Below are 72,089 nucleotides of genomic sequence, written 5' to 3' on the forward strand. Positions count from 1 at the left end.
ACGGTGGCAACTTTCAGTACTATAATATTGTCGGATGAAAACCGTAGCATGATAACAGCCTCTAGTACTGTGTCTAATTATTATTTTTCCCCCGTTTCACCTTCATATTGCAGAAACGACGGAACAAAGCGGTAAGTTTGTATTTGCAAAAATCACGTCAAACCAACTAGCCCGACAGCTTACTATTCTAAAGCTTTACATACCGCTTTCCGCACGATTAAAAAAGCCGTTAGTAAAGTGTACATTCATAATTCCGTGAGCATGTTGGCCTGCGAGGCGTTTTCCTCTCGCTCTAGCTGTTTATGTTTGCCACTGGCTAAAGGCGCGTTTGCATGAGTGCGACAGTGACGCATCGCATCCACGTGACCGGCGGTAATGCGACCAGGAAGAGGTAGATCGTCACGCGTGAGGCGTGTAGCCGATGGCGTATCGCGTTGGGGGGGGGGGAGGGGAAAGGTGAGATAGGTGGCCGGGGTGCGCTCTCCTCGACTCGTGGTCAAAACCCATCTCTCCGGAAATGGGTTCCGTCTTGTTTCGCACAGAAGGGGACGCACCGCGTGTAAGCGCTGCAGTACAAGTATTAGCGTGATTCGGTTAAGAAATGTTATACGCTACACGCGGTCGCACCTCAGACAAAGGCGGTTTATAGGTTTGCGGAAAGACGGTAGATAGCCACCGCAGACGTCGTCTGCTCTTCTATCCCGTCCACCGTAATGTGTTGTGCCGACGGTGCTCCATCTGGCGATGATAATCCTGTTTTTTTTTTCTCCGCCAATTTGCAGCCGTTAGCGGTGAAGCATCCGTGAGCCGTGGTAAGCTGGCCTCCCACTCGCCTCTACGACGTTGCTCGGCCTTATCGCACCGCGAACAATAATGAAGTCTTCATCTGGCAGAACTTAGAGTCAGGCCTAGTTGTAGTCACTATTGACGAACTGTTTCGCAGCAGAGACTTAAACATAAGACAATACAACTGCCACAGTAACGAAACGGCACGTACAAGCGTAAACTTATACCCTCTGTGAGGGTTGTTATGGTGCAGGTCGTTGCAGCGCAGCAACTTGTTAATACGATGTTCTAACAGCTAGCCTCGCGTCAAGTCATCCTGAGTTGGATTTTGTACACTAGGGTCAAACAGTACTACAGGCGTAGAACAAAGGCTCCGTGTAGCAAAACAGTGTAGTGTATCGTGTTTCTTCATCATGTGCATCAATTTGCGCATGCTGGGCCAACGGGCTCGTCGTTTGTAGTTGTGTCCTCGCAGGCGCCTATTCAAGTTCAACAATAGGGCACAGCCTGCACCTGCTGTTCGCTATTCCACGAAACCGATGCTTTCTCCCGTTATAGTCGCCAGCACATGAAATAAATCTTGCAAGCTTTCGTTATTGCAAAGTGCAAAAAGTACGACAGAAACCATCCATAAAAAGTCGCAGTTCCGCCCGAAAGGCGCAACATTGGTAGATATATCAAAGTGTTAGACAACTACATCAAGTAAGGCTTGTAAGTTTTTATAATCCGTATAAATTGCACTGAACATTAGCTTACTAACTAAATTTACAAGCACAGCGTCACACCCACGCCGTCAAACATGAACGGAGCTCACTCGAGAACCGCGAACGCTCGCTGTCACAACGCTCGCGTGATGAAGAGCGCCGGCAGCGGAGAGCAAACGTTTCGTACTGCCTCTCGCTTCAACTCGCTTCAACTTACCCTCTCTGCTCGCCTGATGTTTGCAGCTGCTCAGATACTGCGCTCGGGCCGCGTATGCGCTGAGCAATGCGGACAGCCATGCATAGCCACGGCTGGGCTAGAGAAGGAGACGCCAACTCACCTGCCCCCCTCCTCTGGCCCCACGCGCTTGATCACGTGATCTCCTACATTGGGCGCGCGAGAGGACGGTGCGCATCAAGCCACCATCCTTCTCGGCTCACCTTCGCACACTTGGCAACACGCCATCTTCAAACCGCCTTGGTAGCTCAGTGGCTTTGGCGTTGTGCTGCTGAAGGGTAGGTCACGGGTTCGACCCCGGACGGGACAGCTGCATTCCGATGGAGACGTAATGCAAAAACTCCATTGTACCGTGCACTGGGTGCAGGAAAAAGAACCCCACGTGTTCAACGCGTTAAAATTTTTGCTTTCAGGTTTTCATAGATTACATCCTTCATAATGCATAGCACTGAATTTATCCAAATTCGTTGCATAGACCACGCACACAGCTAGATAAATGTCAAAGCTTCCCTCAGTTCAGCATTTCCATAGTCACTGATCGTTGTTTGCGTGACTAGCAAATTTAACGTATTTTTTTTTCACAGCAGTTAACTCGCAAGAAACAAATCGAACTATTCTTTTTTGTAATTTAAGTAGTGGGATAAGTCAAGTAAAGCATGCTTCATCAGCATGCCATAAAGCATGACATATATACTGAAACTTGATCGTATACTGGGTGAAACACCGTATTGACAGTGCGCACACACAAACGCACACTATTGCCACATTTTCGTAGTATAAATATTTACAATCTGATAAAGATGCCCCTTCAGTATCTCTCTCTCTTTTTCCTTTAAGAAACAAGATCCACCTTCGAGAGCGGCAGCTCCAAGGAAGCATTCGTCGGTGAGTGCCATTTCTACAACTCCATTTATTGAGAGTCTTTTTTTTTTCTTTAATTTATTCCACAATGCTGCAATGTTTAGTGCCCCAAGCGGGAGTGGAACCATTCAAATTTACAATCAATGCACACACGTGCATTACGTGTGTGTTTTATTAATTTTTGTATATAAAAATAAACGTTCGATGATACCATGTGCAACGCTGCATTTGTGCTATGAAATAACTACAAAATTTTTTTTTAGAAGAATAAATGCTATTCAATTGATTTATCAAAGTTAGCCGCCTCAAATACATGCTCGCGGAGGGAGTTCCATTCTGAGACTGTCATCGCGAAAGAAACCCTGCAAGATGCGGCTTTCGCAAATTTTGGCAGCAGCGAATGCTTATGAGTGTGACGAGTTGTACGAGTTGTAGGTTTCAGGGTTTCGATACATTCGCTATGATAGAAAATCTGAGCTGGGCTTCAATCGAAGTTCGCACTTTTTTTCTCAACATCCGTGAAGAACTGAGGTAAAAAGAGAAAGACAGAAAATTGTTGACGATGAGGTCGAAAAATCTTTGCGAATGAACATGAACAGTTAATACTCCTCAAAGTCTCAACTCCAGACTACTTTAGCGCAAGGAATTTGACGATAGTCTTCAAGGTATTACGTCGACGACGACGTTCCGGCCGATGTCCGAAGAGGACATTTTCGGGCAAAGGTTGATTGATGAAATTTGGCAAAAGCCGTGTTATTGTTTTTTCATGTTATACCGGGTTATGGAAAAATAAATGTCATAAATATAGAATTTTAGAGGAGTAGTGCAGGCCTAACTGATTTTATACTTATAAAATAATCTTTGAATACTTTGTCTTCATTCATCCGACAGAAGGCAGTTGATTATTACTTGGCAAATGCTAAACATTTCCTTTTTTTTTAAATTAAACTGAAGGGTGTGTTTCGGCTTACTCGTATAGCTAGCGGTAATTGCCAAGCGCGACCGAAAAGACACGTCAAAAGCACTGGTCCTTTCATTTTCTGGTTCCTCGTCTTTCTCTCTGGCGGCTCGGTAAATTGTGTACTGCATTTCCGTGTCCCTACCAATTGAAAATTATGTTCCTCGTCGGCGCTCAATCCGGTTTTTTCCGTTCTTCCTGTCGCGCTGCTTCTGCAATGTGAGTACGATAGACTAAGACTAAGTACACTTCGCTGTTCCAGAAAGCCGTGTTGGAAGCACGGGGTAAGTTTGACTCCTGCGTTTCCTCAACACGAAAGCGTTTTATATTTGCATATATAGTGTCAAAAAGTGAAGCCCAGAAACGATGTCGTGTAGCATTATAGAAGCAGACGATGTTATTTAGCATTAAAGAAGCAGACTACACTGTTTAGCATTAACGAAGCAGAGTGCGCTGCGTGACATTACTGCAGCATTCAGAAGTTAGCACCGTATCTATGCATTTATGCGATCTTACCCTCGTCTTGTGTTGTTGCGGTATGTACTAGTACTTCAGAAGAGGAGGAGGAGGAACATTTACTAAAAAAATGGACAAGCAGGTGTCTTTCTGCTTGTGCGGGAGGCGCCCTTAGTCCAGGGCTCCTGCGGCTACAGGAGTTCCGGTCAACTGCGAACTTAGAAGCTAGAGCCATCCACTTCAAGTAGAAGTTGTTGCAGGTGCTGCTTTACTGTTAGCGTTCATGATCATAAACTGTGCAGCTTGCTTTCCCTTTTAATTTCTTTTATTGTATCCTCAAGACCTAAGTATTACAGAGGGCAGTGGGTAAGAAACATGTACACAAGTAAATAACAAAGCAGCAAAAGCTGGTCAGTCATTACAGCAAATTTGATTAGTTAATTGTATCCGGGACTGATGATGTCTGGTATGTCCAAACGAAACTTTGAGTTGTCCTTGATTGCGACAACTCACTCGAAACCTGTAAGCTGTAAAGCATAACTCGCCCTATTCTGTGTAATCGCGGTTTTATTTGATGCATCTTAGGAATAACGAAAGCGACAGCCGACGTTTCGTACGCTAGGCTCTCATGTTGCCATGACAACCGTTGTTCCCAGGCGCTCCTGGCGATCTTTCGACGCCTTGCGTCGTCGATGCCTTCTTTTTTTTTTTTTTCTGCCTGCCTTAGTTGAGACAGTTACTGACAGTCTGCGTTTGCGGTACAAAATATGCCCCTCACCCCTTCTTTCCTGCTTTAGCGAGTACCTCTTTTAATTTCTTAACTGTGAAATGACATCATGTTCAAGAAACGAGAAGGAAAGGCATGCTTCCTCTGACTAGCATAATTAGATAATGCACGCTAGATAACTTTTCTGAATGTTCGCATTGAACGCGCACGTCGGTTTCGAAGTTGTCTTCACCACATACACACTGTTCATATAACGAAGCGCAGTGCCCATAAACTTTTCGGCTTTGGAGAATTTTGTGCGATATATTGGCACTCCGGGATCGGATTGCGTAACAGTATATCTAGCTCAAGTGAGACGCATATAATATCGATAGGAACTTGTGTTAAAGTTTCATCTATATTTTTGAAACAATTCCCCTCTCAGCGCGAATGGACTTCGCCGCATAAGGACCCTGTGTGCGGTGAAGTGCGCTTGTAGTAGCCTGTCAGTGGCACCGTTTGCACAGTGGTCATAACGCTATGTCAGCATAGATTGACACGCAGTCGCTAAACAAAAATGTAATCAAAACATTTCGATGGTTGAGTACCCGAGCGATGTGCAGTTGCCGCGCAGCTGGTCTATAAACGTGGTGTAGTTAAAAATGTACGCGGTCGATGACTGCATCGAGCTGCTGTCACAGACAGTTGACACTTTCTTGACGCGGAAAAGTGTAAGTGTAAACTGCGCTTACGCCGTGTTTTTTGTAGACGTGTATGTGCACACACTTCATTTACATAGCCTGTTTGGGCTTTTCAGTGCGGTCCACGTTTAAAGGAAACGCGTGCGTGTAGACCACGTGCGAACTTGTGATTGGCGGCGCTGGCACTTTCCTGCACACCTGTGCAGTGTTTTGACATGACCCGCCGCGATGACCTAGCGGCTATGGCCCGTCAAGGGCGGCCACATTTCGATGGAGGGGGGGGGGAGGTCGAAATGCAGAAAACGCCCGTGTACCGCACATCAAGTGCACGTTTAAGAAACCCACGTGGTCTAAATTTATCCGGAGTTTCTCACTACGGCATGCCTCACAATCGGACCGTGGTTTTGACGCATAATTTTGACACATAATGACACGCGACTAAAGAAAAGAAAGAGCTTTGACGTACGGCTTCGGCAATCGCAGATAGACAGCCACCAAAGTGAAAGCCACGACCCATTGAAGCGTTTCGTTTAACGGTTAACTGCACTGAACCTAAATGCTTTCAGAGTTCAGAAGCGTTCAACGTGCAAACAGGCCAGACTAAGCGCTAGCCAAGCAGATATTCTCCCGTTCTTAGAATAGCGAGGTGGGTGACGACTAGACACTGACTCGCAAGCCGATGAGCATCTTTCGCAACACTTACTTGTCAGGAGACGTACCTGAAGCCGATGTTTCGACAAGGGAACTTTTGATTCGACAATGTTTCTTCAGTAGGCTCTAACGCAGATAATTAAGTGTACTTGTCGAAACGCCGAAATAAATAAACTTTTATTTTCTGTCTATCAGAAATACAGACAGAGAGGCTTGTGAATAAAGCGAACAGAGCGAATGTAATTTTCTCTGTAGGTTGTCTCCATTTTCATGAAGTCATGTGTCTTCTTAAAAGGGGGTGACGTCCACAAAGCTTTTTATGTTGTTTGTTTAGGAAGAGATTAGACAAGCGGGACTAGAGTAATACTGAGTAAGCTGCGCCGATAGCAGGTTCTCTATCTATACCCTTACGACTTTATCGTAAAAAATTGGTGTCGCATTGACACCAATAATGCTACGATTTCTTCATTTGTGGCCTGTTCAGGACAAATTCCTTTTAAAAGACTAAAAATGCTGCCGCTCAGCAATTTTTTGAGAGGCTAATTTACGGGAGCGCTCATTTTCTCCGAGTTACCAGCACCGCGGCGCCATTCTTCCATCAAATCGATGTATGACGGCAACTGAAATTCCAGCGTCCGTTTTGCGAATATGTCATGAAAAATGTTCGCGGACGCTTTCGTAGGTGTCTGTGGCGCAAACCATTCTTAATTTGACTAATAGCAGTTTGCCTATTCCAGTGGCCTTGAGAACAAACGCTGCGATGTTGTTGTTTTTTTTCTTTGATACACCGTTAAGATCTTGACTAATAAAACGAGTTTGCTATATGTCACCAAAATTTCGTATTTATTGGCGGTATTTGTCAACTGCCAAGGTTGCCCAGCTCTGTCACTCCTTCTTTCCAGACTCGGCGCCGACGGGATCGGTCGGCGCCAGCGGCTCCTGTACGCTGGCCTGCTGGCCGCCGCCACGTTGGCCGTCACTGCGATGGTCATCGCCAGCTACGCCTCGTCGAGCAACGCTGGACCGCAGGGCGCCGCCAGAGACGCCGGTGCGTACGACGCCCAGGGCATTCGGAGCAGTAAAAAAAAAAAAAAAACTTAACGCGTCGCCGACTCACTTAACGTCGATCTGTCTGGCGCTTCGTTTTACCTGAAACTAATATACGAACCGGCTGGGGAACCAAGCAGCAGGTGCCGTCGCCGTCGCCGTGATGTTCTGTATAAAGTCGAAGGGGGGATGACATCGTCCTGCACAATGCTGTCATCGTTCTTTTGTACTTTTCCGCGACCGCCGTGCCAGTGCGTCAGTATGCGGCACCACGGATGTCAAATTGTTTTACGAGATGGTTGTTGCGAAATGACAGGTTCGGCTTATTTTCCAACTATAACTCCGCCGGTACAACTCCGGGCAGCATTGCGAAAGAAAGTTACGGGCCGTTTCTGCCAACCAGAAAAAAAAAAAACAAAAAGAATCGGAATACTTTGCTTATTTTTGTGTAAACAATATGTATACTACGCTGTTCGCGTGCTGCTATCGATGTTTATGGCTTGTGGAATGTATTGTTTGGGGCCCGTTAACCTTACTGTTATGTTCTGAGAGCTTATTTTTTGTACCTGTATTGACTTGTCGCTAATACACCTCAGGCTTCGTACTACAGGCTCCAAGGCCTCTTCCTTTATCCGCCTCTAATCCCCTTTCTCGCGGCGCCGAATGAATGTAATCTTCGCGGAAGGACTAGTGTAGTAGTCTCTTTGCACAAGTTGGTGCGGCATACCGCGCGTTTAATAACGCGAGAAAAGCAAAGACAGGGAGACACGTAGAACCAATGTTTGGCAGTTCAGCCCTCGTCCTCTGCCATGCGTGTCCCTGCTGCCTTCGTCTTTTCACGCTGTATGACTTGCAGATTATTACGAGGCACGACGTTGTGGCGAATCCCTCCTCCCTTGCTCGGAACGCGCGGCCGTGCTCTCGTTAGTGATTGGCTCACTAACTCTACAGCTTTCACTGCACTGTGAGGATTTCGTGAGACCCAGCGTATGATAACATGCCCGATCGCATTAAGGATAAAATTGCGGTCAAGTGTACGGCAGCGAAGTTGCTGTTTTCTCTTCCCTCTCTTTCCTCTTAGCGGAATCCGATGAAACGGAGAACCCCTGGCCAGCGTTCGAAGAACGCCGCGTGACCGATGAAGAAGAAGGCTACTACTACTACAATCGTGAGTGGCGACGGTACTTTGTCACAATCGCCTTATTTACCTTTTAACCCCGATATAACTCCGGGAAAACGTGCCGAATTTCCTATTTTTATGTAGTCATGAGTCTTTCTTTCATTTTGATTCTGAAAGTATATTATTTGATTCTTCATACTTGAATACATATCTCCTAGGCACTTCCAGCGCCCTCTAATACGGGTGTCACACGACACACTTTTGATCGCGATCAAGCCCGATCCGGATCGAATTCCTCGGTCGTCATTGGCTCCTCTGAGCAAGCTCCGCGCGGGAGCCAATCGCAGTCGAGAATTACGATCCGGATCGGGCTTGATCGCGATCAAAAACGTTCGTGTGACACCGGTATAGCGTGGAAAATCGAACCCAAAACCAATTAACGATCCTAACTCGTCTTTGGCGATGGGAGCAGCTCATAGTTAACGTAGGGCTGAACGAGTGTGACTCGTTATCGGCGTCGTTGGTGCAACCTCACATGACGAGTTCGAGATTTGTGGTTAAAGGGTTTAAGAAAAGTAAGAGACGCCAAATGCAAACGACGAGTCTGGCGAAGCATTGGAAGTGGTAGCAAACGTTTCAGCGTTGCACTCGAGACTCCTCACGCTACATGTTCTAACAACAGCGGTGGCGACATGGCAGCACGCCACACAGCTGCTGCCGCGCACCCGGAAACAGCGTCCTGGCAGATAGCAGGCGTCTCACAGCGCTCGTACGATGCGGCAGCGGTGTTATCGATGGGGCACGAGTTGAGACTGACTCAAAACCGTCGGTTGGTTTTTTTTTTCTTTTCTTTTGTGAGCGCCAAAAGAAATGATGAGTAGTTGCTGCTGAGACGTCTTTATACGCCAGTAGCTAAGCAGAACTTAGTCGGCCATTGCGTTGATAGTTCATAACTTTTTAGGTAGACACAGCGCGAAAAACATTTCTCCAACGGCATTGCTGCTTCCGTCGATAATGATATAGAACCGAAGCTTTTTTCGTTCCTGTTCAACGAAAGTGGTCCAGTTCCGGTTCAACTCCGGGGCGAGAGAAAAAGAAATTGACGGTTCATACTGGTTCGAACTGGTTTATGTTAATTCCACCTAACCGATGAATAGGAAAAGAGCGTGAATTTATCTCGTACAATAATTTGGCGATGTTCCTGAGCTGAAAGTGAAAGACTCCAGAAAGAGGCGCTAGTGTTGTTCTTCGTGCTGTAGGTGGTTACAACAAAATAAAATCCGAACTCTCTAACGGGAACTATCGTAAACGCGCGAAGCTTGGCTCCTAGGCCGCACACTCCTCAACTAAAGCCCGTTTCCCGCTGTAACGACAGTTTTATCATTCGTTCTAGAAAATTAACGAGAGCCCTTTCGAACGTGAAACTTGCTAATTGCATTGCTCATTACGTATATTTTCTGTATGCGGCACGTTTTAGCGACTCTGGGTGGCACGAGAAAGTGGTCCTTTCGAGCCTGACCGAAAAAAAAAGAACACCTCCGAACTCTGGTGTGAGTAGTTGTATAAGGCTTCGCGTTAAAGAAAAATCACATAGAAGCACAATTTAGAAGCAATAACTCAGAGGCAATGTGTCATTTTTACCACACCTACATCACTGTACATGCCAGTGCGATGAAAAGCAACACGCCCAGCTATGAAGTGCTTCTACCTTTCGATGACCTATATGTGGGACTATCACCACTGCTGAACGTTTTCATGGTAAAACTTCACGAATGTGTTACTAACGTACCTACCTCCCGAAGCGACACACTGAAAAACGCGCATGCACTAACTGTGCTGCCACATCTAAAATGACAGCAAACTGTGGTGCGTTAACGAATGTGGTGGCACGGTTGAGCCCCCAAGTGCCTACAATTTATGGATGAAACGCTTGAGTGAAGGTAACCAACCTGAAACCTTAAAACTTAATTTCTTTTCCCGATTTTTCTCCGCACTGAAAAAAAAAAAAAGTGTCCCGACGTTTCGGTTCTATTCCTGTTCGCTCAAAAATATTAGTTATTTTTCTGGTTGGTCGGTTTCAGTCGGGTTCGATACCCTGCTGTCTATATATGCTTTGCGGGTTCGCGTCACTCGGAGGCAGCAGGAAGCTTCATGTCGCAGTTTGGTCGATCAACCGTGAACGCACGGTTGCTGAATGTGCTTCCATTTCCCTTGCGATAAAAGGGCCGAGGAGTAGCATACTGTCGCGTTGCAGTAACGGTTAAGAAGCAAACCCTGCCATAAGCGTGAGTCGAGAAGCCAACCCCTGATTCATTGTGCGAGCGCGCGCCCAGAAAGGCAAGCGACGCTCAAAGCATAGCGATAGCGGCAAGCCCAGCTGTCGTCGAACCTATTGTCGTTAGTCACTTGCTATTTACACCCGTCTGGCTGCACATTTCTGCAGAGCAATCGTTGGTGACAATGACAGTCCGGTGAAAAACCGGCTAAAACGACAGAAAACAGAGACACCGGCTCGAAGCGAAGCTAGAAAAGTTGATTGTTGGGCTAGTTCGTTTTGTCCACCTTTCTTATCTCTGTGGTTTCTGTCGCGCTAAGTTACTGCCTCAGTTAATAAGAGCGAAACGACCGTACGCCGGTGTCAATGCGGAATTGCTCAAAAATGAACGCGCGTTGTCGCACAGGTCGCACCGCGAGCCGGGAGGCTGCGACCAGGAAGTCGAAGCGCAGGAGGCGTCATGAAAAGGCCACCGAAGATCAGACCACCACCATCACCCCTGCTGCCCCTACCATCCCGGATGTGACCACCGTTTCGTTCGGTGGACGCTCGGAGGAACCGGAACAGTCGCGGCGCGGCCGTCCGGGTGGCGTTCAAGACACAGACCCTGGCAGAGGACCTGGCTCTGGCGCCGACGCTAGCAGCACCGACCCGCACACAGAGGGCACCTCCTCTCCGACCAAGCACACCCGGAAGCCTGTGCGAACTCAGCCCCATGGTAAACTTATACGGATTACTCCTTCTTAAGGGTCTGACGGAAAATCGCATGGCGAAGTAAAGCCGCAATATTATAGGCAGTTTTCACGTGACGTCACGGACCAAGCCTCTAACAGTGTTTGCCTAGTATACTCAACAACCACCTAGATAGCACAAGGCCTGTTCAGTCCGATCCATGACGCCATGCTAGTAGCCCGACTACCATATAATCTAATGGGGATGCTCCCGAGTGAGCAACAGTGATTTTGGCGTCACCGCTATCGTCACGCCAGCTTTGGCAATGGAAATTTCGGTTCAGCATCACCACGTCATGGGTCGGAGTGAACAGGCCTTGTGCTATCTATAGGTGGTGTTGAGGATGCTCAAACATGGCGGCCACGATGACGTCAGGGCACCATATCAAGCGTACATTATTTTGCTTGTCAACTGGGACCGTTTTTTTTTTCTCATCTGATTATCACTGCTATATCGGTTGGTCGCGCGGCGCAATATGCGCCTGCCGTACACTGTCACGCTGTCGAGCTTGTCGTTTGCGCAGCTTCTCGACGCGCTAGTGCCCCAAGATGGCGGCCGCGATGACTTCTTCTATAACCATCTGTAGCTACTGTAGGAGACCGTCTATAAAAATTGTAAATCTTGTCACTGACCAAACGACGAAGAAATCGGCGTATCGGTGCCCCGTATACGGGCCCCTTGTTCGCACTACAGGCCGGCCACGGTGTCGAACAGCCCAGAGAAATGCCGAAATGACGTTAAAGGAAAGTCATCGCCCTCGACACCCTAAGAATACTGACAAGCCGAGATTCTTGAATAATTTTCTACAGTAGCTTGCTCAATGAGCCAGTTTCGGTTTCATTTCACACGAGGCGTGTACGTGTGTCGTGACGTCACTCACAGAAGATGGCCACGTCGATGCAGAACTTCGCGACGTTTGGGCACTTGCTTGCTGCGGCACGCTTGCTTGTTTAGTGCGCTGCTGCTCGATTCGCGGCTCGATCTAGAACGCGGTTCTACACATTTACTAGATCGTATTTTTACTAACGCAAGAAAGGCAATAAGTTACTGTGCACGCGCACATTCACTGCGGGTTAATGATCAATTTACGAAGTTACAAAGCCGTTTGAAGCAAGAAGGACGAATTTCCGACAGCAAAGTGCATGCAAAAGCCTGCGAGACCTGCAAGTGCGCTTCTCCACACACCTCATTTGGCTCAACTAAGATGGCAGGCCTCGGGCTGGAATCGTAAATGAAGCATCAACATGCGGCTCATTGACGTCCTTTCAGCCACGTCCTCAGTTCTCCGCTCATTACAAGCTTTCAAGAATGCGTGCCGCAGCTTTAAATAGCAAATGCGAATCGAACTGATAAAGTAGACTGAAAATTTGCGTGTATTCGGCGATGACAGGTTGTTTATTAGAAAAGAAAAATAAAGGTCGAAGTTCCATTTTTCGAACTTCGCGCCGAAGCGACAGCTTCGGTACGTCAGTGGGATGTCACGAATTTCAAAAGTTTTTCTTTTTTTTTTCTCGTATTTGTGACCGGCGTTGGCTCAGGGAAAGTTCCCGAAACTTGTCATGTTCAATCTTTGCCACCTTTAGAATACAATGTAGTGCGTTCTTTTAGCGATCAACAAATGAACAGTAAGTAAGTAAGTAAGTAAAGGTAATATCACGTTTAGCTGCATTTTCAAGGGGCAGTGTTCGATCAGCAATATTGAAGGAACCATTTTTTTCTGCATCGCAGCGCGTTCAAACGATAATTAATAGGAAGCTTTAGCTCGGTTGCTCCTATCTAAATTCATGTAAAAAAAGAATTCGTTTATCTCGGCAACCACTGCACCAAATTTGACGAGGTCTGTTGCATTTAAAAGCAAAACTTAAAATCTAGTGACTGTTGGTTTCAAATTTTTTAGTTAGCTCTTTAATTTCTTATTAAAAATTCGCAAAAATCGCAAATTTTCAAAGAAAGGAACTGTCAAGTTTACAACTCTGTAACTCAGAAACAAAAAAACGATAATACAATTCTGTGAATTTCATTTAATAGTACATCTAAAGCGGACAAAATTGGTATGCTATACTTGAATCTCAAAAAATTTAGTAGTATGGAAATACAGCTTTTGCAGAACCTTTGTAAACAACGTAACAAATTCACGTAAGATATAAAATGACATATCAAATTTGTCCGCTTTCAATAGTCTAACGTATACCGTTTGCAGAACTGCGATATCTGTTTTTGATGCAGAGTTATGAATTTGTAAACTTCGTCCTTCTATTTTTTTCGAACTTCCGAATTTTCGACAATTATTTTAATAATATCCAAGACTTAAATCGAAATTCCGGTTCCAACAGTCACTAGGATTTAACTTTCTCTCTCAAGTGCAACAAATTTCATTAAAATCGGTCCGTGGGTTATCTCAGAAAAACGTTTTTGCGTTTTGCATGTATTTGAATATAGGCCGCGTGGGAGTGGCCCGAGCTAAAGCTTCCTCTTAAATAGATCACGTGAGTTGAGCTAGTCGTTCAAAGAAACTTTTGCAGAAGAAAAAGAAGGGGAGGGAGGGAGGGAATACGCGACATCAGTTGCAGCGCGCGCAATCGAAACATGATTACTTTTTAATTATGACGATTCACCGGAAAGTGCACAGATCCTATCGCTCCGACTTTGTTTCATGTATTCTGCAGCACTTTGGAATAAAATTATGTAAATTTGAAACTTTTTTTTTTCTTATAGTGCGTCACAGTCACGTGTATAGTCATGTGACTGAAGGGGTTATTGTCTTTGGCGCAAGGTGAGCCTCACTGTTGCGCGTAACTGTTTCCACGCAGGTACTAAATCTACGCACCAAACGAGGCTGGCGACATCCCAGGGCGATAAAAGCGAGAGAGAGTAGACCTGGCTACCCCTAGCACGCCTACGGCTCGCCACGTAGTGATGACGTCACGGCCTCCCCGCTGCTGGAACGAACGCTCCAACCATTCTGTCATGTATACCCTCGACGACTCACCTCCCATCTGGACTGAATTTTCACTCGGCGAAACTGTCGTGGCATTAGGCTTAGTGCAACAACAGCTTGGCGACGTCTTGAAGCTGTCATTCTTTAAAGGAGTATACTGACAAATTTTTTTGCTCTCTTTTTTTATTACTTTGTTTGATAACCGCCGAGCCCGTAATTGTTTTTGTTTGTTTGTTTCTTTGTTTGTTTGTTTGTTTGTTTGTTTGTTTGTTTGTTTGTTTAACATTGTTAGTTTCTTTTCTTCCAGGAAACTAAAAGGCCACGAAAAAAGGAGCTCGCCGCATCTGACTAGGTTCCCGACTTCGTGCGCTTCGTACATGGAGCCCGGCAACAAATAGACATACAGAACATTTTAGCCTCTGGATCGTACATGATAACCTCAGAATTACTTAAGTTTCCACAAGAGAATGTAAGGAATTCATCAAAATATTGAAACATAATCACGCTATGGTACCTAAATGCCCCGACAGCCCGACAAATAATTTATTACGTTTGTTTATGCGTGCGTGCGTGCGTGTGTGTGTGCGTGCGTGTGTGTGTGTGTGTGTGTGTGTGTGTGTGTGTGTGTGTGTGTGTGTGTGTGTGTGTGTGTGTGTGTGTGAGAGAGAGAGAGAGAGAGAGAGAGAGAGAGAGAGAGATAAAAATTATTTGTTGGGCTGTCGGGGCATTGTGGTGAACAGCGAAAAAATTGGACAAATCCAGTGCGGCTTCAGACGTTAAAATAAATGAAAGAAAGAAAGAAAGAAAGGAAAGGAAAGAACTCCTCGCGTCATCTAAACCTATTGTGCGCTTAGCACGCTTTTTGGGGAACTCTGGAGGAATTTAGACGTCGTACTGTAGTAATCGTGGAATCGACAGCTACTTTAAAGCAAACAAGAGGTGGGCTACAACATATTCATGTCAGTATTATATGTACTCTAACGCATGACGACTGCGAAGATCGGCTGGGTGGCGAGTGTTTGGTCCAGCAACTTATGACTGGGCACTTGCTGTTTCTTGACAAATTGCGCAAAGGAAACGCGTATATACAGAATAAGCGCATACGAAACCACCGCAGGGAACGCACTGAGTTCTTCAGCGTAATGTGCGCTGTTTCGTTCCCAAGCGTTAAGAGGCAAGCTTGGCGTCTGGCAACTATGGACGGAGCCATATGCGAAACTTCGCTCACCGTCGCTTGTCCGTTGTAATCCATTCTTTACGTTAGCGTATGTAAGAAAACCAGCGCTGGCCAGATGGCGTGCCTAATTCTGGCACCTGGCGCCGCCAAGCGAGTGGACTGTAACACCCGTAGCTACGTAGACAGGGCGACTGGGTCGCGTTGAATCGAGATCTTCTGGATGACATGTAGTCTACTCTGTATATATGCAGTCCGAAAGTGCAAGAGCTGCACTAATTCTATCGTCGGACTCTGCTGTAATATGATCGGGTCAGGCCAGGTCAGCAGAAGCTCGAAAGGCGCGCCCTCGTGCAAAAGTATATACGGACACGGGGGTTCCGCGACAAAATCGATTTCCGTCACCGCCTATGCGCGTAACTTCAAATCGATCACTGCAGTCCTGACTTGGCCTTCCGAGTTTCCCAGTGGCACGGTTGATTTCAGTTTGTTCGCTTCAATTATCAACAGATTAGTTTCGAAGCGAAGCTTCAATTTCTCGCCCATTATTTCCGGGCTTTGTCATGGTTGCCTGGCTGTTGGTTAGGTCGCTATCTTCGCCGGGCAAATTTGTGGATATAAATACGAAAATAGCGTGAAAGTGGTCGCGAAGTGGCTTCCGTAACCCTCGTATGCTGACCAAGTGCTCTCACCTTCGTTCTGCGTAACCAAGAAATACCTCTCTGCATAAAAGCTCAACACATAATGTCGGCCCACATGCATCTGTTCATGCAATTGTGTAGTATATTTAACGGATTCTTTGATTCGCATGGTTTTGTTTGATTTAGCCACTCAGTATGTCACGCTGGGTGTGTGTGTGCCTGTTCTTGGCCAATTCTCCAGAACGAGCCCGTCCCACTACGATTCGTGCATAAAACCAGGATACAACTTATGGAATAAACCAAACCAAACCGGTCTTTCTATAGCATCAAATATGCATGACCAATGAACAACTCTTTGCTTCAGACAGATTCCAGTATGTGCTTTCAATTCTTTATTTATTTATTTATTTATTTATTTGTTTGTTTTTCTTGCTAGCTTGTGGTCCGTATTCTTTCGATCATGGATGTACACTTTTGTGTGAGGCGGTGAAGTGGCAACGGCGAGCCACTATTTCGCAGTGAAAGTATACAAGGATGCTCACGTGGTTGTCTTCAAGCAATTGTTTGCACCTACACAGTCGGACAGTATTGTTGTTCCGCTACTCCGTATTCCTGTTACAAAATTCCGCTGTTGCGTCGCGAGACAATCAGAGTGCTGCGTCGATTACCGCCCACCCGGAAGAATTCCCTTTCGACAACATACAACACAAATATGCGCTTGCCCACGCACTGCATAGCTTGCATGTATGAGCTACAGCATAAAGAGAGCAATGCTTCGAAAGAGACAATAACATGAGATGCCACGGAAATTGTCAATTTGTTCAACTTCTTGATTATTTGCATTGAGGCGAGATTCTTGAAGGAATAGCTGGGTCGCATGTGCTCTCTGCAATTTCTCCCCCTCCCCCCCCCCACACACACACAAACACACACGCATTTCGCCATTGTACATTGCACATGTACAATATGGTATATCACGAAGCCTTCTTACACGAATAAAATAATTGAAAGTACGAGTTCGTTTGTGTCTGCTTCTACTTTCCTTTTCGTCCTTCCTTTTAATCGTGCTGTTTTTACTATATGCAAGTATATCAAACTAGCCCGCTAGTGAATTCGGGAAGCGATTTTAACAGTATACGTGCCACCTGGGCCAACTCAGCATGTGCTCCAAGTATGCTCCACCCAGTCGTGAGCGCGAACTACAGTATAACCTCCAGACGAATATTTTACAATAAATTAACGGTTCATTCACACATTGCATAAAAGAACGTGTCATGATTCATTGGTCTGGGGACAGCCGCTAATACGGCATTGCGCGAAAAACCGTACCGCCGTCTATCGGGCGCCGTTTTAATCACCGACTGCAGTAAAGGGTGACGATGACTTATTAGAGTCATACCACCTCGCTTGGGACGGGCGACTTGAATAGGTGGTGACGTGTTTCCGGCTCCCGATACCGCATCCAGCGCCCTCAATCAGCAAAAGCGTAGCCTTCAGGACCCGCATTTTAAATACAGAGCGCACCATCCTATGAAGCGTGAATTTCGACGCCACATATTGCCCTAGTGGAATGTGGCTAATGGAATTTTCTCTGGAACTTAGTATTTTCTTGGCGTGAAACAAACGCAGCCACGTTCCTAGAATGGTATTTTAACAGTCCACGTTTAGCTAATATTTGAACACAATTTTGCGGTACGTCCTCTCTCGTTTTGAGATCGGACCAGTTGTGCGACAGCTCAATCACCTGGGAATCCTCGGAACGGTAGCATGCTATGGTCATCAAACTTTTTTCGCCTTTAGCGGTGTAGCAGCATGCTTGTATCCGCATTCCACAACTCGAATATCGCGCGCTTTCCCTGCCTCTATTTATCTCCCCACTACCGACCGTTCCGTGCCGTTCCGTAGAGCCCTCAAACCTTACCGTTCTGCAACTTTCTGTACTACTAGCGACACTCTCCGTTGTATCCGCGAACTCGGTGCTTAGCAACATGGCCTCCGAGATTATGCGTACTAGAGTGCACTCGGAGGCCATAGTTTCAATCCTGAAAGCTTTTCTTGAAGCCTCCGAGAGTAATACCTTTAGTGTCCGATCTTGAAAGCCATATCACGCCGCGGGTTTCGTATCGTGCGTTTCACGCGAGTACCGAAAGGTAACAAGACGGTCTGTAGGTATCTTTAGCGTGGCGTTAGGTCACAGGCCCCGCAGAATCCAGAAAGCATGGGCTTAACCAAGTGAGCTCCGAGATGCGGGTGTATACACGCCAAACATGTAGCACTGAGAAGTGACATCAGTGAACTTCTAAAGAAAGCAGTTCAGTGTTCGGACTGCCTTTGGGACCAAGCAATGGTGTGATAAACGCATCGAACATTCCATCACAGACTGTTTTGGGCTCCCGCCGTAGCATATCGTTGATATTGTAACACTTGTAACTTGCCGCCAACGAGCCAAGCCTAGGAAGGCTAAATTAATGCGGAGGCCCCACTAAAGGCTGCCTCATCGTGATAATCATGGTTTTGGCAGATAAAACCCCAGAATTTAATTTTTAAAGACCAATGGGCATTTTGCTATCGAATTTTGAGCGTTTTTTTCTGCGACTTCTTAGATTCGGTGCAATAAACCGAACTCAGCTTTCCCTCATGCATTTTTTCTCGCACACAGTGCGTTCTACTTTTCCGAGAAAAAGCGAAGGCTTCGCTGTAATACAAAAGCCTTTGAGTTTAAGGCATTGGTTTAATGAGGTTTGCATAATCTCGGAGGCCATATTATAGTGTGGCGCCCTCTAGATTTATAATGCGGATCTTTAAGGCTATAATTTTGCTGGTTGAATGCGGTGGAAGCGATTCGAGAGACAGAAACACGTCTTTAGAACATCGTGTTCATGACTCAAGGTTTGTTTCTGTTGCTCTAAGGGAACGGTTGCTTGGTCATGTAATCTGGGTACCGCTTTTCAACATGCAGAGCTTCGTCGCGTTGCAAAGAAGTTGCACAGCGCCTATTATAAACTGTATCTTGTTTGTTTTATCGTTGTGAGGAGGATACGACGAGCAGCGCAAACCTCGTACATTTGTTTCCCATTCCTTGAACAGTTGCATTTGTTCGCGCAATTTGAGAGCTATCTGTAAAGAAACGAAAATGAAAACAGCAGCCGTTGATGTGACTACAGGAGGCATCTTTTCGTCGCAATGAGCGCAGTGTTGGTTCTATTCTACACACACACTCACACACGCATACAAAGGCTAATATTTGGTTAACTTAATTTATCCGCCAAAGGAGTTGTGCTCGCTTGTCTGTTGAAGCTGCTTACTTTCGTGACAGGTCAAAACTATACAGTATGTTAACAGGAATGAAATGTTTGAAACATTATTTGTAACGATACTTCAACTGCACGATCAGTTAGTATTAACGTTCGGTTTGAATATATAACAGAAACACTGTGGTTTTCTTAATGCAGTCAAATAAGAAAGAAACTACCACAAGTGTTCACATGTGTGACTTGCAATTAAATAAATTCGAACAAAAGCCGCAAACAATAACATTTGTTGTGACTGATCTGCAGCGCCTCTACGACGACGCACGCAGGATGTCGTGCGATCCCATGATCCCTCGGTCGCAGGCGTGTAAAGATGGCGTCTGACTACGATGAGCCGATATCCGACCAAGAAAAGGTATTTCTAGCAACTTTATTACGCCTCTTCATTGTTTACACTGCGTGCGAATTCTTCGACTATGGGCCGAGCACCAAGCGCGACCGGTAGTCTTGGTCAGTCAAGGGTCTGACGGCGCGTGACAAACTTTTGACAGCGCTTGGCCGACACTCCGGGAGCAGCAATCACCGGTGATATCAGTTATCGAGCAGTGCTACGGTGACTGTTGCCAATGTCTTTCCGGCTCGCTTGTTCGTGGAGAAAGAGCGGCAGGACACACTTCATTTCGGAATCGTTTCAGTCCCGTGCGGCTCTTCGAGCCGAGGTTTTCTTAGCTTCGGTGGGTTAGGCTTAAAAAAACAGCAAAAAGCAGAGGGGCCGATCCCAACTCGGAGCGGTCCATCGCAGGGTGCTCGCTTTCAAACAACCGAAGGAAGCTCGCGCTTTTTCGTCTCGCTCCTGACGACAGGTGTGCCGTGCGGATCGCGAACTCGCCGGAGTTTGTGTAAAGACGGGAGCTGCCGACAACGTTATGCATCGAAAGGAACTAGCGCTTTTTGTTTAGCGATCGGCGATGCCATCGGCGGACCGGTTTAGGAACGATGCTGCGTCGGCGGGCGTTTTGCGAGCGCAGTGAACGTGTCGTTCAGACGCTTCCTGTCGGCATTTCAAAGTCCGCTACGACGAAGCGTTATCGCTCTTGAGAGCTCTATGGTCGGCGTAGCTGGAGTAGCGGTGCTTGTTCAAGTGCAAAGACGTCGTGGTGCACGAGGCTAGTCATAGGGAGCAACGCTCAACGTCTGACCGCGAAGCATCGTTGCAAATAAGTGTGTTATAAATAGCACTGTAGTTAGCTACGATTGCTCGAACCCAAATGGGAAAATAGGTGCGCAGGCAAATCTCTGCATTTCGAAATGTGTAGCTGGTTGCGCTTTGCACACGGGCGACGGTTGAACGAACGTGCCTTGGTGTGCTCATAGCAGGCGACATCGCATTTTAACGACCCCGCGACCTCTCACGTATTCGATCTGGTTGATCAGGTGCACGATTACAGCGCTGACCTGTATTAGAGAGGAAAAAATTCTTCACAACAACGCGCATGTTTTGTATCGGCCGGAACGTTTGGCTGAAATAATCTGTGACGCAAGCATTGCTTCGGCGTACGACACATTGCAAGTGAACGCCCTCGCAACGTCAGTGTTTAGCTGTGTGTAAATGTTAGACACGATACATGATTGGACAGGGTTAGTGTGATGCTTGCGGCCTCAACAGGCTCCTGCAGGTTACGGGACTATCGGTAACCCGCTTGCCGTGTTTTCACTTCCGATTTCGACCGTAGACGTCATCGTTTAAGTACCCTGTCAACGACGATTTGCTTTTGATGGCGTGTAGCGCGTCAGCAGCTTCTGTGACAGGAAGTTCGTGACAAGGCGGCCCACATCGCCCCATACATAGTCACGAGCAGACGGTGTATTAAAGCTGGCGTCGTTGAACTCATTTCTTTCTTCCGCGAACGCCGCTTTGCCCGATCTTGCTGGGCTTCCCCGTGAATTATGTGCGCTTCTGATTCACCGCGGCACAGCCTTTGAATCATCGCGGCTGCTGTGCAACGCCCCTCTAAGTTGGGTTTGATAAACACACAAGAACGCCGGAAATGTGATAGCCGATATTATCCGTTTGATTCTGTCGTCTGGTTGATGCGCTACGCCGTGCAGTGTGTTTCTTCGATGGTTTCGCATTGCTCCGAATCAGCCAGCGATGCGCGATTTCTTGCAACAGTCAAGCAGGCGAGAACATGCGTTTGAATCGCACCTGCGGGAAGGATTAAAAAAAAAAAAATGCTGCTCCAAATCGACCGCCACAATTCGCCGCGAAATGGAACGTTTTTGCTTGTCGGCTGCACCGACGACCACAGAAAACCTATGTGACTGCAGGCTGTGGCTGCATGGTAGTGTAGTGGTATAGTACGCGATGCGTCATTCCCACGTTGGAACGAGCGATCGTCGCCTGCTTTATCGCTTCATATTTATTTGTTTTGTTTCTCTTTCCTTTTTTTTTCAATTCTCTAGCCCGATCTTTGTGGCACGTGTGTAGTTGCTCCCGACTGCTGCGACCCATTCTTCGTGTTCGCTAAAGCATGACCGTATCCTGCTAACGAACGTGGCACGGGGTGCTCCGGCTGGGTGGGCGAAGAGCAAAACGCGTCGCTTGCATTCCTACGGCGTCGGCGGAGCGCGGCGTGTCGTTCGTTGCTTGTCGTTTGTTTGTTCGTTTGACCTTCCTTCCTCGTTGTTATTGTCGGCCGAGACTTCTCGCGTTTACGCGCACCCTTCTCCGTAGCACTCAGCCGCGCGCCCTGAACGGTCGGCGTTATCTCGCCTCGTGCGCTCTCAGCGGTGCCTTTTCGCTGCTTCGGGAAGTTGCAAGACTCTGTAAACTTCCTGGCTGCAGACCAAAAAAGAAAAAAAAAAGGCTCCTTTAAAGGCAGCCTCTCGAGGGCCGCCACATTGGCGTGTGGCTTGCAGTAGAGAGAGTCTCTGATGCCGTGTGAGGAGGAAGGTAGTAAACATAGCTCAAGCATGTCTAATTGAACTTGTGTTTGTCATCCTGTGTTGGTGTGTGGATGTGTGTGTGTGTTTGTGTTTACATGGATGGAAACAACTTTATTTTAAATCCGGCAAAGTTTAACGACCCAGGCTCAGGCCTCAGAGTGAACTTGTTGGGGAGCTAAAGACATACTGTACACTATGATTGCATACATGGACCACATCTCTATAAAATGAATACAAGTGTTCTATGTTGATGATGCTGTTGGTCCTTCTTCTTGGGTAGACAGTGTTGCTTCGTTGAACTGCATCCGAAGCGCTCGATTCCTTTTTAAGCAGTTATACTTTTTCGCCAAGTGGCAGTGGCGTTAAATTAGTTAATTCCACTTTCACTTATAATTTCCGCAGTCCTTTAGAAAAGCCGAACGCTAGAACTTTTATGTTCACTAAATGGCAAATGTACCACATTTCACTTTTCATTGTAGAGGAATGCATAGGAAACTCTCAGTTGGGATAACTTGTTTCGCTTCTGTCTTGCGTAGTAAGTGGTCTCAAGCGATAGACACAGGAGCCTGCACTCTATGGGTACATCTTTCAGTGGGCACTATATAAACAATGCTGGCCATGACTAATCTTCCAAATCTAACTAGCAGGTGTTTCTGCTAAATCGATGATCTCTCACAATGTCAGATATGGTTGTGTTTTGCTTCATTAAAAGTCACTTTGATGGTTTACAGCTGTAAGGTGGACATTCTGTTGTGTGCTGAACTTTAATGTTCTTGTCCAACACATGTACAGCTTACATGCATGTGACGTTCACCTTTTACTTTTAGCAGTCAACAGATGTGGTGCTCCAGGCTGAAGTTGGCTTTTTCACTTTGAGTAGTTGGCGTACAGGCACCAAAGGTTTTTCTTTCGATTGGTAGGATTTCACATACGGTATGTCAAAGCTGTCATAACATTTCATTTCAAGATGTCAGAAAGGTAAAAACTTCCAACATGCTCAGCCTCGTTGGGGCCAATATCACTTTGTGAGCACATCTGTAGCTGTATGGTACGAGTCTTGCACAAAATGAATCATTTGGCATAACCGAGCCAGGGTGTTAAAACATAATGTATGTGGTACATCTCCTGTCCATGTCAATTTGTTGTCACATATTTGTTTTTATTGCATTTACAAGGATTCAAGAGCTTTTCAGGGTCCTCTTTAAAGAAGTAGACTCAAAAGCTTTGTTGTTTTTATTTCTTTATTGAATAGATGACACCCAGCCTCGATTCATTGAGTGCACAACTAAAAATGAAGTTACCTTTTTATGCTGCTGGTTCAAAATGCATGCTAGGTGTATCTTGGCTTCTGACGTAAATCGGGAAGCTATTTAAAGAAGTCTGCGAAACCTGACATGGCTAACTCGTGGTACCAGACAACACTAACATCTACACAAACACTGTGACTGTGCTGACAAAAGTCAATTCAGAAGAGGGGAGAGAGGGTTTCCATACATTTCCAGGAGGAGCACACGATTGGAATGTCCGGCTCGGCATCTTTTGGCAACACTATCATTGTAGTTGTTTGTGATAATGTGATTGCCGACTCCCATTTGTCGTGCTTATAATCTTGCTTTATGTCCGTAGCCGCATTGCACTTAGTGCAAGTTTTTAACTGCTTGAATGAAAGGCAATGTAACTAAATTAACCTCTTCAGGGGCCAGGTGATTCTGTTTATTGAAAATGTTTTTTCATAACTTTTCTTACATCTTCAGAATTATGAGAAACGTGCCTGCAGACTGGATTAAGAATTTTAATTATTCAAATTTTGTCAAGTTTACAGAATGTGGGCTCAATGCGAGTACTCTGTTCAGAAATGCAAATGACATCAAATCTTCCCAAGTGACTGGATGTTAGTTTAGTGCCCGAGACCTCATAAATGTCAGTTTGATAGTTTTTGGAAAATACACAGGCCCTCTCAACGAGACTGCAGTTCTGATTGCTATTGCAGTTGTCTCACATTTCTTTGCACCGCTAAAACATTATTTCTGGTGGCAAAACTGCCTAATTTATATGCCAACTTTATCACAGTTGACGTCAAACGTTTACAGATGGCAGGATCTCGGGAGAAAAAAATTGAATGTTTCTGCAGCCTGCGAATGTTACCTGGTTCTCAAATTTGCAGCCTGTGAACGTGAATATGTGAACATGGTGTTATATGGTTTTACTGGCTACATTTACGAACTGCTTGGGAATCGCATCTTTTCAGAAGCCGCAGTCTGTAAACTTTTTACGCTAGTTGTATTTTGTGTTATGTTCAGCTGAATAAACTGGTTTGAACATGGTTTGCTACAATTAACTCCCATGCTAGATGTTCAACACACACACACAAAAAAAACGTCCTTGCAATGCTGCCATTGGTGTGTGTCAATAGCTTTTGATGGTGTTATGTAAATAAATGAACCTAAATTTGCATATAGGATGGTCAGGCATGTATTGATAGCACTTTCAACATATTAGCAATGGCTCAAGTTCAACAGTGCCACTTAAAGGCTAATAACTACAATGAATTTCATTACTGTATAAAAAGCATAGCTTCAGATAATCTAGGTATAACACAGCATCGGTGCAAAATTTTACATGAAATAAGATTGAAGGGTCACGAAAAGCTTGTGAGAATTGCAGTTTTTATTCTGAATCCAGAGCATGGGGGAGCAGTGCGGCTCTTTGGTGTACTGAAAATCTCTGAACCAATGCTCTGTGACCTGCATCATATTCACTAACCACTAGGTGCATGCATCATGTGCTTAAGCATTATTTAAAGGCTGTCAATGAGACAAATAACAGCCTTGAAGCTTTGGCAAGATTTTTTCAATGACGTATTTACTACTTATTTACAACCAATTAAGCCAAAGTGAATGTTCGTTGCAGATGGCCTGAAGACTAATACAGAGTCTAGTGTTTATGAGCTTCAGCTTATCTGGGAGGTGCTCTCAGTCACGAATAAAATGTGGCCCTAGACATTGCACTGTTGACTTGGCCAAAAGCCGGAGTTTTTTAAGAGTCAACATTTCTATGCAGGTTCGCATAGTGTCTGACTTCATCCAGTTAGCACCACCCGGGGAATTCAACGAGGTGTTCAACGACGTCCGCCTGCTGCTGAACAATGACACCCTGCTCAAAGAAAAAGCGTCCAGGTAAGGAGGGGTTTGAATTCGAAACTAGCTACGATTCATTAACGAGAAATTTAGTTTTTCTATAGTATGTTATAAATGTAAGTGACAAAGTGTAAAAAAGCCCTTTCAAGTTGAACTCTCGGCAGATGTGGCGTTTTTCATGTGTAGTGCTCTACTACGAATATCCGGCCTCTGAGAGCTTACTCTAGCCAGTTTTTAGTAAAGTCAACAGGTGGTGCTGTTCATAAAACATGGCGAGGGCCTTTTATTGTATGTTCCTGACTTTCAGTGTGTCTTTCAACTGCTGTTCAAATAGTGGTTGGGAAAACTTCCTTGCATTTCTTTTTCTTTACTTTCTTCTTATTTTTCAGTGCATTTGCACAGTACAATAAGGATCAGCTGACGCCAGTTGAAATTGAAGGCTCCGAACACAAGGCAAGTGCATACTTCTCCAGCTGATCGCGTTGCTTAAGAAGCTTTACCTCATGAGTTCCTATAGAAATTAATGGGAATAAAAAAAATTGTTCTGTTTGTCCTCGACTGCACCGAATTTGATTAGGTTTATGACATTAATAAAAGTTTTAATCTACCAATTGTTAGGAGCAAATTTCGCATTTAGACTGTCAGTTTATAACAGGAATGGTCAAATAGTGCCAAATTTAGAAACACTGCAGCATCAGACTTGCGACTCTGCAGCCGAGAAATAAAAAAAATATCACAACCCTGTAAACTACACGTGCAGAAGCACCTATGGAAGGCCAAATTGATGTATTGATATGCCGCTCTAAAGTATATTTTAAAATTTTTAGTAGGGCATTTGCAACCCCCCCCCCCTCCCTGTAAACATTGTAACAACTTCATGTTAGCTGTAAATTCACATATAAAGCTTGCCTGAATCAGATGCTTAAACAGGTTCAGTTTGTGGAACTGCAGTATCTTTTCATAGTACAGTCTTGCGCATTTATAAACTTGTTAAACTGTCTTTGTCAATAATAAACCTCTAATGTATTTGAATAAAGAAGTCAGAGTTGGTCCCCAGCTAACGCCTCCTCTTAAGGTCATCTACCTCTTCATGTTCAGGCGCTCGTCACCCATTACAATGACCTTGGCGAGGGCCGCTTCTACGACCCGCGCACGCGGCAGTCCTTCCGGTACGACCACCTCCGCAAGGAGGCCACCGACTACCAGAGCCATCCGCCGGGCTCCAGCGGGGATGGCAGTGCCGGACTGCCCGAGGGCCACGGCGAGAGCTGGCGGGCTGCGCTGGAGGAGGTGTGGACACAGTACGCGCGTGAGCACTACCGGCACGGCACGTGCGCCGTCTTCGACCGCAGCCCCAGTCCCCAGGAGTTGTCGCTAGTCGCCTGCCTTGAAGACCACCAATTCCAGGCACAGAACTTCTGGTGGGTGTGGTTGTGCGTGCGGGTCTGGTTGTTTTGCTTCCATTTCTTTGTTTCTGGTGGCCTCATCTCGTGGATCATGTTCGTGAAGGCCAGTCAACACTACGTATGTAAAGCACAGATTTCAACATGTGGATAATTTCCTAAACATTAGGGCATCGTGCTGCTCTGCTGAGGGAACCCTGTTTGAAACAAACCATTGCACCAACTTGGGTCACTCTCTAGTTAAAAAAGAATCCTTTAAAATTTCTTCCTTATCATCATGCCTGTATGAGTTTTCAAATTTCTAGCATCAGTAGGCTACCCTGGAAAGATTTAGTCGCTCCATAAGCACAGAAGATTGAAGCAATTACGTGCAGTGTCTTGGTCCTTGTCATTGTCAGTGATGAACATTGTTACAACGCCTCACCGCTTGTGCATGCATAGCTTTATTCCCTATGTTTTAGGTACGTATACAGGCAGCAAACTTTCGTCCCCTTTCCAGCCACATTACACTACATCATCTAAAATCTGTCATGGTCATAGCATCATCCTATCAGACAGTTCAAAATCTGATGCTGTTGCACAGAGAAAATAAATATGACATCCATAACACTTGTCATGGCATAGCATGACCTCAGTCATTGTTTGGCCACTAAACACCAAATACCCGCACACTCACATTGATTGCAGTTTAGAATATAGTTAGTTTTAGTGTCTGAAGCACTGTTTGAGCACAGACAAAAACCTAATGTGTGATTTTCTTTTTCTGCCCTTGATCACCAGGAATGGTCGTTGGAGAAGCGTCTGGACAGTAAACTTTCCCTCCGGTGCTGCCACAGCCGATGTGAAAGGACTCGTCAGAGTTCAGGTAAATGTCTTTTTGTTTGACATCCAGCAAAGGCATCTAGCAGCTCCTGTAGCTCTCAGGTGGTGATGCAGGGCTGCATTCTTACACTCATTGTTTTGCGGGCGATACAGCTCTCAATAGAACCATTTAATAATTGTAGTGCCATCTTTCCTACGAGGCAATTTGCCCAGATAATGGTGGCGTAGTCATTTTTGCAGACAGCGTGTACAAGCACAGATTGCTTGTATTATGAATAAGACAATGTAGACGTGGTTCTCAGGATGAAACCATGCTTGAGTGACGAGCCCCAGCATGTGCAGCTGGCACTTCATTTGAATGACGACCGGTGCTGCCATTAGTTGGGGCGAATGTGCGGTGCAGAGAAGCGTGCTTGCAAATTAGGAAAATTGCCCATAGAGCTCATTGAAGGCAGAAAAAGTGCCTTTCATGCGTGTATGACAGACTAAAACTGACTGGTGAAAGATGTGGGATTTGTAAGCCTCGCAAACGTACCTTGCAAACTGCCTACCACAGCCGTGAATAGCAGGTGCACACGCGGCTCATATCAACCACGGCTGGTCAAGCTTTCACCCATAGAGAAGACTGAGAATGGAGCTCTCACACAAAAGGGGTATTCGTATTACAGTGGAACCTTGATTACAGTCGCCGACCGTTTATTCGGACCTCACGGAGACTGCGGAAATGTCCGAATAAACAAGTGTCCGAAAAAGCAGATCAAGAAAAAAAAAAGGAAATGCTTTATTTCCACGCACTTATTCGCGCTCGGCAGTAGGCTTGAAGAAATTGTGAATGCGCCGTTGCATGCTGTTTGGTTTACGCGCAATAAGATAAGCCTGAATCTCGGAGAGGGTCGTACGGTCACTATAGGCGGCTGAAAGCACAGTCACAGCTTGTACACGCTCTGCATGTGGCGGCAGCGTAGCACATAGTGTGTCATCTTCCGACTCGGGGTTATCGTCCGGCGGTGTAGCAGAAACCTGACGAATGATCTCGCCGCCGTCTAGTTCTGCGCGTGTCAGTGCAGCAGTGTCAGCAGCTGTGAAACTGTCAAACGAGACGGTGTCCGGAATCGCAATGCAACCACATGCGCAGGTCTTGGCAGAACATTTTCGGCATCGGTAGGGAGCACACCGGAAGGCGACAAATCCTAGGCCTCCTGGCACCTGCTTGCCGACATTCCCCAGCACAGTCTGCGCGGGCACTGTCGGCGCCATTACACACTTGACGCAATGTTTCCGTATGCCACGTTGGATCACCGCAACGTCAACAAAGCACACAAAGCAAACATCACCATGCTGTCACGCCGACACCAGTCGTACAAACGAAAAACGTGGCGTGCTCGCAGCATCGTGCACGAAGAAACAAACCAGAACTGCTGTAGCCACGAACCAGCCAGAAACGATGATGAGGAGCGGGGATTTGCAGTAGCGCCGCTTCGTGGGGCAGCAAGGAGGCTCCGTTCAAAACAACAATGGCGTTCAGCAAGTCGAACCTTGCATCAGTAAGAGTCGGTGCATGGTGCTCTCGATCGAGTTGGCTGAAGGAGTGTCCGAAAAATCAGACGAGAGGTTGCAAGGTGTCCGAACTTTAGCTAGTTGTTACACATTATGGTCCATGGGGCGAATGGCGGTGCCGCGAAGCAGAACGAATAATCGATCATGTCCGAAAAATCAGTCAGCGACTGTATATATCCCCCAGTCATGCGACGACCTGCATTTTACGACGAATTGGTTTAATCCCGGCAGATCCCCCATGGAAATAACGTATTAAAAACCTCAATTATACAATGCAATTTTACACCGACCCTGCCTCTCTGGTACCATCTGAGAAAAAAGAAAGAAGCCCTAAGTAAATGCACGCTGGCACGTGAGCACACTGTAGCCGGCTGATAACAGGTGTGCAATACCGTATTTACTCAATTGTAAGGGGAGTTTCTTTTTCATTATTTTCGTTGTTTAAATTCAACCCTCGCATTACATTGGAATAACTGCAAAATTCACAATCTTAAAACAAATATCCTATATTCTGCGGTTCTTAGTGTCACATTCACAACCTGTACTTTTAAGTCTCGATCCAATCCATAGACAAGTTGACCCTAGTCAAAACTTCTTTTTTTGTTGGAATCAACGCCATTTTCGCTGTACTTGTGTTACAGTCAAGGGGCTGCAGTACCCTGTGGCCTTTCGTGCTTCGACTCCGCTTATTTGTGACTTTGTGATGACATAGCGCATTCGATATGACTCCCGCTTCGAGAGATGAGCAATTTTGTTGGCCGAAAAAGAGGGAAACTCCTCCATGGCTAGGCGGCCCGACATCAACCATTCGGGGATAGCAGGACCAGCGGGAGGCCCTCTTTAAATGCGAGGCCAGTCGGAAGATCTCCGTGATCCTTGCAGTAGCTTGGTACGAACCCTGAATGAAAGGGTCCTGCAGCCTTATAAGAAGTACTTTATCTCGAACTAGCTCAAAAGTGACGTGATCTCGTGCGATCACTTGTGGAGATAGTTTCGCTTTCGCGAGACTTGGCTCGTCCCGGTACCAAACTCCTCGGAAGTATGCGGCCGTTAGTGCTCTTGGCGCTAACCAGGAGCTTGGCACAGTACCAAAAATGCTGCATTTATTAGAATCTAGGCCGATAGCTTTCTTTTTTTTAGAATAATTCTTGTACCAAGCTCTAGGGTCGGCTTAGATTCGAGGATTTATAAAAATACGGCAGTTTTTTATTGAAAATGATAAATATGGTGCATAGCTAGTGCCATCTAGAAAAGTCTGTATCACAGCTACTACTAGCCACGCCAGTAGCCAACCAAAGTACACGAGCGATGTCGCTGTTTCTATTTGTGCCGTATTGGTGTGGTATGGTGACTAAGTATCGGCGTGCGGCGTGGCGTTATCGTAATGACACCAAACGGGCTGTGCCACACACTAAAGGTTGTGCTAGCTGCAGAGGTGTCATGAAACGTTCAATCCGGGCGAGAGTTCAGCATAGATGATAAAAATGTCTGTCGTTGGATGGAGGCAACAGGAGACGCCTTTTGTGTGCGCCGTGTGCCACAACGAGGAAATGATAGCAATAAGGAAGATAAGCGGTGCGATAACAGAGGGGAGCTGTTTGCTGAGATTGCGCCGCGTTTCGATGCATACGAGCCGTGCTGCACTGTCTGCGCATACATTGGCGTGCGGACCCAAGCTTACGCGCATCCTCAAGTATATGAACGAAACTAGCAGCGATGATGACATAGAGTGAGCTCGGCACGTTCATATTAAGCAAATACTGTTTTCATTTTGTGAAGGCTGTCTTCACTTTTTGCTCAGCTTACATTCGAGATAAGTTTTTTTAATTTTTGCTGGCTTCGGACATTCGGGGGTCGGCTAAGAATAGGGGCTGGCCTAGATTCGAGTAAATACGGCACTCGTCAGGGATGCTTTCGGTGCCGAGTCACACGAAATTTTATGAAAGTGAAACCATCCCCGAAAGGGATCGCCCATGAATACCGCCTAAGGAAAGATGCCTTCACCTCAGATGACGACACTAAACGATGAGAACTTGTTTCCGAATTGTCCATTCGTTCTGACTTATGTGTCCGTTCCAACTTACGCAGACATGTTGTGAAGCGTCGACAACATTTGACAGTTTGTTTGTGCACGTGTCGATGTCGGGGACTTGCTAGATGTTGCAGCTCTTGAGAGGAGTTGGTGCGTTGTGGCTGGGCAAATGTCCAGAAAAAGATCACTGATTCATTTTTTAAAGGTGAGAATGAGGATTCGCTCACACCTCCTCCAGGTAAATGCTTGGTTATTTTTTTAATGTAATTTATAGTGCAGCCCACTTATAGCAATACCACATATAGCAATATATTGGATATAACAATCGAAATTTTGCACATGGGGCGGCGCTTTCCATGCAGAATAATAATTAAATTTGCGTTGCTAAGTTCCCCTTAACCGAGACGGTGTGAAAAGTTAGCCTGCAGAAGTTCGTATCTGCCGCCATTATCGTGCACCGTGCCCCACCAGTGCGCCGATTGTCAAAGCCATGGAGAGCATTGCAAGTTAGGTACGACGTGCCACAAGATTGCGCCAGCTGCTTTGCATCCGTATCGCCGGTAAGTGTCCAGATAAGAGAAGAAAAAAAAGAAAGCATTCCTCAATGACCGTGGAAATGCGCCGCAGAAGGGGCAGTAGGTGCGCCGACAAAACAGAAAGCTGTCGCTTGAGAACAACCTGCGAGTTTTGCAAGACTCCAAATACGAGCTCGCGCAGTCGATATTGATGATTCTGAAAATCAGGAACGCCACGATCATGAAGGGTAGAACCAGTGACCATGCCGATCAACAGAAAGGCGGGCTTTGTGCACCAGGGCGAAACCCCTATGTGTGAAACCAACACAGTGGCAGCCGCTGACGTTACCAAACTTTGGGAGCACGTCGCTGCTGCCGATAAAATGGCTGGTGCTTTGATGGAGGAATTTCGGAGGGCAGATAGCGCTGTTTCGTTCTGCGAAGAATCTCCGACGGGGCGTGACAGACGGCGGCGTTGTGCGATGGAGGCGATGACAGCCGCAGCAGTGACGAGATTGACGATGGCCTGTCGTTGAATCCGGTCCCAATATTCACGCTAAGTGCACTGTCGTCGATAGAGTCGCTCATTTATTTCATGCAAGCTAAATTATAGCTGCCAGTACTCACACCGAGGTTGTGAACCTGAAGCTTCTGCGAAAGCAAGGAAAGGTTTCTGACTATTCCAGCTCGCCTAATGCTTCTCATGCTGTTTAGAGGTATAAATAAACTTTTCATTTTCCACAGCCTACTTTCTACAATGTCAATTTTTAATCGCAAGTAGCAAATTTGGTTTTGGAACTACGAAGGTATGTTCGGCAGCTTTTTTTTTCTTTTTTTTACAGCAGTCCGGATATAATGATGATCGGTTATAACAATCAGATTTTTCGTTCTTGTTGATATCATTATAAGTGGACTGAACTGTAATATACCTTCCCTGGAGCAGTGCAGGTTCGTGCCACAGGCTTATTCAGGCAGTGTATGCCCACTTTTTGGGCAAGACTGAGTGTCACTGCCAATATTCTTAATTTTTCAATTGTACGACATCTGGATTATACAATGGCGTTTCCGTGGCCCCCTCATTGTTGCTTAATTGGGGTTCCACTGTATTTGGTTTGCTTCAAAATTTAAATTTCGATATTCACATATTCGCACGCCTCTAACAAACGTGTAACACAAGGAAGAGAGTGGATCACACAAGTGGTGCTCAATACAATAACAAATAGCTGAGTTGTCAGCTTCACTGAGCATCATTTAGGTTACCCACAGGCTTTTCTTTGATGGCTGGCAGCCTGTTATCAAATCGGCCAGCGGCGAATTTTCAGCACGGCTGTGATGCCTAGGTCATTAGGCCCAATAGGCTCTGCTTAGTCAAGTATTGGCAGCTCAAGGGATAGTTTGATGGCAAAGCAATTCAGATCTGTTCACAGCAGCCACACTACACTAGAAAATCAAACTGCCTCGCCAGTGGAAGAATCCACGGGATGACAACAACATTCACGGCAGCCTCTATTTCGGGGTGCCGTTCCTAGACGCACATCGGTCTTTTCTCGTAGCTTCAAGCAACCAATCACATGATAGTTTGGAAGTATGGTGTAGCTTTCCTGCAATGAAAAGCTTAACAATCAGCTAGTTTTGCATTGACATGCAGATTTATGGCAATGCAGTTTGTGCTGCTGTTGAGTGCAGCTTACGGCAGTGCGCTGTGGATTGCTGTGAAGCAGCAAGTCTAAAAAAAAAAGTTTATGTTCAGCGCACAGCTGGAATTGGCATTTATGAAACAATCTTATACATGTGAAAATACAGAGTTCAGGTGAGGTGCAGTTGGCACCAAACTTATGGGACACAGGAATTGATAAAAATCTGGATTCCTGCCAAGCCTGGGAGCATAGCCTCAAGATCAGTGTTTCAGCCTGTACACTCTTAAAAAAATTTATACCCTCTGTTTTGTATCTTCTGCCACAATGATAATTGTCAAGTCTTGCCCACATTTCCTTTCTTCGACGCTGCCAGCCCAGTATACTTCCAATACTGAACGGCTTGCATGTTATCAGCGTGACACAGCATTCTTGACCGGAAAGTAATGAGGTCCGAGTTTTCAAGAAAGGAAATGCAAGCAAGGCAGACGACGATTATTGTTGTGGGATAAGCCGTTGAGGCCGTGGAGACTCACCGTCCTCAACGCGCGGGGACTGCTCCGTCCTCCCCCTCTACTTGCGTGTAGGTTAAGTGGCGGGCACCCCAGCTCGGTGGAATAATAGTTTTCAATCAATCAATCAAGATAAGCCCCAAGGGGTGTAGATATTTTCAAGAGTCTAGCAGTTCTTGCGACCGGCACAATTATTCATTAAATTAGAAGCACCATGCTCTAACAGTGCAGAAAATCAAATTTATCTTGGAACCCGTGTCTCGTAAGCTTTCGTGGCCAGTTGTACGTGTGAAGAATTCTCATAATTGGATACTTTGTAAATCCAGAATTTAAGCAGGTTCTTTTTTGCTTTAAATTTCCTATGAGCCATGTGGTGTAGGCAGTGGCAAATTCGTGAATGATGAACTTGTAGTGTGCCACTACTTGTAACACTTGATGCCATCTGTCGAGCAGTGTTAACGCCTGCCAAAAGTAGTCATCGCATGGGTGAGCCTGTTTGAAGCTTTCGACAAAACAAGGCAAGCCTACCCAATTAACGTGTCTTTGTTGCTTTGTGCAGGTGCACTACTACGAGGATGGCAATGTCCAACTAGTAAGCTCCAAGGAGATCAAAGCCACCCTCAACATCACGGTAGGCCCTCTTGCTATCTGCTTATTGCAGGCCTTGTCGGGCAGCGTGTGAATAGCATTGGTAACTGAAGGGGACATTGTTTGGAACACGGTCGAGCTAACCTGAGCTCACCAGCAAGGAGCAATTGCACCTAGTTGTTGCTGTGACTCAGAAGTATGTCGCAGCAACAACACGGGGACCCCAATTTTGCTATATACCGTATTTACTCGTATTTACTCGAATTTAATGCACACTTTTTTCCGGTAAAATGGGTCCAAACATTATGTGTGCGTTAGAATCGAGTGTGACCCCGAATCTGTGTTACCATATCGCCATCGGCATTTCAAAATGGCAGCCTCGTACACACTTTGAGCCAAGCTTATGCCTAGCTGCCGTAGCTTCCTCCATGTGCTGTAGTACATGTGCTAAGGTTAGTCCACCGTCTTACCGTTTTCTGCATATGCTCACATTCAAGCGAGAGGCCACACAAAGGTCAATTCGCTCGCTCCTGCTGCCGTACTTTGTCACTCCAGCGTGCTAATAAAAAATTTCTGTGGTCATTGAATGAGGCATGTTCATGTTTGCTTGTGCGCGTGTGACACCATGCTTGTTAATTAGCAAGCAAATGTTTAAAAGTTTACGCGGATGATAAAACTACTATACTTTTTGTATAACTGCCTACCAATTTGCTATCGCAATCGATGCTTCGCCTTTTGGGTGAGATTGAGACTTTCTTTATTTATCACAATTTTAGTGCATTGGGGTAAATCTTTGCTTTTCCAAATGAGAGAAAGTTGTCATCCTGTATGAAATAATGAGGTGCACGGTACTGTAAAGGACTTTTCTTAGGTCGTGGCAAATGGGTGTGGGTTACTATTGAGGGCGTCTTTCTTTTTTCCTTTGGTAACGGAAAAAGGGTGCGCGTTACAATCGAGTAAATGCAGTATACACATATATAGGGCACCACCATCAAGTCATTTGGAACATGTCTCTTGCGCCCCCTGCAGTAACAAAGCGAACCTTGAGCACAAATTCTTACCGGCTATGGGAGATGTAAATTATGTCTAGAAACGGGTACCATCAGCACAAATTCAAGAACAACAACAAAAAAAAAATTGATCAATATGTTCATTTCATTCGTTGATACCGCGAACCCAGTTCTGGGCCTTTACAGGAGTGGGATATGCGTATACAGTCGCTGACTGATAAAGTGGACACCGATAATCCATACATGCTTGGTAATTTGGACAGCTTTGCGGCACTGCCAATGGCCCCATAGGCTTAATGTGTAATTCCTGCCGCCGTTACGTTTGAAGACATTTGCAGACGTCGGCAGCACGGTTTTGTCGTGGGCTGAACTGAACAGTGATGAAATAATTGAGCAAGTTCTCCCACCATCAAACAACGACTCTGATAATGATGTGCCATGTGCTCCAGAGCCTTCCACATGCGGATCTGACTCCAGCCTTTGCAGTCTTTGCATCGGTGTGCAGCTGAACTCAGAACTAGCAGAAATACAGGCAGACTTTGTTGCACGTAAGCGGAAGTGCGTGCAGCAACACATTGACCGCTTGTTGTGTGCACAGGGGCCTTAAAATGCAAATAAGGTGGTCTTTTTTTTTTATACATTCGTTTTTCAGACATTCAATAGTTTGGACTTATTTACGTTCCCTGTGGTGTCCAAAGTATCGGTTGTCGACTGTAATGCATAAGATAAATAACTAGTAGCTGCCATGTTACACTTTGTATTGCGTAATTGCATGGGAGTGCAGTTTTGCAGTCACTCCACTTTGTATATAGTTTATAAGCGAGGTGTTTTTAAGCAAGATGTAGGTACATGGTGGAATTGAGTCTTCCTCATTATGTGACCACCAGGCTGCATTCAAGACTGCGTAGCTGTGCTGTGGGGCAGATTTCTCTTGGCTCCCCTGTGATAAAATCTTTCTTGTGGGTTTTATGTATACAGCAGAAGCCCTTTAGTACGATTTTCGCTGGACCACAACAAAAAAACTTAATACCCGGCGATGTAGTCGGCAAGTGTCGCATCAGCTGGCAAGACGGCATCAGAGCTCAAGCAGTCATCATTACTGGACTCGGCCGCCACCATTCGGCTACTGCCACATGCTCGGGCTAAGAAAACCACTGTGCAAAAAACAGTCGGCGACAACTTGTGAAGGTGTCCTTCCACACGTGAGCAACGATGTGCACCATGCTGAGAATGTCCACTTCGCATCGCTTCCCAGCTTCGGAGAACAAAATCATCCACTTTTTGTTTAGAATTCACATACTCGATTCCTGGTCCATGGGTTGATGAGCAGAAGTAGGATTAGGGGGCTAAAAAACAACTTTGATGCTTTTCAGTTTGAGCGTGCGGTTATGTGGATTGCAGTTGTCAAGGACCGTTATTATGTTGCGGCCCTTGGAAAGGTTTGGCTCATTGCCAGTCCAACTGCTGCAGCCAGCCTCGAAAAATATCCTGAGTTCATCCAAACCTTCCTGTTCGCCCCATATTTGACACCAAGGCTTTTGACATTTTTGCAATGGTGAAGATTTTGAGTAGGGTTGCCAACGACCTTGAATTTAGCGGGACAGTCCCCACTTTTGAGTAGATGTCCCACGTCCTGACTTGACACAGTTGCGAAGGCCAAATGTCCTAACTTATGCTTTCTTTTTTTCTGCTGGATAACAAAAATAAACCAGATTTTCTTTTTATAATGCCTGGCAGTTTGTTTACACTTTTTTTTCTAATGATCTGATGCATTGTCATAAACATAAAGGCGGTTTCGTTTTTGTCGTGTTTCTTTATGTAAATCGCAACAAAAATTTTGTTTAACTTGGTAGCGTTGTAAGGGTTGATCATTTGTGTGGGGGTTGGTTGTCGCGTCGCCAGCCCCCCCTTCTTCCCATCCCAATTTTCTCCACTTGACGGTTGGCAACCCTAGTTTCGCACCTTCCCAATGACGAGCATAACAAACGCTCCGTCCCAGTCATATTGGCTGCAAGAGGCAGAGATATTCTTTGCTTCCACTTTTTTCCACCAACGTGCAAGTCTCCCATAAAGGTCACCATTTTGTTCAGAAAAAGCTTGTTAAAAAAAAAAAAAAAAAAAAAACGCCGCCTCATCCACATTGAACCCATCGTTTGGGTGACATGTAGCAATGTGCTGAAGCAGCTGCGCGTTTTTCCGTACGGGGGCCACATGCTCATCAGCACTGCCCATTTCCCCACGCACACTTCTGAAGAAAACCCTGTGCCTCTCTCGGAACCTCGCGAACTAGCCTTCAGAAGCCTTGAATGAATAAATATTCATCATTGCATATTTCTCCGCTGCTGCCATTATCAGAGGTCCCCTCAAAGGCAGAGGCACATGGCGATAGTCACTCATCCACTGAAACAAAGCTTTTCCAGCTGAGGTTCAGTTGCGGTTCGTAGCCGCTTTCTTGAAGCATGAGACTTTTTCCCTGCAAAGGCTTGCAGGATCTGGTGTTCCGTTTTTCACATATGTGCCCAACACGCTTCTCTTCACATCGCGCCTTTTCACGACGTCTTGTCACTGTGCACCATTTTTCAACGCTTGCGAGATTTCGATTTTAGACGCCAAGTCCTTGGCCTCGTACTTCTGTCGCTTTGCTGGCGTTGCCATCAAGTAGCTTATAGTGATACGGCATGCACAACAAAGCAGCAATGGAAGAAAAAAACTTGGAACAGGTGATGTGGATCCTACAGTGACAACAGGGAAAATGGCGCAGCCGAGTAGTGAGAACAAAGACAAAAAAAAAAAAAATGCTCAGTGATGCTGCAGTTGTCGCACGAACTGATGACGATGGCCATGCCATGGTGATGCCTTCCACATTTCGGTTTCACTGAAACGGTTCTAGCACTGCCTTTACATCACTTCCGTGCCGGGGCATTCATCAGCATTTGTCGGAATTATCTGGTGCGCGGTTGAATCCTGCCAAATTAACGAATGTTTGGTCACATAGACTAAACATGCACTTTGGCTAGAACCAAAATACTGGTCTGAATTTCCAAATTAATGGGGGTTGAATTAACTAGTTTTTTCTGTATATATTTCCGATTGGGCCACACATAAATGGGCTGACTACGTCAAGTGTGCACAGACCGTGTTTACGTTTATCCCTTAGGCAGCTGTCCCAACATTACTTCCTATCAAGAGAGGAACTAACTAGCTGCTGTATAGCTACCAGTGGCCAGAACTCCGAAAATCGAAAAGGCCCAGTACCATCGTTGCTGTCGCCTGTGAATGTGTTCTGTGCTATGAAATTGAAAGCACCTTCAAAAATGATTATCGGAGGTTAAAACCCAAGTTTGTCAACATGTTCCTGCGCACACATATGCTCACCTGTTACCTGGTCAGTCTGTATTTTGACAATCATGCTGCCGCTGCAGGTAGGCGAAATTACAGGCAAAGCATGCACGAAATCTTCGTCCCCCGACAACAACAGAAATCGGCTGAGCTGACACAGTCGTTGTCAAGTGCTTCACTCACTTATTCACCACCCTCGATGATGCAGGCATTGAGAATTGAGTTGGCGTCACTTGAAAGTGCTTGAAGAAGTCACCCAGGACTGTCTCACTATTTAACTTATAAATGAACAAACATTGTACACATGGAATTCGCACAACAAACAGCAAATGCACCCTATGCTGCATTCAACACTTAGTGACTTGGCTTGCCCTGTAGTTTGGGCGTGGTCAGCGACTATGGGATTGACTAGGCTTTGCTAGTTTTTGTTTTGAGGAGGCAGAGGTGACATGGCCGACGACCATGCCGTCGATGTATTAAAACCAAAATATAGCTTTTTATGCTTGACTTCGTCGCCAAATGGGCATGCCGTCATGCAGGCACAGTCTAAATGCCAAACAGCACACTGTAAGCTGCCAGAAGTTTAAGAAATTGCCGCCAGGACTGTGGTGTGTCGAAAGCGCGCATTGATGATAGTTGTAGATGTGCAGCTAGGTTGTCTAATGTGGTTGAAGTTTTTCTTTTAAATTTTTTGTGTTATAGATTGGGCACTTGATATTTTTCTTGTAATTATACGCCAAAGTCTCATTATACCGTGCGAGAACAACAGTGTGTTGAAAGGGGATTCAATGCGTACATGTCTGTGAGACCTTTGATGGGACTGGACTACAGTGACATTATACCTGGGAAAACGCGTGAATTAGGAATGTATCCGTGGCATTCTGCTGTGTGTGCCAAGTAATCGAAAGCACTTAAATTGAGTTTTGTTGAATCAAGGGTTGTATTATGTGCTCACAGTGGAGTTGTTGGGCTGGAGTGATGGAAATGAGTGCATCACAAAGAACAAATTAAAACCAAATGTTCTAATAAATGAAATTTATGGTGCACTGTTGGTATCAGTTTATCAGGGTGCTGTAGCAAAAAATATGGTTTAGACAACCATATAAGTTTCTTGGAAGTAAAATTTTCAGCCCAAATGCAGCTTGTTTACTCAGCAAAGTCCATCAGAGGTTCGGCGGTGAATAAACAGTTAACAAATGAATGGCACTTTGACCAGATTGTGGGTTTGTTAACAAGTGCTTAAGTTTGTTCTGCGAGGTACATGTCGGCCACGTTGGAAAGTCTACGCTGCTTCCCGAAAGACATGTTCACAGTAGTGTGTGCTGTTGTCCGCTGTATGCGTTCCTTCACCAAACCTGAGGGGTAGTTCAGGATCCCTTTAAATGATTTCTGCTTACCGAGATAATACTTTCTTTCACATTTTCTTTGTGTATATTGCTTGTGCTGTCCACTTCATTGGCTCAGTGTGTGCAGCATTATGGTTTTTGTCACAGTGTCATTAGTTTGCTTCCTGGCTGTGCTAACCACATTGTGTTGCTTCTGGAATTGAAAGAAAAACTAATGTATGTTACATATTACCATGCATTAAGTTGTGCATTCCACTGTAAAACGAATTCTTGTCACTCATGTCCTGTCTCCAGAATGAGCAGCAAGCTGCAAAGGAGTTCGTGCAGATTGTTGAAGATGCAGAAAACGAGTATCAGGTGAGTTTTTTTGCATCGCTTTGTAGAACATTTTCAAGTCAGTGCTTCCTGGTTGGTTTATTTACTCTGCCATTTCTCTTGCTGTGGTATGCAAGATTTGGTAAGCAGAATGAAATTGGCAGTAAACTTGGTTACATAAATACACGCAGGGTTCTTGGCATTCTCAGTGCGTGTGTATTCAGGGCTTGACTTATCTGTCCTGCTATGGTTTCTGGGACCTTTTTCACAAACAATGAACTGGACATACTGAAATAATGCGCATAGGTAGAATGGGGTCACAGTGCATTACAATTATGAAAGGTTCCATGGGCAACGATAACTGGTTCATTGTTCATCAGTCTAAATCAATGTGCAGCAGTGAATATGAAGGATCTAGCTGCACTCGGAAAAGAAAAAGAAATGTATCCTGTGTCCTTGCTTCGCAACTTTATCCTAGGTCTGTCGGGTGTACTGTAGCTTAGGGCCATGGTTCCACTCAGTGTTTGCAAGTTCTGTATAAGTGAAGGAAACAATAAAAAATTACCAATCAGTCACTCGAGCATGCTGCTGCAGAGCTTTGCCATGGTTCTTACCTACCACATACAAACAAGTACAATTGGTTTAAAGTAAGTAAGTAAGGTTAACTAAGTTTACTGGGCGCATAATTTGCAAAAAGGTGAATTCCCAGAAAGCCTGACCACATAATCTTGAAACCAAAGTTTCAATCTGTAGTAGTTCTTGTTACAGTGATTCATTATGTTAAAAGGGCCCTGCCTTAACAGAGCAGAAACTCAATTTTGTTGTGTGGAAATTGTGGCTCGTAAACTTTTGTGTCCAGCTCCATGTAACGTGGCTACATTTCCAAGTTTTGTATCATCCTGGTGACAAAGCAACATTGTTAGCTTCGATGGGGTGAAATGCGAAAACACCCGTGTACTTAGATTTAGGTGCACCTTAAAGAATGCCCCAGGTGGTCGAAATTTTCGGAGTCCTCCACTGCGGCTTGCCTCATAATCAGAAAGTGGTTTTGGCACGTAAAACCTCATAATTTAATTTTAACATTGTTAGCATCTGCTACATTGCCGTTAATTGTGCTGAACGCAAGACTTGTAAACACTGCCAATTAAAATGTTGATCTGTTCTCCATCTGTTCCGCCGCGGTGATATATTTGTTGGGCGTGGTAGAGCTGAGAGCCTTATAGAATGGGTCCTTGCTGCTCTCTGCAACCCGTAACCCTCACCGATGACCTTGAAGAGCAACAGTAGTAGCTATACCGCTTTTTCTAATTTGAGAGTGCCATTCTCTGCATTGCACATTTGCCCAAACGGCTAATAGTTGGTTCAAATGAAAGTGAGGTGGTAGCTGCACATGCCAGAGCCTGTCTGTTGCGCATGCTGTCATCATGAGAACCACGTGAAGGTTAAAAAAAGAAAAAGAAAGAAAGCTGCACCCACACACTCTGATTGCAAAAAAATGGCTGCGCTGCCACCAGCCTGGCAACGTGCCTCACGGGAAGTCTAACTTTACAATTACATAAAGGGCCAATCACAGCGACATCTACAAGCATTCTAATGTTTTATTGCTGCTGTCATACCAAGTAGCAAACCTTTCCTATCTTTTTTGTTTTACTTCTCAGACTGCCATCTCCGAAAACTACCAGGCAATGTCGGACACGACATTCAAGGCGCTACGCCGACAACTGCCACTGACGCGAACCAAAATTGACTGGACCAAGATCCTCAACTACAAAATTGCCTCGGAGCTGAAACACCACTGACTGTCTCCTCCTCTCTGTGCCGCCCATGCTTGCAGATTTGTTTGTTCTTGAAAAGACTCCTCTTCTTGAGCCCGAATTTTCTATTCTTACGTGCTTCTGATCTACTGTATTTGATAATTTGTATTGTTTTTGGTTGCCCGTTTATTTTCTGTTGAGCCTTGTCGTAGTCTCAGTCTTGCTTGTCTCTTCGCCTCGTAGAAATGGACTTCATGCCGCATTTGATTGAACTCCTGTGTTTGGACTTGTGTGGCTGTTCTACTTCTCCGGGTGCAACTTGGTCCAAAATGGTTTTTCATTCATGGAGCCAGCAGTTAAGCTAGTTAAACTGAGACAGTTAAAGGTAAAGGCATCTTTTCCATAACAAGGTACTGCTGGTGATCATGCTGTTGGAGAAAGTCAAGTATCATTAACTTTAAGGTATTTACTTCTTCATGCAACACGTGAGCGTGGTCTTAGAGACTAACACAGCCCACTTGGAGGCTCCTGTTAGTTGTTTGTTACTATAGTTTTGTTCCCACAGTGGCTTTCTTGAAGTACATTCTCAAAACTCTACATGCAATCGGTTTCTTTCCCTCTGTTAATATAGTTCTGTGACCATTTGTCTTTTGACGAGTTTTGTAAAAGCTTGGTTTAAGCGGTGTTTGCCAACTTCCATGCACAGTCATTTGAGATTTTAATGAGTGCAGGAAAATCGCAGCTCACTGTTGTTGTTTTTCCTTTTTGCCCCCTCGCACACAAGTCAGGCATTCATTTCAGACTCGGCATTGAGACATCTGTATGCTGGCCTCAACCGTGCAGTGCAGTCCTGAGTAGAGCTGCGTCAGCACCAGCCTTCTGTGGTTTCAATTCTGTGCCTGTTGCTGGCATGCTAGTATTGTTATCTTGAAGAACCCGCATTAGCGCTGCGTTTACTTTGTGCTTTCCTTTATAGTGGAAAACATGTTGGACCAGTAACTATTGTACAGAGCCAGATTGATGCAGAAGGAGGCAGTGAGTGGGGAAGTTTGGAACCTGTAAGACTTTTTAAAGTGCTCTGCGTTATGCAAACCCCTGCATCTTGCCTGCGCCGTAGACATTGTGCTGCCGAACTTTTCTTTTGAACTTGTATACAACTGCACGTTGTTAGAATCCAGTATGGAGGAGATAAAAAGCAAGTAGTAGTGCCTAAGTGGTGAAGGTATGATGTCAAGTCCTTGAAGCCAAGCTAGGATGTGGTTCATCTCAACCCTTTTTACTTGCACCTGTTCTTTCGTGCAAATTTGCACTGTTGTCAACTGCTGACACCAGTTCCCTTGGGCATGTAGACTATTGAGTGAAAGAGGATTTTGTTTTTGCATATCGTTTGGCTTGGGGCATCTTTTGTACACGCCTAACAGTGCTTTTCGCTTTGCTTGATCAACGGGCTTATTACAGGCAGTAAACAAACATCTTAACATGTGACTAGACCATTGTAGACCTTTATGAAAGAAGAGTTCCTAGAATTTCTTCTTTAGATAAAAAAATTATGAGGTTCTTTTTAAAGAAGTTTAAGCTGAACTTGAGATGAGTCCAATGTTGCAGCTTGAGTGCTGATCGTGACCACAGCTGCATTTTTGCAAAGCTGTCGGAAACTTCCAATAGATTGTGTTGCAAGCATCATGCATTTTCTGTACAACCTGTGAAGCTGTTTAAAGGCTAAAACTTTTTAAAAGTTTGTATGAGCAAGCTCAGAAGAGGGTGCCGTTTATTTATCTGCCGTATTTGCTTCACCTGTTGTGTGTTTGTTTCCTGGCATAGCTAGGCGTGTGTCAGGGCAAGCCCCTGGAATTAATGATCCTTATGTTTCTTAGGTATGATTGGGTTTTGATTTTATGCTTCACACTTCCTTTTTACAATCTATTCTGTGCAACATTTTTCTTTGCTTTTCTCGGTCATCCCAAGTCAGTGCACAAAGGCAACTTCTAGGTGCTCTGCAATGCCTATGTCTGGAAAAGTATTGCACATTATGCAGTGCTATAATGATCTGTAAGCACGGATGCATAGTTGGATTCCATTGAACCGCTTTTGTTCACTACGGCTTGAGCTTTGCTCCGGTGAAGCGTGAAGTCATGTGACAATCTTTTTTGGTTGCAGTGTTCTGTGCCCGTGTGCTCTCTCTCTCTTTTTTCTGTTTATCTGTTGAGAGATGCAAATAGGCTGAGAACCCATTCAAGAGTTGTGTATTCTATGTGCGGCCCATTTTGTGTATAAGCAAAGTTTGTATGAGCAAGCTCGGAAGAGGGTGCTGTTTATTTATCTGTCGTATTTGTTTCACCCTTTGTGTGCTTTGTTTCTCGGCATAGGTAGGCATGTTAGGGAAGCCCCTGGAGTTAATGATCCCTATGTTTTTTAGGTGGTTGGTGAAGCGGTGAGCCAGTGAGAGAGAGAGCAAGACTGTTTTGTGAATCAAAGGGCAGGGAATGTCTGTGTGTGTGTGTTACCATTTTCTGGCACATTCGCCTCTCTTCACGAAGACAAAGTTCATGGCACAGAGAGAGTCAACCTTGTGACACGAGTCGAGACAATAGGCATAAATTAACTTGTTCTTTTTTTTTTCCTGCCACACGTGTGCGATATTTCTCGAGCTGTGGTTGTAACTTTTTTCCCTAGATGAACAATGCTGTTGTTCTACCCTCCCGTGGCTGGGTTGGCGCAGTTTGCACTTGCGCCGTGCCTGTGAGATGGGTTTTTTTCTTGTTGACCCTTTGGGGGATAAGAAATGTTGAATAAAAGAGGGTTGCGAGAACTTGTTCTGCTGCCTTTTTTTTTTTTGCCATATCTGAACCCTGTCTGTCACCCGATAAGTAACTAGCTGTTGCTTTAAAGGAGTTCTGACACGTGATTTCAGATTTGTAGGCACAACCTGTCTCTCACTCGCATGAGGATGTCACTTTTCAAGTACGAAGGTTAGGAAATATTCGATTTGATGAAGTTTTCTCGAATTGCCAGGACATGGCGTCATCAACATTATCGTGATGTCATGACTCTGTGCAGAATTTTGCTGACAACATGCAAGTCTGAAGTATGACAGTGTCACCCAAAAGAAAATTAGTGCTACGCACGTTCTGGCAGCACTCGTGTGGCAGCCGTGGTGGTCACAGGAACAGAGCAAGCCCGTGTGTTGTGTTGTCATGGTGCATTCAGCACCTGGGTCCCAAAGCGAAATGTTCTCCATCTCCATCCCCATTGGCTTTACCGCTAAGATGCTGTAAAGCTCCACTTTCCGCTTTAATTTCTTGGCGCGCACTGCTGTCCCTTTCCAAGTAGGCGTTCTTAGCATACCTCACGAACTTTCCGGGTGCTGTCTGCCTATCTGTGTTTCTAGCCGTATTTCCGCCACCTTGGGTAACTGGGAGTGGGTAGCGAAAGGTCTAACGGGCAGGGCGCATCGGACTGCTGTGTTGATGGAACGGTTCCAGACAATCTGGCACTGCATGGATATGTGCTGCTGTTCAGTGAACGTCTTTGATGCCAACTTGGAAAGACTGGGTACGTGCCACTGGGCATGTGACGTTCTTCAATGAATGTGTGGGCTATTAAGCACAGTTAAAAATTTCGTTGCTTTATTTCAGCGGTTGCGAATTGCCTGCGGGTCAACTTTCATCCACCCGCCGTCCTTTCTCCTTCCTCCTCCTAGCCTATCTTTGCACTACACTCCCTTTCACGCATCAGGTGCAACGCTGTGGAGGCTAGAGAGATTTTTTACAGTGGCTGCGTTCGCACTTGGAAATAGTTGCATGTTTCTGACCACTGTTGCCCCCAACTGCTTTCTATACAGGCATAAGTTTTTAGCCCTTGGAAACAAACTGTGGTATACGCCTTATAATGATGTTTTAGATAATTTTGATTTTTTAATGTTTTCGTGTTTTCTTTCTACATTTTTTTTTTTTCCCCATCCGGTTGCCTGGATCCAGCCTCTAGTGCGTGCTCGCGCGAGCGAACGCCGTTGGCACGCAGCGTACCGTTGACGGAACGTGCGGAGTGATACATTTTCCTGACCGAACTTCCTGCTTAGCTTCGACAGCGTTGCGCCTGAAACGGAGCTCGCGTGATGTGGCAGCTGGTAGCTGCTGCGAGTTTGGCGTGCAGCAGCAGTACGCCATGTGCAAAACGCCGACAATGCCGCCTGTCGCCAAGGCTGCGAAGCGTAGGCGGGCTCGGGCGAGCACTGTTCCCGTCAACCATGGTTCCCGTCAACGCATATGCGTGTGCTGTCATGTTTGCGTTCTCGATCGCGATTCAACGCTTCTGTCAGTCTTCGGCGATGTCTTGAAACAACTGCTTCTTAGTTGGGTGCTTTAAAACGTACGAACACTGGCCAGCAATACTTAGTTTCCGGCGCTGCTTCACGAGCAAGAGCGACGGCGGCGGTGGATCGCAGCTGTTCGACGGAGCTTAGCAATCGCGCTTTGTTTACTGCAGTTTTAGAGCGGTTACAACGTTTTATTACTAGCCTCTGACAACGACTACGAAGTGCCTTCTCCGGACAGCGCGCAGCAGGAAGTGCGTGAGAGTGTGATCGTGAACAGAAAGAGGCGCTAGTGCCCGCACCCCTTCAGGGAGCACGACTCGGCGCCTTGGGAAGGGGAGGGGGACACGCAGGAGCGAGAAAAGGTCGAGGCGATCGCAGAGCCCGGTACCGTTAGGTACCGTTGTCAGCGGTAGCCATACGGCGCATTCACGACTCGCACGACAGACCCGCGACCTCCAGGAACGAGGAGTGCGCTCTCCCAGCAAGTACAGAACGGTCAACTTGGAGTGAACATGGCACCTTGGTAGCTGCGCTCTCCTCTTGCGACGCAGTGCACCATATCGTAGCAAGATGTTGGACAATGGACCATTTCCAAAAAAATGTTCTACGTCCGAGCAACGAAGGTATTTTCCAAGCAATGGTTCATAAGAGGAAGCTTTAGCTCCGGTGCTCTTATCTAAATACATGTAAAAGGAGAATTCGTTTTTCTCGGTAACCACTGCACCAAATTTGGCGAAGCTTGTTGCAATTAAAAGAAGAACTTGAAATCTAGTGACTGTTGGTGTCGAATTTTTGATTTAGATGGTCAATTCTTATTAGCAAAAATCTAAAATTTTCAGAAAACTAAACAATCAAGTTTACAACTGTAACTCAACGAAAAATGATAATACAATTCTGTGAATTGCGTTAATAGTACATCTGAAGCGGACAAAATTTTATGTTACACATGAATCTCAATAAAATTTAGTAATATGGAAATACAGCTTTTGCAGAACACTTGTAAACAATGTAAAACATTCACGTCAGATATATAATAACATCCAATATGTCAGCCTTCAATTATCTAGTAGATGCCGTTTACAGAACCGCAATATCTGTTCTTGATGCAGAGCTATGAATTCGTAAACTTCGTGCTTCTGTGTTATTCAAATTTCCGAATTTTTAAAAATTTGTGTAACGAAATTCATGCTCTAAATCGAAATTCCGCTTCAGTCACTAGAATTTAACTTTCTCTTTCAAATGCAACAAATTTCATTAAAATCGGTCCAGGAGTTATCTCGGAAAAACGTTATTGCGTTTTACATGTCTGGCCATGTCGCAGTTGGGCCCGAGCTAAAGCTTCCTCTTAAAATGGCAAATTTTGCCGTACGTATTGGCGGCGAGGAGTTACGGAGTCGCCATCTATCGGAAGCGCCCCGCCGTCCCACTATGAGGGATCACGCGGCGCGCTCCTCATAGGTTTCGCTATCAGCGCTCACTGAAAACACCACGCGCGAGCTCTCCCGGACATTTCTATAAGTAATTCCGAAACGAGATAAGTTTTTTACTGTCTAAATAATAATCTTGGGCAAACTGAAAGCACACAATCGTTTACAGACGCTATCTCTTTACCGAATACGTACAGTGAACGCCACTGCGCACGGTCGCCGCGATGGAGCCTCCCGAACCGGCTTCTTGCGTGAAAGATAGGTAAACGCTGAGAGCAAACTATGTGAAATATGTTCTTAGAGTGTTTGTATAACCAAATGGAGCGTAGCAGAACGAAGTCTCAATGCAGCGATCACGCAGATTCGCAGCGACCGACTGCGCGTCTACATGCTTGTCCGCGCACTGTTTCGCTTTCTCCGCGTGCGCGTTTTCGCACCGTGCCATGAGCTTTAGGCCGCAGAATATGAGCATTTGACAGTATACAAGCAACCATTGTTGCGTGGGTGCTATCAGAGCTGTTCAAAAATAATTTTATTCTAGAGACTTCGACGCCTACGGGGACTGGAGGCTTACCGTTTTTTCAATTTTAGGGGCAAAATTATTCTTTGCCTAATCGTTCATTTATCGCGTTAAACAGCATCTGCGCATCCTCTGCGACTGATATATGCGGAGAACCAGCGCCTTAGGGACACTTTATTTTTCGTCGGAAAAATGATATTTTCATGGGCTATAGGCTTACCGTTTTTTCAATTTTAGGGGCAAAATTATTCTTTGCCTAATCGTTCATTTATCGCGTTAAACGGCATCTGCGCATGCTCTGGGACTGATATATGCGGAGAACCAGCGGCTTAGGGACACTTTATTTTTCGTCGGAAAAATGATATTTTCATGGGCTATAGGCTTACCGTTTTTTCAATTTTATGGGGAAAATTATTCTTTGCCTAATCGTTCATTTATCGCGTTAAACAGCATCTGCGCATGCTCTGGGACTGATATATGCGGAGAACCAGCGGCTTAGGGACACTTTATTTTTCGTCGGAAAAATGATATTTTCATGTGCATAGTATAGGCTTACCGTTTTTTCAATTTTAGGGGCAAAATTATTCTTTGCCTAATCGTTCATTTATCGCGTTAAACGGCATCTGCGCAAGCTCTGGGACTGATATATGCGGAGAACCAGCGCCTTAGGGACACTTTATTTTCCGTCGGAAAATTGATATTTTCATGTGCTATAGGCTTACCGTTTTTTCAATTTTAGGGGCAAAATTATTCTTTGCCTAATCGTTCATTTATCGCGTTAAACGGCATCTGCGCATGCTCTGGGACTGATATATGCGGAGAACCAGCGGCTTAGGGACACTTTATTTTTCGTCGGAAAAATGATATTTTCATGTGCTATAGGCTTACCGTTTTTTCAATTTTAGGGGCAAAATTATTCTTAGCCTAATCGTTCATTTATCGCGTTAAACGGCATCTGCGCATGCTCTGGGACTGATATATGCGGAGAACCAGCGCCTTAGGGACATCTTATTTTTCGTCGGAAAAATGATATTTTCATGAGCTATAGGCTTACCGTTTTTTCAATTTTAGGGGCAAAATTATTCTTTGCCTAATCGTTCATTTATCGCGTTAAACGGCATCTGCGCATGCTCTGGGACTGATATATGCGGAGAACCAGCGCCTTAGGGACACTTTATTTTTCGTCGGAAAAATTATATTTTCATGGGCTATATAGGCTTACCGTTTATTCAATTTTAAGGGGAAAATTATTCTTTGCCTAATCGTTCATTTATCGCGTTAAACGTCATCTGCGCATGCTCTGGGACTGATATATGCGGAGAACCAGCGCCTTAGGCACACTTTATTTTTCGTCGGAAAAATGATATTTTCATGGGCTATAGGCTTACTGTTTTTTCAATTTTAGGGGCAAAATTATTCTTTGCCTAATCGTTCATTTATCGCGTTAAACGGCATCTGCGCATGCTCTGGGACTGATATATGCGGAGAACCAGCGGCTTAGGGACACTTTATTTTTCGTCGGAAAAATGATATTTTCATGGGCTTACCGTTTTTTCAATTTTATGGGGAAAATTATTCTTTGCCTAATCGTTCATTTATCGCGTTAAACAGCATCTGCGCATGCTCTGGGACTGATATATGCGGAGAACCAGCGGCTTAGGGACACTTTATTTGTCGTCGGAAAAATGATATTTTCATGTGCATAGTATAGGCTTACCGTTTTTTCAATTTTAGGGGCAAAATTATTCTTTGCCTAATCGTTCATTTGTCGCGTTAAACGGCATCTGCGCATGCTCTGGGACTGATATATGCGGAGAACCAGCGCCTTAGGGACACTTTATTTTTCGTCGGAAAAATGATATTTTCATGTGCTATAGGCTTACCGTTTTTTCAATTTTAGGGGCAAAATTATTCTTTGCCTAATCGTTCATTTATCGCGTTAAACGGCATCTGCGCATGCTCTGGGACTGATATATGCGGAGAACCAGCGGCTTAGGGACCCTTTATTTTTCGTCGGAAAAATGATATTTTCATGGGCTATAGGCTTACCGTTTTTTCAATTTTATGGGGAATATTATTCTTTGCCTAATCGTTCATTTATCGCGTTAAACAGCATCTGCGCATGCTCTGGGACTGATATATGCGGAGAACCAGCGGCTTAGGGACACTTTATTTTTCGTCGGAAAAATGATATTTTCATGTGCTATAGGCTTACCGTTTTTTCAATTTTAGGGGCAAAATTATTCTTAGCCTAATCGTTCATTTATCGCGTTAAACGGCATCTGCGCATGCTCTGGGACTGATATATGCGGAGAACCAGCGCCTTAGGGACATCTTATTTTTCGTCGGAAAAATGATATTTTCATGAGCTATAGGCTTACCGTTTTTTCAATTTTAGGGGCAAAATTATTGTTTGCCTAATCGTTCATTTATCGCGTTAAACGGCATCTGCGCATGCTCTGGGACTGATATATGCGGAGAACCAGCGCCTTAGGGACACTTTATTTTTCGTCGGGAAAATGATATTTTCATGGGCTATAGGCTTACCGTTTATTCAATTTTAAGGGGAAAATTATTCTTTGCCTAATCGTTCATTTATCGCGTTAAACGTCATCTGCGCATGCTCTGGGACTGATATATGCGGAGAACCAGCGCCTTAGGGACACTTTATTTTTCGTCGGAAAAATGATATTTTCATGGGCTATAGGCTTACCGTTTTTTTCAATTTTAGGGGGAAAATTATTCTTTGCCTAATCGTTCATTTATCGCGTTAAACGGCATCTGCGCATGCTCTGGGACTGATATATGCGGAGAACCAGCGCCTTAGGGACACTTTATTTTTCGTCGGAAAAATGATATTTTCATGGGCTATAGGCTTACCGTTTTTTCAATTTTAGGGGCAAAATTATTCTTTGCCTAATCGTTCACTTATCGCGTTAAACGGCATCTGCGCATGCTCTGGGACTGATATATGCGGAGAACCAGCGCCTTAGGGACACTTTATTTTTCGTCGGAAAAATGATATTTTCATGGGCTATAGGCTTACCGTTTATTAAATTTTATGGGGAAAATTATTCTTTGCCTAATCGTTCATTTATCGCGTTAAACGTCATCTGCGCATGCTCTGGGACTGATATATGCGGAGAACCAGCGCCTTAGGGACACTTTATTTTTCGTCGGAAAAATGATATTTTCATGGGCTATAGGCTTACCGTTTTTTTCAATTTTAGGGGGAAAATTATTGTTTGCCTAATCGTTCATTTATCGCGTTAAACGGCATCTGCGCATGCTCTGGGACTGATATATGCGGAGAACCAGCGCCTTAGGGACACTTTATTTTTCGTCGGAAAAACGATATTTTCATGGGCTATTGGCTTACCGTTTTTTCAATTTTAGGGGCAAAATTATTCTTTGCCTAATCGTTCACTTATCGCGTTAAACGGCATCTGCGCATGCTCTGGGACTGATATATGCGGAGAACCAGCGCCTTAGGGACACTTTATTTTTCGTCGGAAAAATGATATTTTCATGGGCTATAGGCTTACCGTTTATTAAATTTTATGGGGAAAATTATTCTTTGCCTAATCGTTCATTTATCGCGTTAAACGTCATCTGCGCATGCTCTGGGACTGATATATGCGGAGAACCAGCGCCTTAGGGACACTTTATTTTTCGTCGGAAAAATGATATTTTCATGGGCTATAGGCTTACTGTTTTTTCAATTTTAGGGGCAAAATTATTCTTTGCCTAATCGTTCATTTATCGCGTTAAACGTCATCTGCGCATGCTCTGGGACTGATATATGCGGAGAACCAGCGCCTTAGGCACACTTTATTTTTCGTCGGAAAAATGATATTTTCATGGGCTATAGGCTTACTGTTTTTTCAATTTTAGGGGCAAAATTATTCTTTGCCTAATCGTTCATTTATCGCGTTAAACGTCATCTGCGCATGCTCTGGGACTGATATATGCGGAGAACCAGCGCCTTAGGGACACTTTATTTTTCGTCGGAAAAATGATATTTTCATGGGCTATAGGCTTACCGTTTATTAAATTTTATGGGGAAAATTATTCTTTGCCTAATCGTTCATTTATCGCGTTAAACGTCATCTGCGCATGCTCTGGGACTGATATATGCGGAGAACCAGCGCCTTAGGGACACTTTATTTTTCGTCGGAAAAATGATATTTTCATGGGCTATAGGCTTACCGTTTTTTTCAATTTTAGGGGGAAAATTATTGTTTGCCTAATCGTTCATTTATCGCGTTAAACGGCATCTGCGCATGCTCTGGGACTGATATATGCGGAGAACCAGCGCCTTAGGGACACTTTATTTTTCGTCGGAAAAACGATATTTTCATGGGCTATTGGCTTACCGTTTTTTCAATTTTAGGGGCAAAATTATTCTTTGCCTAATCGTTCACTTATCGCGTTAAACGGCATCTGCGCATGCTCTGGGACTGATATATGCGGAGAACCAGCGCCTTAGGGACACTTTATTTTTCGTCGGAAAAATGATATTTTCATGGGCTACAGGCTTACCGTTTATTAAATTTTATGGGGAAAATTATTCTTTGCCTAATCGTTCATTTATCGCGTTAAACGTCATCTGCGCATGCTCTGGGACTGATATATGCGGAGAACCAGCGCCTTAGGGACACTTTATTTTTCGTCGGAAAAATGATATTTTCATGGGCTATAGGCTTACTGTTTTTTCAATTTTAGGGGCAAAATTATTCTTTGCCTAATCGTTCATTTATCGCGTTAAACGGCATCTGCGCATGCTCTGGGACTGATATATGCGGAGAACCAGCGCCTTAGGCACACTTTATTTTTCGTCGGAAAAATGATATTTTCATGGGCTATAGGCTTACCGTTTATTAAATTTTATGGGGAAAATTATTCTTTGCCTAATCGTTCATTTATCGCGTTAAACGTCATCTGCGCATGCTCTGGGACTGATATATGCGGAGAACCAGCGCCTTAGGGACACTTTACTTTTCGTCGGAAAAATGATATTTTCATGGGCTATAGGCTTACTGTTTTTTCAATTTTACGGGCAAAATTATTCTTTGCCTAATCGTTCATTTATCGCGTTAAACGGCATCTGCGCATGCTCTGGGACTGATATATGCGGAGAACCAGCGCCTTAGGGACACTTTATTTTTCGTCGGAAAAATGATATTTTCATGGGCTATAGGCTTACCGTTTATTAAATTTTATGGGGAAAATTATTCTTTGCCTAATCGTTCATTTATCGCGTTAAACGTCATCTGCGCATGCTCTGGGACTGATATATGCGGAGAACCAGCGCCTTAGGGACACTTTATTTTTCGTCGGAAAAATGATATTTTCATGGGCTATAGGCTTACCGTTTTTTCAATTTTAGGGGCAAAATTATTCTTTGCCTAATCGTTCATTTATCGCGTTAAACGGCATCTGCGCATGCTCTGGGACTGATATATGCGGAGAACCAGCGCCTTAGGCACACTTTATTTTTCGTCGGAAAAATGATATTTTCATGGGCTATATATAGGCTTACCGTTTTTTCAATTTTAGGGGCAAAATTATTCTTTGCCTAATCGTTCATTTATCGCGTTAAACGTCATCTGCGCATGCTCTGGGACTGATATATGCGGAGAACCAGCGCATTAGGGACACTTTATTTTTCGTCGGAAAAATGATATTTTCATGGGCTATAGGCTTACCGTTTATTCAATTTTATGGGGAAAATTATTCTTTGCCTAATCGTTCATTTATCGCGTTAAACGTCATCTGCGCATGCTCTGGGACTGATATATGCGGAGAACCAGCGCCTTAGGGACACTTTATTTTTCGTCGGAAAAATGATATTTTCATGGGCTATAGGCTTACCGTTTTTTTCAATTTTAGGGGGAAAATTATTCTTTGCCTAATCGTTCATTTATCGCGTTAAACGGCATCTGCGCGTGCTCTGGGACTGATATATGCGGAGAACCAGCGGCTTAGGGACACTTTATTTTTCGTCGGAAAAATGATATTTTCATGGGCTTACCGTTTTTTCAATTTTATGGGGAAAATTATTCTTTGCCTAATCGTTCATTTATCGCGTTAAACAGCATCTGCGCATGCTCTGGGACTGATATATGCGGAGAACCAGCGGCTTAGGGACACTTTATTTTTCGTCGGAAAAATGATATTTTCATGTGCATAGTATAGGCTTACCGTTTTTTCAATTTTAGGGGCAAAATTATTCTTTGCCTAATCGTTCATTTATCGCGTTAAACGGCATCTGCGCATGCTCTGGGACTGATATATGCGGAGAACCAGCGCCTTAGGCACACTTTATTTTTCGTCGGAAAAACGATATTTTCATGGGCTATAGGCTTACCGTTTTTTCAATTTTAGGGGCAAAATTATTCTTTGCCTAATCGTTCATTTATCGCGTTAAACGGCATCTGCGCATGCTCTGGGACTGATATATGCGGAGAACCAGCGCCTTAGGGACACTTTATTTTTCGTCGGAAAAATGATATTTTCATGGGCTATAGGCTTACCGTTTTTTCAATTTTAGGGGCAAAATTATTCTTTGCCTAATCGTTCATTTATCGCGTTAAACGGCATCTGCGCATGCTCTGGGACTGATATATGCGGAGAACCAGCGGCTTAGGGACCCTTTATTTTTCGTCGGAAAAATGATATTTTCATGGGCTATAGGCTTACTGTTTTTTCAATTTTAGGGGCAAAATTATTCTTAGCCTAATCGTTCATTTATCGCGTTAAACGGCATCTGCGCATGCTCTGGGACTGATATATGCGGAGAACCAGCGCCTTAGGGACATCTTATTTTTCGTCGGAAAAATGATATTTTCATGAGCTATAGGCTTACCGTTTTTTCAATTTTAGGGGCAAAATTATTCTTTGCCTAATCGTTCATTTATCGCGTTAAACGGCATCTGCGCATGCTCTGGGACTGATATATGCGGAGAACCAGCGCCTTAGGGACACTTTATTTTTCGTCGGAAAAATGATATTTTCATGGGCTATAGGCTTACCGTTTATTCAATTTTAAGGGGAAAATTATTCTTTGCCTAATCGTTCATTTATCGCGTTAAACGTCATCTGCGCATGCTCTGGGACTGATATATGCGGAGAACCAGCGCCTTAGGGACACTTTATTTTTCGTCGGAAAAATGATATTTTCATGGGCTATAGGCTTACCGTTTTTTTCAATTTTAGGGGGAAAATTATTCTTTGCCTAATCGTTCATTTATCGCGTTAAACGGCATCTGCGCATGCTCTGGGACTGATATATGCGGAGAACCAGCGCCTTAGGGACACTTTATTTTTCGTCGGAAAAATGATATTTTCATGGGCTATAGGCTTACCGTTTTTTTCAATTTTAGGGGGAAAATTATTCTTTGCCTAATCGTTCATTTATCGCGTTAAACGGCATCTGCGCATGCTCTGGGACTGATATATGCGGAGAACCAGCGCCTTAGGGACACTTTATTTTTCGTCGGAAAAACGATATTTTCATGGGCTATAGGCTTACCGTTTATTCAATTTTATGGGGAAAATTATTCTTTGCCTAATCGTTCATTTATCGCGTTAAACGTCATCTGCGCATGCTCTGGGACTGATATATGCGGAGAACCAGCGCCTTAGGGACACTTTATTTTTCGTCGGAAAAATGATATTTTCATGGGCTATAGGCTTACTGTTTTTTCAATTTTAGGGGCAAAATTATTCTTTGCCTAATCGTTCATTTATCGCGTTAAACGGCATCTGCGCATGCTCTGGGACTGATATATGCGGAGAACCAGCGCCTTAGGCACACTTTATTTTTCGTCGGAAAAATGATATTTTCATGGGCTATATATAGGCTTACCGTTTTTTCAATTTTAGTGGCAAAATTATTCTTTGCCTAATCGTTCATTTATCGCGTTAAACGTCATCTGCGCATGCTCTGGGACTGATATATGCGGAGAACCAGCGCCTTAGGGACACTTTATTTTTCGTCGGAAAAATGATATTTTCATGGGCTATAGGCTTACCGTTTATTCAATTTTATGGGGAAAATTATTCTTTGCCTCATCGTTCATTTATCGCGTTAAACGTCATCTGCGCATGCTCTGGGACTGATATATGCGGAGAACCAGCGCCTTAGGGACACTTTATTTTTCGTCGGAAAAATGATATTTTCATGGGCTATAGGCTTACCGTTTTTTTCAATTTTAGGGGGAAAATTATTCTTTGCCTAATCGTTCATTTATCGCGTTAAACGGCATCTGCACATGCTCTGGGACTGATATATGCGGAGAACCAGCGCCTTAAGGACACTATATTTTTCGTCGGAAAAACGATATTTTCATGGGCTATAGGCTTACCGTTTTTTCAATTTTAGGGGCAAAATTATTCTTTGCCTAATCGTTCACTTATCGCGCTAAACGGCATCTGCGCATGCTCTGGGACTGATATATGCGGAGAACCAGCGCCTTAGGGACACTTTATTTTTCGTCGGAAAAATGATATTTTCATGGGCTATAGGCTTACCGTTTTTTCAATTTTAGGGGCAAAATTATTCTTTGCCTAATCGTTCACTTATCGCGTTAAACGGCATCTGCGCATGCTCTGGGACTGATATATGCGGAGAACCAGCGCCTTAGGCACACTTTATTTTTCGTCGGAAAAATGATATTTTCATGGGCTATAGGCTTACTGTTTTTTCAATTTTAGGGGCAAAATTATTCTTTGCCTAATCGTTCATTTATCGCGTTAAACGTCATCTGCGCATGCTCTGGGACTGATATATGCGGAGAACCAGCGCCTTAGGCACACTTTATTTTTCGTCGGAAAAATGATATTTTCATGGGCTATAGGCTTACTGTTTTTTCAATTTTAGGGGCAAAATTATTCTTTGCCTAATCGTTCATTTATCGCGTTAAACGGCATCTGCGCATGCTCTGGGACTGATATATGCGGAGAACCAGCGCCTTAGGCACACTTTATTTTTCGTCGGAAAAATGATATTTTCATGGGCTATAGGCTTACCGTTTTTTCAATTTTAGGGGCAAAATTATTCTTTGCCTAATCGTTCATTTATCGCGTTAAACGGCATCTGCGCATGCTCTGGGACTGATATATGCGGAGAACCAGCGCCTTAGGCACACTTTATTTTTCGTCGGAAAAATGATATTTTCATGGGCTATAGGCTTACTGTTTTTTCAATTTTAGGGGCAAAATTATTCTTTGCCTAATCGTTCAGTTATCGCGTTAAACGGCATCTGCGCATCCTCTGGGACTGATATATGCGGAGAACCAGCGGCTTAGGGACACTTTATTTTTCGTCGGAAAAATGATATTTTCATGGGCTTACCGTTTTTTCAATTTTATGGCGAAAATTATTCTTTGCCTAATCGTTCATTTATCGCGTTAAACAGCATCTGCGCATGCTCTGGGACTGATATATGCGGAGAACCAGCGGCTTAGGGACACTTTATTTTTCGTCGGAAAAATGATATTTTCATGTGCATAGTATAGGCTTACCGTTTTTTCAATTTTAGGGGCAAAATTATTCTTTGCCTAATCGTTCATTTATCGCGTTAAACGGCATCTGCGCATGCTCTGGGACTGATATATGCGGAGAACCAGCGCCTTAGGGACACTTTATTTTTCGTCGGAAAAATGATATTTTCATGTGCTATAGGCTTACCGTTTTTTCAATTTTAGGGGCAAAATTATTCTTTGCCTAATCGTTCATTTATCGCGTTAAACGGCATCTGGGCATGCTCTGGGACTGATATATGCGGAGAACCAGCGGCTTAGGGACCCTTTATTTTTCGTCGGAAAAATGATATTTTCATGGGCTATAGGCTTACCGTTTTTTCAATTTTATGGGGAATATTATTCTTTGCCTAATCGTTCATTTATCGCGTTAAACAGCATCTGCGCATGCTCTGGGACTGATATATGCGGAGAACCAGCGGCTTAGGGACACTTTATTTTTCGTCGGAAAAATGATATTTTCATGTGCTATAGGCTTACCGTTTTTTCAATTTTAGGGGCAAAATTATTCTTAGCCTAATCGTTCATTTATCGCGTTAAACGGCATCTGCGCATGCTCTGGGACTGATATATGCGGAGAACCAGCGCCTTAGGGACACTTTATTTTTCGTCGGAAAAATGATATTTTCATGGGCTATAGGCTTACCGTTTTTTCAATTTTATGGGGAATATTATTCTTTGCCTAATCGTTCATTTATCGCGTTAAACAGCATCTGCGCATGCTCTGGGACTGATATATGCGGAGAACCAGCGGCTTAGGGACACTTTATTTTTCGTCGGAAAAATGATATTTTCATGAGCTCTAGGCTTACCGTTTTTTCAATTTTAGGGGCAAAATTATTCTTTGCCTAATCGTTCATTTATCGCGTTAAACGGCATCTGCGCATGCTCTGGGACTGATATATGCGGAGAACCAGCGCTTTAGGGACACTTTATTTTTCGTCGGAAAAATGATATTTTCATGGGCTATAGGCTTACCGTTTTTTCAATTTTAGGGGCAAAATTATTCTTTGCCTAATCGTTCATTTATCGCGTTAAACGGCATCTGCGCATGCTCTGGGACTGATATATGCGGAGAACCAGCGCCTTAGGGATATCTTATTTTTCGTCGGAAAAATGATATTTTCATGAGCTCTAGGCTTACCGTTTTTTCAATTTTAGGGGCAAAATTATTCTTTGCCTAATCGTTCATTTATCGCGTTAAACGGCATCTGGGCATGCTCTGGGACTGATATATGCGGAGAACCAGCGCCTTAGGGACACTTTATTTTTCCTCGGAAAAATGATATTTTCATGGGCTATAGGCTTACCGTTTTTTTAAATTTTAGGGGGAAAATTATTCTTTGCCTAATCGTTCATTTATCGCGTTAAACGGCATCTGCGCATGCTCTGGGACTGATATATGCGGAGAACCAGCGCCTTAGGGACACTTTATTTTTCGTCGGAAAAACGATATTTTCATGGGCTATAGGCTTACCGTTTTTTCAATTTTAGGGGCAAAATTATTCTTTCCCTAATCGTTCATTTATCGCGTTAAACGGCATCTGCGCATGCTCTGGGACTGATATATGCGGAGAACCAGCGCCTTAGGGACACTTTATTTTTCGTCGGAAAAATGATATTTTCATGGGCTATAGGCTTACCGTTTATTCAATTTTAAGGGGAAAATTATTCTTTGCCTAATCGTTCATTTATCGCGTTAAACGTCATCTGCGCATGCTCTGGGACTGATATATGCGGAGAACCAGCGCCTTAGGGACACTTTATTTTTCGTCGGAAAAACGATATTTTCATGGGCTATTGGCTTACCGTTTTTTCAATTTTAGGGGCAAAATTATTCTTTGCCTAATCGTTCACTTATCGCGTTAAACGGCATCTGCGCATGCTCTGGGACTGATATATGCGGAGAACCAGCGCCTTAGGGACACTTTATTTTTCGTCGGAAAAATGATATTTTCATGGGCTATAGGCTTACCGTTTATTCAATTTTATGGGGAAAATTATTCTTTGCCTAATCGTTCATTTATCGCGTTAAACGTCATCTGCGCATGCTCTGGGACTGATATATGCGGAGAACCAGCGCCTTAGGGACACTTTATTTTTCGTCGGAAAAATGATATTTTCATGGGCTATAGGCTTACTGTTTTTTCAATTTTAGGGGCAAAATTATTCTTTGCCTAATCGTTCATTTATCGCGTTAAACGGCATCTGCGCATGCTCTGGGACTGATATATGCGGAGAACCAGCGCCTTAGGCACACTTTATTTTTCGTCGGAAAAATGATATTTTCATGGGCTATAGTTACTGTTTTTTCAATTTTAGGGGCAAAATTATTCTTTGCCTCATCGTTCATTTATCGCGTTAAACGTCATGTGCGCATGCTCTGGGACTGATATATGCGGAGAACCAGCGCCTTAGGCACACTTTATTTTTCGTCGGAAAAATGATATTTTCATGGGCTATAGGCTTACTGTTTTTTCAATTTTAGGGGCAAAATTATTCTTTGCCTAATCGTTCATTTATCGCGTTAAACGGCATCTGCGCATGCTCTGGGACTGATAAATGCGGAGAACCAGCGCCTTAGGCACACTTCATTTTTCGTCGGAAAAATGATATTTTCATGGGCTATATATAGGCTTACCGTTTTTTCAATTTTAGGGGCAAAATTATTCTTTGCCTAATCGTTCATTTATCGCGTTAAACGTCATCTGCGCATGCTCTGGGACTGATATATGCGGAGAACCAGCGCCTTAGGGACACTTTATTTTTCGTCGGAAAAATGATATTTTCATGGGCTATAGGCTTACCGTTTATTCAATTTTATGGGGAAAATTATTCTTTGCCTAATCGTTCATTTATCGCGTTAAACGTCATCTGCGCATGCTCTGGGACTGATATATGCGGAGAACCAGCGCCTTAGGGACACTTTATTTTTCGTCGGAAAAATGATATTTTCATGGGCTATAGGCTTACCGTTTTTTTCAATTTTAGGGGGAAAATTATTCTTTGCCTAATCGTTCATTTATCGCGTTAAACGGCATCTGCGCATGCTCTGGGACTGATATATGCGGAGAACCAGCGCCTTAGGGACACTATATTTTTCGTCGGAAAAACGATATTTTCATGGGCTATAGGCTTACCGTTTTTTCAATTTTAGGGGCAAAATTATTCTTTGCCTAATCGTTCACTTATCGCGTTAAACGGCATCTGCGCATGCTCTGGGACTGATATATGCGGAGAACCAGCGCCTTAGGGACACTTTATTTTTCGTCGGAAAAATGATATTTTCATGGGCTATAGGCTTACCGTTTTTTCAATTTTAGGGGCAAAATTATTCTTTGCCTAATCGTTCACTTATCGCGTTAAACGGCATCTGCGCATGCTCTGGGACTGATATATGCGGAGAACCAGCGCCTTAGGGACACTTTATTTTTCGTCGGAAAAATGATATTTTCATGGGCTATAGGCTTACCGTTTATTCAATTTTATGGGGAAAATTATTCTTTGCCTAATCGTTCATTTATCGCGTTAAACGTCATCTGCGCATGCTCTGGGACTGATATATGCGGAGAACCAGCGCCTTAGGGACACTTTATTTTTCGTCGGAAAAATGATATTTTCATGGGCTATAGGCTTACTGTTTTTTCAATTTTAGGGGCAAAATTATTCTTTGCCTAATCGTTCATTTATCGCGTTAAACGACATCTGCGCATGCTCTGGGACTGATATATGCGGAGAACCAGCGCCTTAGGCACACTTTATTTTTCGTCGGAAAAATGATATTTTCATGGGCTATAGGCTTACTGTTTTTTCAATTTTAGGGGCAAAATTATTCTTTGCCTAATCGTTCATTTATCGCGTTAAACGTCATCTGCGCATGCTCTGGGACTGATATATGCGGAGAACCAGCGCCTTAGGCACACTTTATTTTTCGTCGGAAAAATGATATTTTCATGGGCTATAGGCTTACTGTTTTTTCAATTTTAGGGGCAAAATTATTCTTTGCCTAATCGTTCATTTATCGCGTTAAACGGCATCTGCGCATGCTCTGGGACTGATATATGCGGAGAACCAGCGCCTTAGGCACACTTTATTTTTCGTCGGAAAAATGATATTTTCATGGGCTATAGGCTTACCGTTTTTTTTCAATTTTAGGGGCAAAATTATTCTTTGCCTAATCGTTCATTTATCGCGTTAAACGGCATCTGCGCATGCTCTGGGACTGATATATGCGGAGAACCAGCGCCTTAGGCACACTTTATTTTTCGTCGGAAAAATGATATTTTCATGGGCTATAGGCTTACTGTTTTTTCAATTTTAGGGGCAAAATTATTCTTTGCCTAATCGTTCATTTATCGCGTTAAACGACATCTGCGCATGCTCTGGGACTGATATATGCGGAGAACCAGCGCCTTAGGCACACTTTATTTTTCGTCGGAAAAATGATATTTTCATGGGCTATAGGCTTACTGTTTTTTCAATTTTAGGGGCAAAATTATTCTTTGCCTAATCGTTCATTTATCGCGTTAAACGACATCTGCGCATGCTCTGGGACTGATATATGCGGAGAACCAGCGCCTTAGGCACACTTTATTTTTCGTCGGAAAAATGATATTTTCATGGGCTATAGGCTTACTGTTTTTTCAATTTTAGGGGCAAAATTATTCTTTGCCTAATCGTTCATTTATCGCGTTAAACGGCATCTGCGCATGCTCTGGGACTGATATATGCGGAGAACCAGCGCCTTAGGCACACTTTAATTTTCGTCGGAAAAACGATATTTTCATGGGCTATAGGCTTACTGTTTTTTCAATTTTAGGGGCAAAATTATTCTTTGCCTAATCGTTCATTTATCGCGTTAAACGGCATCTGCGCATGCTCTGGGACTGATATATGCGGAGAACCAGCGCCTTAGGCACACTTTATTTTTCGTCGGAAAAATGATATTTTCATGGGCTATAGGCTTACCGTTTTTTTTCAATTTTAGGGGCAAAATTATTCTTTGCCTAATCGTTCATTTATCGCGTTAAACGTCATCTGCGCATGCTCTGGGACTGATATATGCGGAGAACCAGCGCCTTAGGCACACTTTATTTTTGGTCGGAAAAATGATATTTTCATGGGCTATAGGCTTACCGTTTATTCAATTTTATGGGGAAAATTATTCTTTGCCTAATCGTTCATTTATCGCGTTAAACGTCATCTGCGCATGCTCTGGGACTGATATATGCGGAGAACCAGCGCCTTAGGCACACTTTATTTTTCGTCGGAAAAACGATATTTTCATGGGCTATAGGCTTACTGTTTTTTCAATTTTAGGGGCAAAATTATTCTTTGCCTAATCGTTCATTTATCGCGTTAAACGTCATCTGCGCATGCTCTGGGACTGATATATGCGGAGAACCAGCGCCTTAGGCACACTTTATTTTTCGTCGGAAAAATGATATTTTCATGGGCTATAGGCTTACTGTTTTTTCAATTTTATGGGGAAAATTATTCTTTGCCTAATCGTTCATTTATCGCGTTAAACGGCATCTGCGCATGCTCTGGGACTGATATATGCGGAGAACCAGCGCCTTAGGCACACTTTATTTTTCGTCGGAAAAACGATATTTTCATGGGAATATAGGCTTACTGTTTTTTCAATTTTAGGGGCAAAATTATTCTTTGCCTAATCGTTCATTTATCGCGTTAAACGGCATCTGCGCATGCTCTGGGACTGATATATGCGGAGAACCAGCGCCTTAGGCACACTTTATTTTTCGTCGGAAAAATGATATTTTCATGGGCTATAGGCTTACTGTTTTTTCAATTTTAGGGGCAAAATTATTCTTTGCCTAATCGTTCATTTATCGCGTTAAACGGCATCTGCGCATGCTCTGGGACTGATATATGCGGAGAACCAGCGCCTTAGGCACACTTTATTTTTCGTCGGAAAAACGATATTTTCATGGGCTATAGGCTTACCGTTTATTCAATTTTAGGGGCAAAATTATTCTTTGCCTAATCGTTCATTTATCGCGTTAAACGGCATCTGCGCATGCTCTGGGACTGATATATGCGGAGAACCAGCGCCTTAGGCACACTTTATTTTTCGTCGGAAAAACGATATTTTCATGGGCTATATGCTTACTGTTTTTTCAATTTTATGGGGAAAATTATTCTTTGCCTAATCGTTCATTTATCGCGTTAAACGGCATCTGCGCATGCTCTGGGACTGATATATGCGGAGAACCAGCGCCTTAGGCACACTTTATTTTTCGTCGGAAAAACGATATTTTCATGGGAATATAGGCTTACTGTTTTTTCAATTTTAGGGGCAAAATTATTCTTTGCCTAATCGTTCATTTATCGCGTTAAACGGCATCTGCGCATGCTCTGGGACTGATATATGCGGAGAACCAGCGCCTTAGGCACACTTTATTTTTCGTCGGAAAAATGATATTTTCATGGGCTATAGGCTTACTGTTTTTTCAATTTTAGGGGGAAAATTATTCTTTGCCTAATCGTTCATTTATCGCGTTAAACGGCATCTGCGCATGCTCTGGGACTGATATATGCGGAGAACCAGCGCCTTAGGCACACTTTATTTTTCGTCGGAAAAACGATATTTTCATGGGCTATAGGCTTACCGTTTATTCAATTTTAGGGGCAAAATTATTCTTTGCCTAATCGTTCATTTATCGCGTTAAACGGCATCTGCGCATGCTCTGGGACTGATATATGCGGAGAACCAGCGCCTTAGGCACACTTTATTTTTCGTCGGAAAAACGATATTTTCATGGGCTATAGGCTTACTGTTTTTTCAATTTTATGGGGAAAATTATTCTTTGCCTAATCGTTCATTTATCGCGTTAAACGGCATCTGCGCATGCTCTGGGACTGATATATGCGGAGAACCAGCGCCTTAGGCACACTTTATTTTTCGTCGGAAAAACGATATTTTCATGGGAATATAGGCTTACTGTTTTTTCAATTTTAGGGGCAAAATTATTCTTTGCCTAATCGTTCATTTATCGCGTTAAACGGCATCTGCGCATGCTCTGGGACTGATATATGCGGAGAACCAGCACCTTAGGCACACTTTATTTTTCGTCGGAAAAACGATATTTTCATGGGCTATAGGCTTACTGTTTTTTCAATTTTAGGGGGAAAATTATTCTTTGCCTAATCGTTCATTTATCGCGTTAAACGGCATCTGCGCATGCTCTGGGACTGATATATGCGGAGAACCAGCGCCTTAGGCACACTTTATTTTTCGTCGGAAAAACGATATTTTCATGGGCTATAGGCTTACCGTTTATTCAATTTTAGGGGCAAAATTATTCTTTGCCTAATCGTTCATTTATCGCGTTAAACGGCATCTGCGCATGCTCTGGGACTGATATATGCGGAGAACCAGCGCCTTAGGCACACTTTATTTTTCGTCGGAAAAACGATATTTTCATGGGCTATATGCTTACTGTTTTTTCAATTTTATGGGGAAAATTATTCTTTGCCTAATCGTTCATTTATCGCGTTAAACGGCATCTGCGCATGCTCTGGGACTGATATATGCGGAGAACCAGCGCCTTAGGGACACTTTATTTTTCGTCGGAAAAACGATATTTTCATGGGCTATGCGGAGAACCAGCGCCTTAGGCACACTTTATTTTTCGTCGGAAAAATGATATTTTCATGGGCTATAGGCTTACTGTTTTTTCAATTTTAGAGGCAAAATTATTCTTTGCCTAATCGTTCATTTATCGCGTTAAACGGCATCTGCGCATGCTCTGGGACTGATATATGCGGAGAACCAGCGCCTTAGGCACACTTTATTTTTCGTCGGAAAAATGATATTTTCATGGGCTATAGGCTTACCGTTTATTCAATTTTATGGGGAAAATTATTCTTTGCCTAATCGTTCATTTATCGCGTTAAACGTCATCTGCGCATGCTCTGGGACTGATATATGCGGAGAACCAGCGCCTTAGGGACACTTTATTTTTCGTCGGAAAAATGATATTTTCATGGGCTATAGGCTTACTGTTTTTTCAATTTTAGGGGCAAAATTATTCTTTGCCTAATCGTTCATTTATCGCGTTAAACGGCATCTGCGCATGCTCTGGGACTGATATATGCGGAGAACCAGCGCCTTAGGGACACTTTAATTTTCGTCGGAAAAATGATATTTTCATGGGCTATAGGCTTACCGTTTATTCAATTTTATGGGGAAAATTATTCTTTGCCTAATCGTTCATTTATCGCGTTAAACGTCATCTGCGCATGCTCTGGGACTGATATATGCGGAGAACCAGCGCCTTAGGCACACTTTATTTTTCGTCGGAAAAATGATATTTTCATGGGCTATAGGCTTACTGTTTTTTCAATTTTAGGGGCAAAATTATTCTTTGCCTAATCGTTCATTTATCGCGTTAAACGTCATCTGCGCATGCTCTGGGACTGATATATGCGGAGAACCAGCGCCTTAGGCACACTTTATTTTTCGTCGGAAAAATGATATTTTCATGGGCTAATGGCTTACTGTTTTTTCAATTTTAGGGGCAAAATTATTCTTTGCCTAATCGTTCATTTATCGCGTTAAACGGCATCTGCGCATGCTCTGGGACTGATATATGCGGAGAACCAGCGCCTTAGGCACACTTTATTTTTCGTCGGAAAAATGATATTTTCATGGGTTATAGGCTTACCGTTTTTTCAATTTTAGGGGCAAAATTATTCTTTGCCTAATCGTTCATTTATCGCGTTAAACGTCATCTGCGCATGCTCTGGGACTGATATATGCGGAGAACCAGCGCTTTAAGCACACTTTATTTTTCGTCGGAAAAATGATATTTTCATGGGCTTACTGTTTTTTCAATTTTAGGGGCAAAATTATTCTTTGCCTAATCGTTCATTTATCGCGTTAAACGTCATCTGCGCATGCTCTGGGACTGATATATGCGGAGAACCAGCGCCTTAGGCACACTTTATTTTTCGTCGGAAAAATGATATTTTCATGGGCTATAGGCTTACTGTTTTTTCAATTTTAGGGGCAAAATTATTCTTTGCCTAATCGTTCATTTGTCGCGTTAAACGTCATCTGCGCATGCTCTGGGACTGATATATGCGGAGAACCAGCGCTTTAGGCACACTTTATTTTTCGTCGGAAAAATGATATTTTCATGGGCTCTAGGCTTACCGTTTTTTCAATTTTAGGGGCAAAATTATTCTTTGCCTAATCGTTCACTTATCGCGTTAAACGGCATCTACGCATGCTCTGGGACTGATATATGCGGAGAACCAGCGCCTTAGGCACACTTTATTTTTCGTCGGAAAAATGATATTTTCATGGGCTATAGGCTTACCGTTTTTTCAATTTTAGGGGCAAAATTATTCTTTGCCTAATCGTTCATTTATCGCGTTAAACGTCATCTGCGCATGCTCTGGGACTGATATATGCGGAGAACCAGCGCCTTAGGCACACTTTATTTTTCGTCGGAAAAATGATATTTTCATCGGCTATAGGCTTACCGTTTTATCAATTTTAGGGGCAAAATTATTCTTTGCCTAATCGTTCACTTATCGCGTTAAACGGCATCTGCGCATGCTCTGGGACTGATATATGCGGAGAACCAGCGCCTTAGGGAAACATTATTTTTCGTCGGAAAAATGATATTTTCATGGGCTATCGGCTTACCGTTTTTTCAATTTTAGGGGCAAAATTATTCTTTGCCTAATCGTTCACTTATCGCGTTAAACGGCATCTGCGCATGCTCTGGGACTGATATATGCGGAGAACCAGCGCCTTAGGGACACTTTATTTTTCGTCGGAAAAACGATATTTTCATGGGCTATAGGCTTACCGTTTTTTCAATTTTAGGGGCAAAATTATTCTTTGCCTAATCGTTCATTTATCGCGTTAAACGGCATCTGCGCATGCTCTGGGACTGATATATGCGGAGAACCAGCGCCTTAGGGACACTTTATTTTTCGTCGGAAAAATGATATTTTCATGGGCTATAGGCTTACCGTTTTATCAATTTTAGGGGCAAAATTATTCTTTGCCTAATCGTTCACTTATCGCGTTAAACGGCATCTGCGCATGCTCTGGGACTGATATATGCGGAGAACCAGCGCCTTAGGGAAACATTATTTTTCGTCGGAAAAATGATATTTTCATGGGCTATCGGCTTACCGTTTTTTCAATTTTAGGGGCAAAATTATTCTTTGCCTAATCGTTCACTTATCGCGTTAAACGGCATCTGCGCATGCTCTGGGACTGATATATGCGGAGAACCAGCGCCTTAGGGAAACATTATTTTTCGTCGGAAAAATGATATTTTCATGGGCTATCGGCTTACCGTTTTTTCAATTTTAGGGGCAAAATTATTCTTTGCCTAATCGTTCACTTATCGCGTTAAACGGCATCTGCGCATGCTCTGGGACTGATATATGCGGAGAACCAGTGCCTTAGGGACACTTTATTTTTCGTCGGAAAAATGATATTTTCATGGGCTATAGGCTTACCGTTTTTTTCAATTTTAGGGGGAAAATTATTCTTTGCCTAATCGTTCATTTATCGCGTTAAACGGCATCTGCGCATGCTCTGGGACTGATATATGCGGAGAACCAGCGCCTTAGGGACACTTTATTTTTCGTCGGAAAAACGATATTTTCATGGGCTATAGGCTTACTGTTTTTTCAATTTTAGGGGCAAAATTATTCTTTGCCTAATCGTTCATTTATCGCGTTAAACGGCATCTGCGCATGCTCTGGGACTGATATATGCGGAGAACCAGCGCCTTAGGGACACTTTATTTTTCGTCGGAAAAATGATATTTTCATGGGCTATAGGCTTACCGTTTTTTTTCAATTTTAGGGGGAAAATTATTCTTTGCCTAATCGTTCATTTATCGCGTTAAACGGCATCTGCGCATGCTTTCGGCGGCAGTAGTTTTCGGCATGTTTCGGCGGCAGCAGCAGCGGCAGGGAAACACCGAATCTAAGCCTGTGCTCTGCTTTTTGCAGTCGGGACCGTCGACCTTGGCATATCGTCACATCGAGGCGCATGCGGAAGAGCTTCCGCACCGCCCTGGCCTGCGCACAAGAAGCTGAAGTTTGGACTGCCTACACGCATCTGTGGCGCTCGTCATCAGCATCTCGAGTATAAAGGCGGCTCGTCCTGGCGTAGCGGCATTCGGCGGCAGCAGCAGCGGCAGGGAAACACCGAATCTAAGCCTGTGCTCTGCTTTTTGCAGTCGGGACCGTCGACCTTGGCATATCGTCACATCGAGGCGCATGCGGAAGAGCTTCCGCACCGCCCTGGCCTGCGCACAAGAAGCTGAAGTTTGGACTGCCTACACGCATCTGTGGCGCTCGTCATCAGCATCTCGAGTATAAAGGCGGCTCGTCCTGGCGTAGCGGCATTCGGCGGCAGCAGCAGCGGCAGGGAAACACCGAATCTAAGCCTGTGCTCTGCTTTTTGCAGGTTGGTACCTTTCTGTACGGCTGTCTTCTGAGTATATACTATTGCTGCTGCTGCCGCTGCCATTAGACTACTACCAGTGCTTATGTGTTACATGCCTGCCTCTATGCCCTTCCTTGTTGTTGTATTTTTGTAGAAATGTATTAAGTTGCATACGTAGCAATGACAACGAAAGAAATTTGTTGCTTTTCCTGCGGGGCCGAGTTTGAACCTACTGAGGCAGTGATAGTATGCGCAGACTGCGAGCACCGATTTCACGTGGGAGATTGCTCTGGCCTCACAGAAAAGCAGTACAAGAGCAAATCAGCGTCTGCTAGACAAAAATGGTCGTGTCTCACCTGTAAGGGCTCGAAGAACGCGAAAGAGGGCCAAAAAGTTGCAACCAGTGACGATGAGATTACGGACATCAGATCCCTGTTGCTTAGCATTAACCGAAAGCTTGACGAACTTATGCCCCTTAAAGAAACAGTATCCAAAATTGAAGAATCAGTTCAAATGATGTCTGAGAAATACGACGAAGTTCTTGAACGGGTGGCCACACAAGAGCGGGAAACAAAGGAACTTCGGAAAAGAGTTGACATGCTAGAACAAGAATCCAAAGACACAGCTGGTGAGACTGTTCAAGTACAACTGGAGCTACATGAACTGGAATGGAGGAATCGAAGGCAAAATTTAGAATTTCATGGAATTCCTGTCTCTGAGCAAGAAAATCTTCTAAACAAAGTGAACAGTGTTGCTAACATGATGGACGTTCCCGAACTTACGGAACTAGACGTTAGTGCCATACATCGCCTTCCAGCAAGGCCTGGCAAGATCCCCGGAGTGATCGTTAGGTTCACAAGGCAAATGGCACGAGATCAGTGGTTTGTGCACAGACATAAATTGAAGGAAAGTAACTCCAGTATCTTTGTACTAGAAAACTTGACTAGTCACAACAGGCGCTTACTTGGTATGGTGAAAGAATGGGCCAAAGAAAAAGGGTACCGTTACGCGTGGCACCGAAATGGCAAGGTATTTCTGAGGCGGGCAGATGGCGACCGAGCACTTGTGATACGAAATGCACAGGACCTTCCCGCTTAGTTTGTGCTTTGATGATTGCACACTGCTTTGTTAAATGTCCAGTATGACACAACACAGATATTTTCTTCCGCAAGAATTAGATGCAGCTGGTATAAATGAACATAACAATTCCTTGAAATGCCTGCACTTGAATGCGCGCTCGCTCTGCACTAAACTAACAGATATCGTGGATTTCATCTCCAGTTTTTCCTTTTTGTTCGACGCCGTCATGGTCACGGAGACGTGGTTCAAAGATGACCGCGACGAACTTACCTTGGCTCCTTATCACTGTTATTTTTTAAATCGTCCAAATCGTCGAGGGGGCGGTGTTATGTTGCTATTGAAAGATGCAATGAATTGCGAATTGCTTCCATCGTTCTGTAGTGTATGTGACGACTTCGAAATACTTACGGCACGTGCTGGCAAATACGTGTTCTCTGTTTGTTATAGGCCCCCAAATGGCAGCCTTCCTAGCTTTTTCTGTTTCTATGAGCAGTTTCTCCGTTTTGTTTCCGAGAATAACTTGTTCTTGATATCTGGTGGTGATTTTAACATAGATCTGTCTGTAAATTCCACGTACCAGAAAGAAATGATCACTATAATAACGTCATATGGTTTTGAAAATCTGATTGCTTCGCCAACCCGAATTACAGACAGCAGTGAAACTCTACTCGACTTATTCATAACAAATATGCAAAACGACAGCATAACCGCCGGTGTGCTATCATACGACATAAGCGACCACCTTCCAATATTTATTATGATACCTAAACATAGTTTTCGAGACAGGAGGGATGTGAGATGCTTCACTTATCAGCCAATCACAGCAGCCAACCTTGAAGCTTTTAGAACTCAGATGTTAACCTGTGACTTGGAAGTTATCGGTCAAATCGAGAACGCTGAAGAGGCATATACAAAGTTCATAGATATAATTTCTGGTATATACAAGTACCACTTTCCTGAAAAAAGAATTACCTCAGGCAAAAAAATTCGTAAACCTTGGATAACGCCTGAACTGCTTGCAAAAATACATCGCAAAAACGAATTGTATCATAAATTTATTCAAAATAAGGACCCAGATACACTGAAACAATTCAAAACTTATCGAAATAAACTGAACAAAGAAATAAAACTAAGTAGAGTGCGACACATTCAGTCTGAATTTGAGTGCTCTGCACCAAAACCTGACTTCTTATGGAAAAGGTTAAATACTGTCCTTAACCGTAATAAATCGCATTCTCGTATAGAAAAACTGAGCATAAATGGCAATGAGATATCTGGCATCCCTCTCGCCACTATGTTTAATGATCATTTTGTTAGCAACAATCAAAACAGTTCATCTAGGACATTGCTTAAGTTGAAGCCTGTAGCTAGCCCCTTCTCATTATTTCTTGAGCCTGTCTCTGAACATGAAGTTTTCTCTGCTTTCACGTCACTGCGAAATAGTTCCTCGTGTGATTATGAAGGCATGCAAATTAGACCGATAAAGTACGTGTTAGATATTGTCACACCGTACCTTACATATATTATTAATTTATGTCTATCCAGTGCAACTTTTCCGAAAAGAATGCAAATCGCTAAAGTGAGTGTTTTATTTAAAAAGGGAGAC

The 72,089-nt window shown here is 44.0% G+C and overlaps 2 protein-coding genes across 2 annotated transcripts; both read left to right on the forward strand.

Moving 5' to 3' along the window:
• Positions 1–3,280: 3,280 nt before the first annotated feature.
• On the forward strand, positions 3,281–11,247 carry LOC142558545 (uncharacterized). Its single transcript, XM_075670678.1, has 4 exons — positions 3,281–3,309; positions 6,961–7,106; positions 8,187–8,273; positions 10,907–11,247. The coding sequence occupies exons 1-4, from the start codon at positions 3,281–3,283 to the stop codon at positions 11,245–11,247; spliced, it is 603 nt and encodes a 200-aa protein (XP_075526793.1).
• Positions 11,248–19,553: 8,306 nt separating this feature from the next.
• cpa (F-actin-capping protein subunit alpha) lies at positions 19,554–44,955 on the forward strand. The gene is made up of 8 exons (XM_075669392.1): positions 19,554–19,651; positions 25,243–25,358; positions 25,709–25,772; positions 26,418–26,740; positions 27,503–27,587; positions 34,354–34,425; positions 40,372–40,434; positions 42,051–44,955. Exons 1-8 carry the CDS (start codon positions 19,610–19,612, stop codon positions 42,189–42,191), a joined length of 906 nt encoding a protein of 301 aa, XP_075525507.1. The 5' UTR covers positions 19,554–19,609; the 3' UTR covers positions 42,192–44,955.
• Positions 44,956–72,089: the final 27,134 nt, after the last annotated feature.

The sequence above is a fragment of the Dermacentor variabilis genome, chromosome 9 (genome assembly GCF_050947875.1).
Source record: "Dermacentor variabilis isolate Ectoservices chromosome 9, ASM5094787v1, whole genome shotgun sequence".
NCBI lineage: Eukaryota > Metazoa > Arthropoda > Arachnida > Ixodida > Ixodidae > Dermacentor > Dermacentor variabilis.

What these genes read in the sequence shown, in the direction of transcription:
- cpa (XM_075669392.1), top strand. Translation starts at nt 19,610, where the DNA reads ATGGCGTCTGACTACGATGAGCCGATATCCGACCAAGAAAAG. An exon ending in CTCAAAGAAAAAGCGTCCAG is followed by an intron (nt 25,359 to 25,708) that starts GTAAGGAGGGGT and finishes CTTATTTTTCAG; the next exon opens with TGCATTTGCACAGTACAATA. An exon ending in TTGAAGGCTCCGAACACAAG is followed by an intron (nt 25,773 to 26,417) that starts GCAAGTGCATAC and finishes CTTCATGTTCAG; the next exon opens with GCGCTCGTCACCCATTACAA.
- LOC142558545 (XM_075670678.1), top strand. Translation starts at nt 3,281, where the DNA reads ATGTCCGAAGAGGACATTTTCGGGCAAAG. An exon ending in GGGCGCCGCCAGAGACGCCG is followed by an intron (nt 7,107 to 8,186) that starts GTGCGTACGACG and finishes CTTTCCTCTTAG; the next exon opens with CGGAATCCGATGAAACGGAG. An exon ending in AGGCTACTACTACTACAATC is followed by an intron (nt 8,274 to 10,906) that starts GTGAGTGGCGAC and finishes GTTGTCGCACAG; the next exon opens with GTCGCACCGCGAGCCGGGAG.